The following is a 72,089-nucleotide window of genomic DNA, read 5'->3' as shown; positions in this document are numbered from 1 at the left end:
TATATGCCCTGGTTGTTCACATTTAAGACAGACTGGTCGCCCGTCTGGCGCCCACCTATAGCGACCCCCCCTGTATGGCTGGGAAGCAGGGTTTTTTGTATGCGGCTGTCCCAAATGTTTCACTAGCAAATCTATCTGGGCTTGTTGTTTTAACACCAAATCTTTCAATTCGGCTAGCTCCGAGGTCTGGGTGAGCGTGGCCTCACATTGAGATGTGTACTGGACTTCACTGTTACGCGCCACAGTGCGATGGCTCCGATCACGCCCCATCTGGCCCTCCTCCACCCACCTAATGGCCTCCCGCCGCACATCCAAAATCATCCACCTCTCATTATCCCGCACCAACTTCTTAAGGTCTCTTCGCAAGGTAGAGTCATAAACATTTTCACAGAATTGGTCCCTCAAAACTAAATCTGGATTAGTAATACAGTCACTTTTTGACATTTTAACCTTCTCCATGAGTTCCATTAGTGCATGTGAAAATTCAAACAAAGACTCATTTTCCTTTTGTTTCCTATCAAAAAAACGCTGTTGCCATAGTACATAAGATTTTGCACAACCATAAACCTCTTTTAAAATTTTGACAATTTCTACAGGGTCTTCTCTAGTAGCTGTGGGCCGATACTTAATTTCATTCCGGGCTTCGCCCTCAAGGTGATCATACAAAAACATAGCTTTCTCATGATTGGACATGTGTCTTGACCGAATACAGCTCTCGGCCTCCTCGACCCATTCTTCAACAGACAAAGACCCACCCACAGAAGCACCAGAAAATTTTGGACACTGCCTCTCTCTGGGGATGTACAATATCTGCTCGCGTTGCCCAGACTGAGCACTGTCACCTCTGACATTCAAAAGTCTTTGGTTCTCGGCTTGAAGCTGCTCCAGGCGATCTTGTAGCTGCTGGAGCTCCGTCATCTTCTTGTCAGCTGCTGTTCTCTACACTCACACACACACGCAAACACACACACTGCTGCGCCAAAAACAAACAAACACAGAAAAAACCCCTAATGCAACACTTCACAGGAATCGTCCTGCTGGCTACGCCAAAGTTGTAGCACCCCCTACAGTAGACTATGCCACCCTTTGACTTTACACCCTTAGAGCAAGGGGAACTCTGTCCCAAGAATCCACAAGACAAGAAGTTTAGAAAAAGTATAAAAAAATAAAATTTTTATTAAATATACATTAAAACTCATGTGAAGTGTTGCAAGAGGTTAAAACACAAATAAACAAATATTCTGGGGGGGGGGAAGAACTCCTACACTACCTGGCCAGGTTACCAGCCTACTTAACAGAACGGTGGCCACACTAAGGGCTAGTCTCCATATACACACGTGAAGGGAAACAAACCCCTAGAGCAGCACACAAATAGTCCAGAGTATTCACACACTGCAACCCCTGTTACACACGAGAGGGGGAAACAAACCCTTAAGGTAGCACACAGTGAAGAGTTAAGCACACTTAATCAGATAGAGCTCACACACTCACACTGTAACACTCAAGTGACTGGTAGCAAGAGGAGACTGCATGCCCATATACAAACACTAATAGCTAACAGGGCTGGGCCAGAACCGGGTGCTAAGGAGATATGGTAAGGGGGAAACAGACAAATAAAGGGAACAAACAAACAAAAACAAACAAGAAAAGAAATACCCCCCCTCAGCCTGTGGATCACTGTTCAAATCAGTTACTCATCCCTCTGGCCACCAGGACAGAGGGGGGGACCACTACAAAGACAGAAAATCAAAATGCAGCAGCAGCAGCTAGCACCATACACTCACACACCCTTCATACATTCAGTAAAAAATAACTTAAAAGAGAACAGCAGCTGAGCAGCGCAGCAAAGGAATCTGTGACTATATTATGTTACACACACACATAGTCTAAAAGGCTCCGGAGACAACCCCACTACTCAGGCCGCCACTTGTTGCACACCATAAACACGCGTAGGCAGTCGTGCCTCTGTCGACAATCGCATTACTCAGGGTAACGTTGACTTATTGAGCACGAACAACATTCCTGCACCAGGTAGTAGATAATGCCGCAAGCATGGGGAGAAGGCTCCCGGGTACTCCTCCCTAGACTTACTTGTGAAAACGCCACCCAAACGCCACAGCTAACTCAGCTCAGAGCCAACACAACTCAGAGCTAAAACGCCACCAGCCACACAGCTCAGAGCTAACGTAAGAGGAAAACTAGCTGACAAGGACCCCGGGTGTCTATACAGATGCCAATGCCTAATTACGGACCAATCATGTACGTGCTAAAGACAGCACATACACAGGAGGAGGAGAAAAAAATAGAAAAAGGGAAACGAATGACAGAACTACTCTGTTCTCATTCCTACATGCTACATTTGCTTTCTGCAGCTGTGGATACACTTGACTACAAGATAAGATGTGATATGCTGTATGGTTTATGTTAGTGGAACATTTCTACTTTCACATTATCCAGCCAAGCCTCCTGATTCAAGTCACTTGAGCAAAGAAGAAAGTTGTAGTAAATACACTATATGGCCAAAAATATGTGGACACCTGACCATCACCCTTCATATGTACTTGTTAAACATCCCGTTCTATAATTAGTCCCTTTTTACTGCTATCCACCAGATTTTGGAGCATGGCTGTGGGGATTTGCCTGTTCAGCCACATGAGCATTAGTAAAGTCATGCACTGGTATCATGCAAGGAAGCCTGGTATATAATTGGCATTCCAGTTCATCCCAAAGGCGTTCAGTGGGGTTGAGGTCAGGGTTCTGTGCAGGCCAGTGGAGGTCTTTCACTTCAACCTTGACGAACCATGTCTTCCTAGACCTTGCTTTGTGCCTAAAGGTTTGGGTCTGGCACCTTAGTTTTAGTGAAGGGGACTCTTAATGCTACAGCATGCAAAACATTCTATGATTTTGTGCTTCCAATTTTGTGGCACCACTTTGGGGAACACTCATACACAGGTGTGATGATCAGGTGTCCACATACTTTAGTTCATATAGTGTATGACATTTCTTGGTAATAGTGTCATAAATAAGGGAGGGAAGACCTGCACCCTTAGAAATTCATAGACGTACATACCTTGACATGCATGTGTAATACCTGTAAGACATGATAATGAGAGCCAGTACTTAAAAAGGGTTAAAGGTTTAGTTTAACTTTGGAAGAAGAAGCCTTTATTTGTCACATGCACACTCAAGTACAGTGAAATTTGTCCTCTGCATTTAACCCATCTGAAGCAGTGAACACACGCGTGCACACCCACAAGTTGGGGGTTAGCTGCCTTGCTCAAGGGCACTTCAGCCCAAGGCCGCCCCATGTTAACCTAACTGCATATCTTTGAACTGTGGGGGAAACCCACACAGACACAGGGAAAACATGCAAACTCCACACAGAAAGGCCCCCATCAGCCACTGGGCTCGAACCCAGAACCTTCTTGCTGTGAGGATACAGTGCTAACCACTACACCACTGTGCTGCCCATGGCATGGTTCTAAAGCAAAGTTCCCACAACGTTGACTGGATGATAGGGTCCATCCAACAGTGTCCAAAACAACAAAGACTGTTACAGATGCTAAAAGAACCTTGGACCTCCAGGATGCCACATCACATAGCCTACATCAATAATCTGGAATATAACTGACCACTGAGCCCCTGACTGTGTTTATCAGTAATGGGAGAAGTACTGCTATTGAGTGATGAAGGACTTTTTGTATGTTCTTTTCCCCTGTTGAATATGATAAGATTAGAAACAAAAGTGCACTGTAAACCACAGTGGGTTAACATTAAACTGTGTACAAAATAGTCAAATTAGTATGATGTTAATGCAGAACACAAATCAGTCCATTAGGAAACACATCTTTAGACACACACTGAATTCCAATGAAGTTTGGCACAGGTTGGAATTTAGTCAGAAAGCTAAATTCTAAAAATCCTCAGCCTTCTGAGAGATTCTTGAATCCTTAATGTCTAAATAGAAAAAAAAGCGACTCGCAATTTTGTCTGACAAAATTAAAAAAGCCTGAAAAAAACAACTTCTTTTTAACAATATTTTAGTTCGTACATCCTTCTGAATGGAAAATGCAACTGTATACCATATTTTAAGCTCAAATATTTTGGATCCAGAGCCAATCAGATGCAAGGCAGGAGAATTCTTAGGTTTCATGTGGCGTCACATCCGCCTCATTAGTTATTCAAAACTTTAGCTGGTGGTCTACCAAAGCTCAGTTGACAAAGCGTTTGTACAGAGAAGGTACATTGCTCGCATGAAAAATGCCTTACGCTTGTGTTGTTTTAGGTTGTTCGAATCGATCAAACGGTGAAACTCATAAAAGTTTCTTCAGGGTTCCCCGTGAACTAATAAAAAAGAATGAACGAACACAGGATTTCACAAAAAGATGTCGAGAAAGGTGGTTTTTGAACCTCTCACTGAAATCAAAGCATGCTCGAGTTTGCAGTGTTTCTTCGTGAAAGGTTTGTATATCCTCTCAGCTGTTGTTAGTGTTTTCCAATTACTTTTCTTGCTATGTGTCATTGTTTTACGGTACTTTTTTTAAAGTCACAAAGCCATACAGTTACGTTGTGCCATCATCACTTCTCCGTCTTTAAAGGGGTTTCTGATGATCTTTGTGAATGATTTACCTGAGAGATAAGAGCCAACACAAGTGAGAATCAAGTGAACTGTTGTTTGTTTACACTTCAACTTGCAGCGCTTCATTGTAAAGATGCGAAAGAAAAGCTTAAAAAACAACAACATACTTACACGGGCAAAAACAATACAGGATTCATTCAGCAGCGACTTGATACCGAGGTCCTTTACCCAGCCACATACAAAAAAGTCGTAAGCCTCCATACTCTTTTACACTTTCATCTGTTTTGCGGTGTAGAAGGATGTTTGCAACACCAGATAGTTCGAGATGCCGGGGAACTCGACTGAAGGGTAGTTTTCGAGATCGTATGACAAATCCTTCTTTCCCAGACTGTAGGGGTCGATTCCATTGCACATAGCAATCTTCTGAATATATCTAAAGTGAGCAGTGGCTTCTAGATTACGAGCGTACTCTGATAAGTTATCGCTAATTGTTTGCACTAAACAGCCGTTTTGGTTTGCTTGACCACCAGCAGTTTTACCAAAAGTGAAATTACTAAGAAAAGTCATGTGACTGAAACCCAAGAATTCACCCTAGATTGGACACCAGTGCATCACGAAGGGCCATTCATACACAAATTCACACACTTATTCACACCTCTGGGCAATTTGGCATAGCCAATACACCTACCTGCATGTTTTTAGACAGTGCTTGGAAACTGGGGAACCAGGAGAAAACCTACACAGACATGAGAACATGCACAGAAAATCTGCACAGACATTAACCCAAGCTTAAGATCAATCTAGGAGCCTGGAGCTGTAACACTACCATGTCACCTTGAATCAGTTATTTGTTTGCTGTAATTTTGGTGACAGTGATTGTATAGAAGTTTTTTTTTTCCTTTGGTAACAAGAGTCCAAAGTCATGGGAGTTTATAGGCATCTTCTGATTTTCAGAACACTTAAAAAAAAAAATGCTGCACATTTGGGATAAAAGTTGAATTTACTTCGACTACTTACTTAAACTTTTAAGACTTAGACAATTGCACTCTGAAAGCTTCTTTCTGCATGTTTTTTGTTGATTTGAATAATTTATGAGTTTTTATTTCAGTCTACTGATTTAAAGGTAATCAAAGGAGGCTGTAATTAATTCCTGAAGAAGACCTTTCAACATTGCTCCAGGGCTCTTAGCTGGAATTTACATTTGTAATGGTTTCCCACAAACCTCAACTTCTCTTCTAGCTTTTCAGTTGGTCTCTACATAGCTAATATTTAAATGCAAAATATATTTATTCCCAATGAACACACCCCATTCCTTATATCTTGTTACTATGGGTTGTGACTGAAAAAAAAAAAAGCTCTAAACCCTTGGAAAAGATCAAATAAAATGCACTGTATAAAAATAAAAACACATCCTGTTTCTGTTAATGCTCACACATATGTAGACCACCATGTGTGTTCGGATGCAAGCGACAATATTTAATCAAGGATACTGACAACATTCCAGTTGATTTAATATTCAAATTGAATTAGTATTACCTTAACTTGTTACATTTCAACATGGTTATCCATCAAACACTGTTTAATTACTGCTAAACAAACACTTGGAGGGCTGGCTGTGGGCAACGTGCCTGGAATGGTTATCACAAGATGGTCTGTGTATTATAAGAGCACAGGGAGTTACTGAGTGCTGTGACTGACACACGCATTTTATGGATGAGTTCCCTGAGGCTCGCTGGGAATATCTGTCTAACTGCAGCTGCTTGAGGATTGAATTAGCCTTTTGATCCACTAATCAATTTGGAAAGGGGGTAAAATTAACAGTGGAGTTCCTTACTTATCAACAAGAAGGAAGTAAATCACTTTGGGCTATTGGCACAGTAGAACAAAAATGCCTTAGTTGGATATGTTCCCTTGGGTCTACAGGCTAGTACATAAAAACATCCTTTTGTTACTCTTCATGAATCATAATGCTCAATTTTAATGTATTAATAATGAGAGCTTTTTTTTAATTGATGGATAAATGATGTCATTTTCTTATAATTGCAAGTATAACATCCATATTTATTCATCACTATTAAAAACATTCTCTGCCATTATAAAAGGTCATCTTTACCCCATACGACTCATTACAGGGCAGAGCTAAAGCATTTCCGATGAGCCAGAGCACTTGCAGACAAAGTAGATGAGTCAGTAATGGTGACACAAAGCCCTGAGAGGAACCGAGGTGATTAATGGGGAGTGAATATGAGTCACAGCAACTTTACACATTGTACTGACCAGGAAACTGGGTCACACTAAAGACTTTTGAGATCCTGAAAAAGACTAAAATAAAAAAAAAATGCACCTGAATGAAATTGAGCTTTTCCTGGGTCACACACACACACACACACACACACACACACACACACACACACACACACACACACACACACACACACACACACACCAGAAAATACAGAATCACCCATGTCTTTGACTTGAGTTCATGCATCCATTAAGAATAGTGATAAATACCAGTGGTCCCAAGAGGATGAGCACTTGTTTTGCTTTGCACATAACATGTTTTATGCATTAAATACTTGACATCTGAACTCATGGAGTTAAAATGATTTAAATTTGAATCACATTTTAGGTACAATTAATCCTTACCTGGTTTTGAGGTCAAATTGATGAATATTTATTTATTTGCGGAAACGTGTCTTAACCTCTAATGGCATCTTATTACATTTCATTAGTCTACATAGCAGAGGCTTATTTGACTCTCCAAGTCATTACTTCTCAAGACTTGACCTATATTGATTTAGTAGCACAGAGGGGAGTTAATGATGTCATTAAGTAGATAAACAAAAACAAAGCTGATTGAGATTGCATAAATTTTTTTAGCTATATTGTGGGCATATTTTAAAATGTATTTTATATTATTTTAGTTATCTAAAAAATTAATTAAATGAATATTCTAAAAAACAAAAACTAAGCAAAGCTTGTTTAAACAAAGTGTCTTTTGAAAGTCTTTAGTACTGGTACATCAAAACAAACAAACAAACAAACAAACAAACAAACAAACAAACAAACAAACAAACAAACATAAAATAAGGAAATGTAATTTACAGAAACCTTCACAATCCTGTGTGTCCAACATGTGGTAATCATGATTCTGCACATTTTTTTTTTTTTAATGATTGGGACCAAATAATCATTTTTGTTTTTATCACTGTGCAGTTAGAATTTATAATAGCCAAACAAGCATATTTGTAATCAGCAAATACATTTTTGTCATATTTGCAGTATGATAATGAATTTAATAAGCACTGCATCAGAGTGATCTGAGAGAAACTGTAATAGGAGGATCAACAGGATCCATGGTTGCAGTTGAACTGAACTTGAAACCAACAACAACACAACTTTTTGACTCTCGTTTTCTTCTGACTGGAGATTATCTGGAGGTCTTCTTCTGCTGGTATGGTGTAGTATGATGTAGTATGGCAGCTACCAGTGACTCCTTTGTATGCCTTCTACTCGGCCATGTTGAGCTACGTCCTTTGTAATTCAACTATTCAGCTGCAAGAAAGGACGATTAGCCGTTCCAACGAATGAAAAATGGTAATTCCAGGCAGTCTCAATTACTTACTGTATTTTAATCTAAAAATTGGTCTGTTACTTTCTTTAAAGCAGGGGTTCTCAATCTTTTATACTTCGAGGCCCACCTATTCATACTTGTAATGAGTCGGGGCCTATTAAAAAAGATCCCCAATTATTTTGGCTCATCTATTCTATTAGAATCTAATAATCTACTGGAAAGTGTATTAATGGGATGCAACATCACTCCCTGTTACAGATGTGAGCCCAGGAATTAAATAAATGCAATAAAAACAAAGTGTTTTTAATTGTAGGTATTGTATTTAAAACTGTATGGATGTGCCAGAAGCCAACATAAAACCCTACATGCAGGGCATTCTCAATCAAAAGGGATTAATGATCCAAAAGTGGAGTCTGGTCCAGTAACACAAGAACTTATTGCCATGTTTGTGTACAGCAAACAAGCAGGTTATTAAAACCAAGAAAGAAGTGGATATAGAAACCACTCAATGGGATTAGATCCTTACACGCTAACAAAGAAGGATTTTTTCTGTGAGTTGGAAAATTATCCATCCGTTGAGTTCCTCAACATCTCAATTTACCTGGTGCTGCAGACATTGTTCTACACGGACAAACAGATGAAAACCTGGAAGAACATGGAGGCGTATAACTTTTTATATGTGGCTGGGTTAAAGATCTGGGGATCAGGACACTACAAGATAGATGGCGGTAGACAGTTCTACAGTAAGTGCAGGAAGGGTGTTTATTAGCAGGCGTGATATTTACAAAAATGAAACACAAACAAAAGCAAAACAGAATCATAAAGCAGAGTATTTAAACATTGTTATAAACATGGCTTGAAACAAATGTGACTGTGATAATGATGATGATACCTCACAAAGCCTCTGTGAAAACAGCATCTGTGTCTGTATCTGCTGATTGCGCTCAAATCAGTATTAGGTGTTTCCCATAACGACTGGGTCCCAAGAACGTGCACCACGCATTGCGTGAGTGTGGCTGCTAGAGCTGTGCCAGACTCAAGCGCATGAAGGCATGACAGTTAAGTGTTCACCTGCTGTGTGACCATAACTTTTAGTTCACATGTATATCACCATCAAAATGCCTCATTTTCATTGATGACCCATCGCAAAGCATTGCGAGCTGTAGTGTGACCGTAGCTTAATGAGGCAGATGTGACGTTGGATACAACCCAGCAATTGTACCCTACTACGAGTAAAAATTAGCTTCAACTTGGAAAAAAAAATTCATGGCCCACTAATGGGCTGTAGCCCAGTGGTTGAGAAACACTGTTTTAAAGGACAAACAATTGTTCTGTAAAATTAATTTTTTTTAATTGGAAAGTTAATATTTGGAAAAACTAAATTTTTAGTTTTTCCACTGTCAGGAATGCAGAAGACATAAAAATAAAAGTCAAACTTCATAAGAAGAAGTTAGGAAGTCTGACTTTTGCAGTGTTGGATGTGCTATTTAGTCAAATTTCATAATTTCATAGAGGACACGCTCATCATTTCCATCCATACAGATGAGGAGAGAGTTCCACAGACGATCCTGCAGTCAGCCCCTTTTTACCCAACTGAGCATTAAAAATTGAATATAGAATATGCACAGTAAAAAGGCTGTGCTTTTTCTGATGGATAGTTATTGATCTGTAGTTTGTGATGGAGAGCAATTGTCCAAGGGTTGTGTCTAATCAATACTGATGTGCACCAGATACATACAATACATTTTCTGACATAAAAAAATGTAAAAGGCTGAGGTGTCAATGCCAAAACTATTGATGGTAAATCATGAAAACCAAAATGGATTGACAACAACCTGACAAATACAAATCCCATTTCCAGAAAAGTTGGGATATTTTCCAAAGTGCAATAAAAACAAAACTCTGTGATTTGTTAATTCACGTGAAACTTTATTTAACTGACAAAAGTACAAAGAAAAGATTTTCAATAGTTTTACTGACCAACTTAATTGTATTTTGTAAGCATTAATGAAGATAAAATTCGATGCCTACAAACACACCACACACACACACACACACACACACACAAAAGTTGGGACAGAAGCATTATTACCATTGTGTTACATCACTTTTCCTTTTAATAACACTTTTTAATTGTATGGGATCTGAGGATACGAATTGCTGCAGTTTTGTAATTGGAATTTTTGTCCATTCTTGCTTGATACACAGCAAAATCCCCCAGTGTTGAATTAACACCCAGAGTGTTGATTTAACACCCTACTGTGTTTATATAGGTCCAATTGGACACAAATTAATTCTGAAAGTGTTAATTCAGCACGGAGGAATTTGCTGTGTACAAGACTTCAGCTGCTCAACAGTTCGTGCTCACCGTTGTCTGATTCTCCTCTTCATGATGCACCATACATTCTCAATGGGAGACAAATCTGGACTGGCAGCAGGCCAGTCAAGCACATGCACGCTGTGTCTACAAAGCCATGGTGTTTTAGCCTGTGCAGAATGAGGCCTGGCATTGTCCTGCTGAAATAAGCATGGACTTCCTGGGAAGAGATGTTGCCTTGATGACAACATATGTCTCTCTAAAATCCAAATATATGCCTCTGTGTTAATGGTACCTTCACATACATGCAACTCACTCATGCTATGGGCATTAATGCACCCTTATACCATCACAGATGCTGGCTTTTGCATCCTTCTCCGATAACAAACTGGATAGTCATGTTCACCTTTGGCACGGAGACCCTAACATCCAGTTTTCCCAAAAACAAGCTGAAATGTGGACTCATCTGACCACAGCACACATTTCCACTGTCTTTTAGTCCATCTGAGATGAGCTTGGGCCCAGAGAAATTGGCACTGTTTCTGTATAGAATTGATGAATGGCTTCCTCCTTGCGTAATACAGTTTCAAGTTGCATTTCTGGATGCAGCGGCAGACACTCAGTGCGTTTACATGCACATCCAAATAGAGCTACTGTCGGTAGTCGAGCTAAGGGTCCCAGCAGGGGTGCCAGAGAAATCCAATCCTACATGCACACAAGGAAATCGAGCTATTGTGTAAGGTACATTGTGCACCTGAGCCACAGGTGGCGCTACACGCCCCATTGTGTTGGTACACTTCCAGTTGTCGTCATGAAGAAGAGCTATTCAAGAGTATAAACAAAGTTATCAGTTCCGTGTTCACAAGAAGAACAACGACGAGGACAGCAACATCGAGATATATATATATATATATATATATATATATATATATATATATATATATATATTCAACTCCTTAAGCTGAATGAGCATGAACTCTATCTCCTCATTGCTCCAGAAGTGCACGTTTCTACTACTGTTGTCATGCCGACCGAGGCTGTTGTGTTTCCCGCTTGTGGTCTCGTCACTCGTCACTTCCGGAAGGGGCAGTGCTGAAGTAAGTAGCTCGACTACATAGCTTGATAGGGTTTACATGCACTAAGTAGCTCAGCTACAATCACATAATCTAGGTCGCGTAGCTCGATTACGAGAAATCCAGTTCGGTTCGATTTCAGCCGAGCTAAGGTGTTTCCATGGCATTTAGAACTTCGATTTCAGTCGAGCTACGGCAGAAATGTGATTTTCTCTATGTGCATGTAAACGGACTGTGTGTTAAGTGGCAACGGTATTCTGAAGTACTCCTGAGCTCATGTGGCTATATTTGTCACATTAGCACGACGGTTTGTCAGGCAGTGCCGTCTAAGGGTTCAGAAATCATGCACATTCAATATTGATTTCCGACTTTTCCCTTCATGCACGGAGATGTCTCTAAATTCTGTGAATCTTATCACAATATTATGTACTGTAAATTTTGAAAGACCTACATTGTCTTGAATCTTCCACTGAGAAATTTTCTTTTTGAATTGACTAACAATTCTCTCAGAAATTTTGGCAGAAAGTGTGAGCCACGAACCATCCTTGCTTGCAAAGACTGAGCCTTAGGTGCTGCTCCTTGTATACCCAATCATGATACTCTCACCCGTTACCAATTAACCTGCTTATTGTTGAATCTTCCAAAATGGTGTTATTTGAATATCCTATAAACTTTTCAGTCTTATTTTGCCTCTGACCCAACTTTTTTTGAGTGTGTTAGGCATCAAATGCTAACTTTGTTTATATTTACAAAATACAATTACATTGGTCATTAAAACTGTTGAAAGTCTTTTCTTTCTCCTTTTGTCAGTTAAATAAAGGTTCACATGCATTAACAAATCACAGATCTTTTTTATTGCATTTTGGAAAATATCCCAACTTTTCTGGAAACTGGGTTTGTAATATTTTTTTCCAAAATGTTGAGGGCAGAGAAAGGATGAAAGTGAGGATGATGATACAAACTGAATTTGCTTACATAAAACTGTGTATAGGGCAGTCCAGTGGTGCAGGGGTTAGTACTGTCAGCTCATAGCAAAAAGGTTCTGGGATTGAACCTCATGGCCAACTGGGGGCTTTCTGAGCAGGATTTGCATGTTCTCCCTATGCCTGTGTAGGTCCCAAGACATGTGGATTAGGTCAACTGGCTACTCTAAATTGCCTGTGAGTGTGAATGGTTGTTTGTCTCTGTGTTCATGACCTGCCCAGGGTGTACTCTGCCTCTTGCCTGAAATCAGCTGGGATTGGCTCCAGCTTCACCTATAACCCTGACAGATAAGTGGTATAGATAATGGATGGATAGATGGAAAACTGTGTATAGCTGTCGTAAATTGTCAAACAGTATGTTCTGAGCAGTCCCATTTATCATTGGAAGGCATGTTCCATGCTCATTTGTTTTTTCTACTTTTCTATTCTACTGGTCTGTTCTACACAATTACCTGCATCATACATTCTTATTGGATTTTCTTTCTTTTTTCTTTTTGTTCATAATAAAACAACATAAATAATCATAAATATTCCTGGGCTACTACAGTACTTGTGAAAGACAACAAATCCCAACAAATATGCCTTTTATATGAACTTGGTCTCATAAATTGGGTTTGCTCAGGCAGGCAAATGATATCCAACAGTGCATAATCCACTGATCCCCTTCTGCTGCTGGTCTCCTCTTCTGTCCCTCCTCATTGTGCTCATTCTCTGCTCACGTCCTCCCCAAATGTCATGATTCATTGTGCTATTAAAAGAGATGAGTGGAAGAGTTGATGAGGGCATGGGTGCATAGAGAGGCTTTAGTCCTCTTTCCTACCACACTGCTCCCTGCTTATGCCCAACGCTCATTAGTGCCTTGGCCTGACAGTGTCTCCTGCTGCAGAGTCACCATTTTCCCCAGGTTTTCCTTGCAATCCATAGCAAAATCAGTACCTTTCCCAGGAGTGAGCTAGGGCTTTGCACTATATTAGACCTTTATTAGTGTAGAGCAGCCACTGCAGATGACATTCACAATAGGACCTGTGACATAGGTCATAGGTCCCATGCCCTCAACCACCACACTAGAAAAACAACCTCAACTCTCATGAAGACAGTTCATTTCTCAAGAAATGTCAGAGTTGCCATGGCAATACTGGTTTTCACATAATTATGTTGTTTGCACCACACAAATAAATGTCAACACTGGAAGTGATCCACTGACCTTCGGGTTGGTGTTGCCGAATCAAGCCGATTTAAAAAGGCAAGTTGCCAGCTGTCTTCACTGAACTGAAAAACTACCCTTACAGGAAATTCGCACAGACTTCACATGAGAATAACCATGATACCCATATGAATTTTACAAATGGGGTTTGTAGACACTTCACATATTAAGCTTTATCCATTTTTCACATGTGGTTTTTCCAATGCTCCATTTATTTCCAAGGGTGTTTTTCGAAATGTGATCACAAATTATTATCATGATGTCACAGATTGTCACAGCTCAATGTGTTAAGAAGCGACTTCACGTTAAAAACTTCCCACATGATAACATTATGCATATAGTCATGTGAAAAGCAGATAACCATGAGAAATGCATGATATTTTTCTTTCAATCAAAGTCCTTCCCATGCCATAAGGCACATTGGGCAGTACCAATCTCCATTTCAGTAGCCCTCGGCCTCTCGCCTATTACATAGCTAGAGTTATAGTGGGGGGGCTGGTCCTCTGGTAACCATGAGGGTTTGACTCCCTACTTATATCTGTATTGCGGCATTCCTTGGCAGATGATAGTAGTTACCATTTTTATGATGGTCTTTGGTATGACCCAACTGTGAGTAAACTCACAAGCTCCCAATTGAGAGGTGGACATGCTAACCACTAGGCCAACTAGCAATTTTTCTGTAAGGGTATTTTAAAAGATAATCTTTCAAAAGAAAGTAGGTATTTGAACATACAAGTTTTATATCATCAAAGTGTCTGACAAAAACATCATTTTCAATAAATTTTTTTTTTACAAATCTCTGAAATGTTTCTGCAGTGTATTTCTCTGCAGAGTCCTCAAAAACAAACAAACAAACAAACAAACAAACAAACAAACAAACAAACAAACAAACAAAACCAGGCATACAACATTATTTGTCAGTGTTCAGGACAGCTTATTATAGATGTATTTGTCATTTAACCTGAATCAAAATGTCAACAGGGCGGCATGGTGATATAGTGGTTAGCACTGTCGCCTCACAGCAAGAAGGTTCTGGGTTCGAGTCCAGTGGCCGACGGGGGCCTTTCTGTGTGGAGTTTGCATGTTCTCCCCGTGTCCGCGTGGGTTTCCTCTGGGTGCTCCGGTTTCCCCCAAAGACATGCAGGTTAGGTTAATTGGTGGCTCTAAATTAACCGTGAGTGTGAACGGTTGTGTGTCTCTATGTGTCAGCCCTGTGATGACCTGGCGACTTGTCCAGGGTGTACCCTGCCTCTCACCCATAGTCAGCTGGGATAGGCTCCAGCTTGCCTGCGACCCTACACAGGATAAGTAGTTACGGATAATGGATGGAAAACATTAACAGTAAAAAAGTTTGTGCGAAAGTTCTATAAAAGTGTTTTATATTATGCTCATTTATGCTTGGATCCCACTGTTGATTTTGTAATGCAGAGCCAATAAGAATAATTTATTTTCAAATTACCTGCTCAAGATAGTCTGTTTTCTTCAGTATATCAATATACAAATACCTACTAATATACATAATACACAGTTCTCTGACAGCCAACTGTACACTGACCCTTTTTTTTTTCCACAGGCATGTCAATTCAGCTCTAACATGTTCATCAGCACAGAGCAGAGTGTTGGATTTCTACAAAAGCATCTGGTTATGTTTACATGTGGTCTTGTTCATGACCACTTAGATAAGGTGTAGGAAAATGTCCCTGCTACAGGATTTCTTCATGATGCTAGGATTATGGCCTAATAACCTATCCAGTGTGTGTCCCAGTCACAGAACTCTGGTTACTCAGTAAAATGATACACTGTTTACTGGCACAGCTGGGGACTATCTCAGTGCTTTACTAAATGTCAGAGTAAAACTCAATGGCTTTGAATGCAAATCCAAGCTATCAATTTAGCCAATGTGTAGAATTGATCTTTCATTCCCACTATGAACATTATGTTTGTGTGTAAACCAGGTAGTCAATTGTTGATCAACAGTACAAAATGTAAAGTTAACCAACTAAAGAGAAAGAACAACCGAGCAGCGGCTACGCTTATCGACACCTTAATGATCTTTTGGCCAGTGCAAAAGTAGAAAAGACTTTCAATATGTAAATTGTGTATGAATAATTACTCAAACTTCCACTGGAAAAAAATGAGTTGATTCCTGATTACTTAGCATATCAGATCATGTGACACCATTCCACAATTATTGACACCGTTCCATAATTATTGATACCCAGATGATTATTTATAAAAAAATAATTAGTATGTGGTATTAAGTTAATAAAACATAGTTTTATTTAAAGTTTGTTTTATATAGACTTATATTTAGTACAAAATATCTTTTATATAAATATATCGATGTCGGTGCTTTACGTAAATGAGGAAGTAATTCTAATTACTTCCTCATTTATGTTTGTAAGCAAATGAACTGATAATGTTTAACCTATCAGAAAATCTTTTTGTTCCACTTTCTAAGTATTTTCGTAGATCACATTTTGTTAGTAATTTGTATTAATTTCTAGTTTTGTAGTTTACCAATAAATGTCAACAGGCATTTGACATTGTAATCACATGAAAATCCAGGTCAAAGGTCGCATGTCATTCCTTGAACCAAAATATAAAATGTCTACTGATATTGTAATAGGGCGGCACGGTGGTGTAGTGGTTAGCGCTGTCGCCTCACAGCAAGAAGGTCCTGGGTTCGAGCCCCGGGGCCGGCGAGGGCCTTTCTGTGCGGAGTTTGCATGTTCTCCCCGTGTCCGCGTGGGTTTCCTCCGGGTGCTCCGGTTTCCCCCACAGTCCAAAGACATGCAGGTTAGGTTAACTGGTGACTCTAAATTGACCGTAGGTGTGAATGTGAGTGTGAATGGTTGTCTGTGTCTATGTGTCAGCCCTGTGATGACCTGGCGACTTGTCCAGGGTGTACCCCGCCTTTCGCCCGTAGTCAGCTGGGATAGGCTCCAGCTTGCCTGCGACCCTGTAGAAGGATAAAGCGGCTAGAGATAATGTGATGTGTGTGATGTGATATTGTAATATGTGGTAGATATTTACAACAAACTGCAAAAAATAATTTCTGAATGGAATAGAACAATCTGAATATTTCAAGCATGTAATTTTTTTATATGCTAGGAATTTAATTCTGGTCTAATTCTATTTATTGCAGTCGGATTCCAGATACTCTATAAACATTCCATTCTGTTATGAATCAGAAAAAAATTATTATAAATCACAGCAGTTTTATTTTTTTTAAGTACTTCATCTACGTCAACAATGTTACACAAAGATCGAGCCATAACAGTTGTAAATGTCACTTAATTCCACAGGGTGTCGAAAATGGTGGACACTGGTGAAAGTGATCACTATTATCGACACCTCACGTGACTTCTCAAACATGCGTTTAGGTACAAAACGGCGACTGTCAAATGAAAGAGTAAGAAACAAAGTAGGTTTCGACAAGGAGATCATGAAATATTGGTGAATTTGATCAGTAAAAACATGTCCATGATCTTTCCACCATGCTTACCTGCGATGATAACATCCGGGTTTTTCTCAACTTGCTGATCGTGCTGAAAAAAAAAATCCATCTCAGGTAACGAACTGTGTCATCAGACAACAAGCTCAAAAGGCGGGGGGGGGGGGGGGGGGGGGGGGGTATGAATGTATTTCTGTTGGTGCGAATCTAAGTAATTTAACATAGTATTCACACTGCACTGTGAAAAAAAAAATCACTGTACAATGCCCTCAAATTAATTTCAGCAGAATTTATTTACAGTAATGTTCTGTAAATAATATTTACCACGATTACTATACTTTTTTCCGTATATCAACTGTATTATTCCAGTAATATACTGTACATTTTACGCTAATTTACCAGCAACAGAGTGCTTTTACCATAAATACTTGTAACTATTGTAACAGAAGACTGTACAGTTTATACAGAAACTAAAATATACAGTATAAAATAATCCGCAACCTTAGCATTCACCTAACACTTTTTGGCTTAGCCTTTGGCTGAAGCCTATAGAGGCATCTGCCTGTATGTGTATTTTTAACCGAGTTTGAGCGTGTTTAAAAATGTAATTGGCGTACCAGCCTCAGGTAGCGATTCTACAGTCGTGGTGTAGCACCACTGCGTACTGACTATGTAAGTGCCACATTACATAACCTCAGTTTGTAATGTAATCCTCCAGGGCTAAGCGGTCTAGAGCGCTGTCCAGGAAAGGAACAGGTTTTGCAACGTCGGTTTGAACCCTGGCCTCAACATATTCCTGAGTGGGCTATTTTTTCTATTTGTGTACCATAGCTTCTATCTCCCAATCAAACAAAGGCTGAGCTCAGACCTGCACAGGTATCTAGTATTCAAAGCAACTTAAAACTGAGCAGTTTAAGGCTCAACCATGGTAGCATGGCAGTGCAGGGATCTGAACTCACAACCTTCTTATCTATAGCACAAAGCCTCAAGTAATGAGCCACAACTTCATTGAGCGCTGATGAACCTCTACCATCAAAATAATTTGTATGAAAAGATGAATTCCAAGCTTTTATGAAAGCAAAGTTTTAACTAACATATACAATATACTGAAACTCAAAGAGGGTTTGTGTTCACCTAAAATAAAGGACAAAAAAAGATCCATTAATTTGCAGATGTCGACACAAAGATAATCTCTAGCATTCTCACTCCTGCATGAAATATTAGATATTCCGCGATCCAACAAGCATTACGTTTTCTGGTACTTTACTGTAAACCAATGCATTGCCCTAATTGCTCAATTGTTCACAGTACAATCCAGTAAAGAGCATTTAGCTGTAAAATAAATACTATAAATAAACACATTTTATAGTGTATGCCTAAATGTTCCTCACTGCCTGTAGCATTGTAAAGACAAAATACATGAACTGATGATTGAAAAGACACCAGTGTTAGTCAGCACAATGAGTCAGAATTACACTCAGAGAAAGGCTCTTGTCAAACCTTTTTCAAAAATGTCACGATACAGACAGATAATTAATGAAAACCTTTGGTCTTATATGTACACAGCAAAATCTGCATACCCAAATTAACACTGTCAGATTTAATTTCAACACTTTTAAAGTGTCTATATGGGTCCACCCCATGAGTGTTAATTTAACTCTTTTTGCAGTGTTGGTACCTTAACACTAATTTGGTGTCATTTTTCACTCTTTTTGGAGTTAAAAGTTAACACTTATTAACAACATCCAGTGTTAGTTTTTCTCAACACTGATATGTAGTGTTAGACATTAACTCTCTCAGAGGATCATTTGTTGACTATAAAAGTGTTAGCCCCATAACACTTAAAAGGTGTAAATACAGCTCGTCCTGGAAATGATTTTCAAATTAAAATTTGTTGAAATAAAGGTGGACATATTTTATGTTTTACAATTAAACATTTATTTTCAACATTTGCACCCCCCAAAAATGAAGTCACATTAAAAAATGTAACAATATGGAACAATATATGTCCTTTCACTCTCATTAGAATATTGCTTCTGAAATGATCTAAAGTAAGTCAACTGGTCAACAAAAATCAAAGCATGTTCATTACTTTGTTCCTGTATACAGTATGCATGAAAGTGTTCATCAAAATAAAGTGTATCAACAGTAGAGGCTATTATTAAAGCACGCTGTTCATGTAATATTATGTTACAGATTTTGTTGAATACAGGTAGGTCATTGGATGTTCCAGTGCATACAAACAAATCAATCTGATACTCAGTGCCATAATTTCTGACCCATCTTGCAGTTGAAACATTTGAAAATGGATCTAAATGTAATGTTTGACGGAGTAATTCTCCACCTTCCAAGCTATCAATGCTTTTCATTTTCAAAGGACCAATCTGAAACTGCTTAAAATGATAATTTTCATAGTAGAATGCCAGCTGAAGCTGGTGTTGCTTCACAAGAGATTTTGTAAGATTTTTAAAATTTTTAACAGACTTTTTAAAAAAATTGTGTTTCACTTCAAATCTCATACACCACATATGTATAAGAGGGCCAATTTCTTTAATACACCGTGGATAATGTATCATTAAGTGGTGTTTGGGAATCAATTTCTTATCAGGGAACAATGTTTTGAACATGTTATGGTGGTCAAAAATCAAATGTTTTAAGGACAGGGGAAAATACTATATCAACAATTTGGATCAAGAGGAGAACGAAGTTCCAGTGATTGCTGTTTCTTTCGATCACATCACCAAAGATAAGTGGGGTATTTTGGAGAATACACCATGACTGAATGGCATTTAAACCTAAGTGCTTGCTGTTATCATCAATTTTTAAGCCACTTGGTTTGTTTTTACATTCCAGATGACCATAATTAAAACTGTATATTCTGTCTAACAATGTGTTCACAGATATGTATCCATTTTTGATCAGGTACTGAAAAAATAGCTTCAACTCGTACTGCACGATACCCTCTAACAAATCATGCATTATATCTACAGTGAAATTATCATTGCTGTGAAAATACTGTAATGTATTCAATAAACAAGGTTTTTTAACACCATAAACAACAGGTAGAGAAGGATCTTCACTTAATGCATTACAATGCTCAATATAAAGCTCTTTTGAGCGTAGAATTAGTCCAGGGTCATCCTCAGTAAATACAGACTGAATGTCTTCCTTATTTGTTAGACAGAACCTACAGCAGTGTGCTGCACTGAAAGATTCAACAAAACCTAGCAAACCATTTAAAGCAAGATTATCTCCTGTGATCTGTATTACAGAGCCAAACAATGTTTCATCAATAAATGGAAGTTGAATTCCTGTTGTTTCTAAAATTTTCAAATCGTCAATTAGAGGCTTTAGTATTTCTTCGAAATCATAGGTTTTTAAATCTTGTGTATAGAACAGAGTTGCAAGATGCACATTCATGAGTACAGAGTTCACCTTAGGTGGGAGATTTTTTAGTGTAAAATAAACACAACCGAGTTTGTGGATCCCCTTCTTAGAACCCAAAGGGTTAGCTGTTTCAAAATCATCATAATACAGCAAAATCTGTAGAGCATGCCTCTGTTTTGAGAAAAGAGGATGGTTTTGATAATATAATCCATCATTAATGTCTTTGTATATCCCATTTTTACATTGTTTCTCTTGTAAGAAGCACTCTCTGATCTCACTGTTTTTCAAAATGGATTTCAATGTACCTAAAATAGGGACATTGTACTCGTACTTGTACTTGTCTGTAACAGGAATTTGACTATATGCACCTGTAGTTCTATCTCTATGTGTATCCATTCTCACACCAAGGACAAACTCTTTTGGCTCAACTATTTCCCATGTTTCTTCAAAATATTTTTGCCTCTTCCTCTCTGTGTTAAATGTTGAAAAAGGATTATCTAACTGATTTAAACTGTGCTCTAATTTCTCATGAATTTCTGACTTTTTGGTTTCAGAAGAAAACGCTTGGAGAACTGCTTCTCGTACTTGACCATCGCTAATAACTTCTTCCATTGAACAAACTATTGTTTGGACAGTGCCTTGAGAAATACCAGATGCTTGTAAGTGTGCAACAATTGAACCGCACATTCTTTCAATTGAGTTCTGCGGCATAGTAGGGGGAACCTGTAACATGGATGCAGCAGAGGTTGTTGGCTGATCACTAGAAAATTCAAACTCAAAATGCCTTTGTGTGGCCACTTCCTGGTTAGAACTGACTGGTTCATCTTTATGAACAGTGTTCAAGTGCTTTCTGAAGCCATTGTACGTACAAAAAGATGAAGGACATCCTTGCTCTCCACATTTCAAACGAAGGTTTTTAGCTGGATATAATCCATGCTGAAATTTTAAATGTTGACAAAGGACTGAGCAATTTTTGTGGTGCATTTTACAAACAAAACATGTGAACATAGACAGTTTTTCTAACTGTACTCCAACCTTTCTGAACTAGTTTCATTTTAATGCTCTTGCAGTAGTCGTGCTCTCAGTTCCTTGATTCGTGGGGTTTCCTTTGCATTTCCAACATCAATGTTGTAAACAGTTGTTTGTAGGAAAGTGTAGAATGCGGAAAGCGCTGCATCATAAGACAGACTGAAGACATAGTGAGCTTTGAAAAGCACATTGAAAGCAGCAACTGAGGTCTGAGCCTTGCACGGGATGGCTTTCTGGTCCACAACAATCCAGAACCTTTGGATTTTCTTCTTTCGCTCTCTGATGCAGAGGAGGAAAGGCTGTTTCACACCAACTTTCTCCAGGAAGGTAGTGAGGCTGGCTCCTGCCTGAAGTTTGAATGACACATTCATGCATATAATTAGCATAACATACTAGATAAGCAGCAAGATGAGAGGAAAAAGATGAGAAAGAAATGAAGAAAGGAGGAGGAAATAAATAGCATGTACATTCACAGCTTTTCCAAAACATTCTGTTAATTCCAAACCATTACCATGCCTGGAAAACTATTTTTGCAATTCCATAACTCTTATGGGAATTTCTCGACTGTGGAAACCTTGGTAGTAGGACAAAAAGCTCATGGTACTTACCTTAAGAAATCTGAGAAGATGGTCGGCTGCCTGTGCTGAGCTTATCTTTGGTGTTTTTTTTTCTGGCCTCTTGATGTAGGGGGCAGGAGATGCAACAGCAACAGGATAGCCGACATATCACCATCCCAGCCTAGGAGACAAATATTTGACAAAGAACATCAACAAAAGTTAACTTAAATCAATTATTTCATTTATCTAGTTTGTCTACTGTTCCCTGTTGGACTTGACAATGGATTGTATTTTGGATACAGAAAAACTTCATAGTTACCATACTCATTCTCTGCCTCAAGGTCAAAAGCTGTCAGCAGCTCATCAACATGAGGACTTGAGGGAAGACTCTGGCATTCTGCAATGATTTTCGGCTTGAAATATGAAGGCCATTTTTCCAGAAACTTTGCAGAGACATGGTTCCCAAACATCATGGAAAAATCCTGTTCAATCTTTAGACAGAGGCACAACACCATTTAAAGGTTATTTAAGTATATTTTTCACTAAGAAGGAATCAGTTTAAGCAATTTCTAATACTAGTAATCATCTCTACATATCCTTACCAGTCCAGGTACGTCAAGAAAGCAAGGGAAGACCTCAAACACTGAAGCTGTTGCATCCTGGTCATGAACCAGCTTCTGTCTGTATGCAAAAGTGGCTCTCATCTTCTCTTCAACCAGGGCTGGATCTGTTGAGTGCCTCATTATAGAGAGAGCCCCCCTGCATTCCTCACCAAAGAGCTGTTCACCAGTTACCAGAGATTCTCGTTGGATTGTTGGGCTGTCCTGGAAATTAGGCTTTGAATTCCCACGAAGGCCATCAAAGGTGTTGCGTTGGACTGTCTTGAGTCTCCAGGCAAAATAGCCAGAATTTGCCTCAGCATCATAGAAGTGTTCCTGGTAACGCATGCACACACATTACTAATGCCGCTTTTCCACTACCAATGCAGCTGAGTTGGGCTGAGCCGTGCGGTGCTGAGTCGAGCTGAGTGGGGCTGTTGGAGTTGCATTTCGACTACAACCGCGCTGAACCGTGCTGGCTGGAAGTGGGTGGACACATTGGGTGGAGTTAGCGAAAGTGGGTGGACGTCACGTGATGTCGTTAGGCGGCGCAAACAGTGACATCAGTGACCTTTTAAGCGGTAGTCTCACGACCTGGATAGTAAACAATAAACATGGAGTCGTTAGTGTTGCTGGTCTTGGTGCTGTGGCTTGTTGTCACCGACAACGCCAGCAGATACTGGCAAGAGCGTATAGATGAGGTGAGGCGCATAAGGCTTCAGAAATTCTCGTAATTCGTAATTCTTCTTCTTCCGGGTTTACGGTGTTTACAGATCCCAGCGTGCTCGCGGAGCGTGTGTGGGCATGTGAGGACACTCCTCCTCACCAATCAGTGCACAGGGGAGTGTCTCCTCATGCCCCTAGCCCCACTTGGCTCGGTTTGGCTCGCTTCAGCCCCACTCCAAAACCGTGCGAGTTTTGGGTGCTAAGCAGGGCTGAAGCGAGCTGAGTCGTGCTGCTCTAAGGTAGTCGAAACGCGAGCCGTGTTGGGCTGAAGTGAGCTGAGGCGAGCTGAAGTGAGCTGAAAAAGGGTAGTGGAAAAGGGCCATAACATAAAGTAGGGATGCACAATACTTCAACTTTGGTTACGGACATAGCATTACTATTGCATTGAGCACTTAGTTGAGTATTCGGGCATAGCTGAAGCATCATTTTATCAGCTTGTCATATCGACAAAAATGTTCATTTTAAAGCTATTATTAGCTGATATTACGGTTGTGTCAATAATATTGTGAATCCCTAATATAAAGCAGAAATATTGTCCAATAGAAGCACTACAACATATTTTCGGTCTTCAAAGACACATTAAAACTTACATATCCATGTTTTGAGTAAGGATCTCTGAGATAAGGAAAAAGGGTCACGACTCCTAATGCATAGCTGGACCGCACACTTCTTGGTGGAATCCTCCTTTTGAAACAAAATATTACCGGTAATTACATTTGTGTCCAGTTCGGTTTTCTTTTGTAATTTCATTTAATGATTTCTTACCCATATGATTCTATCATTTCTGCGACCAGAATGTTGACCATTTGTTTGCGTGTTGCATCTGACAGCGTTTTATTTTTGGCGTACTCTCTTAAGATTTCTTCACCCTTTGGATTTGCGCTCAGAACACTTTGAACCTTCTGAAAAGACAACATTTATTTAACTATCAACTTAATGCTTTAAAATTAATTTTGTATTGACAACCATTTCATCAAACCATTTCATCATTACATCAAACTGTAATGTTCAATGTTCAATTATAATAGTTCAAGTTCTACTTATCTACTATTAGATGGTTTCAAGATTTACCTGTTTTGCTTCATTGCGATCCAGCTCTTTCACGGCCCTCTTCCTGTTCCTTGTGGTTGAGAGGATAATAGTAGAGTCAGATGAACAGGAAGAAGATGGTGATGATGTTGAAAAGTCTTGCAGTGAAGCCGGCGATACTGGGTGGACAAGAATTGATGCTGGAAATGCCAGTGGGTCTGGCTGTACAGATGATTCTTACTTGGATTCAACCAAAACAGCAATATCTGAAATTGGTGGACAGAGGATTAAATTAAAAATATATATATTTTAATGATTAGTGGAAAAATATCATTACAATATGACCTTATCTGATACTGGGTGTTGGCGGTATCCAACCTTGAAGTTATGCACCCCTGATTTGATAAGCTCATCAAATATGTCTGCATCAACCTCAGTATCTGATGTGTTAGTCAAGCTGAGAACACCGTCAGTTACAAGTTGATCCTGCAGACTAAATTTTTCGGTTACTGGGAGAAATAAAGAAATTAGATTAAGCTATATAATCAACCATGTTATTTTGTATTATAAATTGATCTTTGTGCCCCCAACCTGAAAAACACAAGAGACACAGTGTACATACAGCAACAATGAAAATAACAATAATAATATGAGGAGACAAACCTTTTTGAAGAAACTGGCTGAAATCAAAGTTTCCATCTCTTTGTGGAACTTTGATATACTTTGTGACTCCTCCATATTCCACCTTTGCCAGCATTTTCTGTATGAATTTAGTAAATTAAAAAGAGAGGGTAGCTTATTGTACAACTTATCTCCACTGTAATCAAAATAAAAAAATAACACTCAGCTTCTAAAATAACAGTATCTTATCACTAGAAATGCCAGAGGCTGTTAATCCAACTGTATTTTTAAGGGCTTTAGACACAGAAATATATTTCATGTTCATCATTTATGTCATTCAGAGAATCTAAAAGTTTAAGGCAGGGGTGTCCAAACTGATCCGGGGCCGTGTGGCTGCAGGTTTTCATTCCAGCCATGCAGCAGCACACCTGATTTGGCTTATTCAATCAACTGACACACCCACCCTTTAATCAAGGGTGGGTGTGGCTGCAAGTATTTGAATGTGTGAAGACAGTTCAGTTGATTGAATGATCAGGTGTGCTGCTGCATGGCTGGAATGAAAACCTGCAGCCACACGGCCCTTCATGGATCAGTTTGGACACCCCTGGTTTAAGGTGTCACACAAAATAATACATAACTCTTAACAAAATGTATGTTAACAATGCAGAAAACAAATGCAGGTATATTACCTGTTCAATACCTCAACCTGCGTTGTTCAATATCAACATTAATATCAATATTACTTAAAACACAAACACTTTAGAGCTCAAATATTATCAACAATAAGCAAACTTTGAATGTACCTGAATCAAGAGACCACTGCAAGTCTCTGAAGATTAATTTTTTAACTTAATATCAAACTCTGCAGTCACACACACTTTTTTAAAAATGTGTTTTGTACAGTGAATATTTTACTATTTATCCATGTGACCTTCTAAAAAGACAATGTGCTGTATTGCCACTACAGGGGAAAAGCTAGTCATTACTGGGTGATTCAAGCCATCAAATTTCACTGTCATAACTGTTACTTCCGGAAGCCCGAAGCAGTCATGTATTCATACATTTTTATTCTTCATCTTTCTCGCGATAACGGGATAACTTTCTCATGATTTGGGGATAGCAAGACTTTGGCTTGCAACAGCAGTAAAATGATACAGGAGAGCCACTTGCTCACTCTTGCTTGACCAGGGGCGAATCTAGAAAAATATTTATGGGGTGTCAAGAGGGGGGCAGGAATTTTTGAGGGGTGGCAACGTATTACAGACGTATATATACTGAATTTAATCACAGTTATCACAGTTTGATGACAAATAGTATGTACACACTACAAAAGGGCATGGGCTGCCATTTACAAACTCATACAGACAAACTTAATCTCATGCTTTTATTGTTCACGAAGAACACACATTCTCAGATGAGGTCTGTACCGTTTCTGGACAGTTTTATACTGTATATGCAAAAGAACAGACACTAAAAAACAACAACAATAACAACACTGCTTCAAGTTCAGCATGATTTAAACCATTTACACCAATGTCACATTTTATAGTTTTTTTTTTCTCACGCTTTGTAAAGGCTCACCAGTGAGCATAACATGAACTTGTCATGCCTACAACTGCTGAATGCGGCAATTTCCATGTTGCTCAGCAAAAGGCTTCACAAATTTATCAAGATCTAATGCTTTTGTGCGCTTTGATTCAATGCTGAGTACAGCCAAACTTGATAGTCTCTTTTCTGTCATAGTCAACTGCAAATAAGTCTTTATGAGCCTGAGAGATGAAAAGCTTCATTCACAGGATGCACTGCTCACAGGCAAGACAACCGCTATTTTACACAACCTGAACAACTCAAAAAAAAAAAAAAAACATCTTGGTATGGGTCCAAAAACTGAGTGAACTCCATGAGAGTGGTAGGACTCTCCTGTTCCCCCTTTTTTCTGTCTAGTACTCTCCTCGTCTGATGTAACTCATGTTTAAGATCCTCAATATTTGAATCATAAGCTTCAGCCAATAGCAATGTTTTCCTTGACAGACGGTGAATCAATATTAACTTTCATGGCCGACTTTACACAAAACTAATGTCAGACCTAGCTAACATTAGGCCAAAAAAAAAAAAGGTAGTGTGTTTCAGGTAACATGAAATACTAAAATAAGGTCGGTAGGTAGGAAAAAGTTTTTTTTTTCTTAATTTGTTTTATTTTGTTCGAAAAAATTAACACAAGTAAACATCTTACAAAATAGTATTTTGGCACAGAATCCTTTATACCACACATCATAATAAAATAAAAGTGTTTTGAATCTTTAAACGAATAAAAAAAAAATCACGAGAGTTCGAGTTATGATCTACAGAAGCGTATTGCTGCCACACTCAAAAAAAATTGGCTTAGAATCAAGTAATTACGTGAAAAGATATTGTTAACAAAGTTATCACGTTTTTACAATATATTTATCATGTAATAACATATCACGTAATTTCATGATACGAAATTATCACGTTATTTCATGATATTTTCATGTAATAACGTGAAAACACCTTATCAAGAAATAATGTGAAAATAACGTCGTAGGCTAGGCTACTTCCATTAAAAGCAGCCAGCCTAGCCTAGCCCACTGTAGAACTTGGGTCGAGCAAAAACATGGCTGAATCCTGAATGACTCCTATTTGTATAAATAGGGGACTACATGGGCGGCAAAATGTAGTGTTTTTCCTTGCCATGGAAGTGCACTTGTATACTGAAGAGGAAGCAATTTGCATTACAGCCTTGAATGAGGATTCAAAATGGCGGCTCGGCATTTTATATATATATATATATATATATATATACACACACACACAAAATCGAATCATTTGCTGACAGCTCAGTCCCCCCCAGTTCAAAAATCCTATCTGCGCCCGTGGATAGTTAATCAGCTTTTACCTCTTTCCTCCCGTGTCTCCTTTCCTCGCGACTCCTGGCTCCCTCGCTTCACGCCTCTCAATTTTCCAAAACAACCAATCTCTGGCATTATCTCGTGCTGCATTCGCCACAGTCGGACATTGGAAATTCACGCACGTACAGTGGTGCTTGAAAGTTTGTGAACCCTTTAGAATTTTCTATATTTCTGCATAAATATGACCTAAAACAACATCAGATTTTCACACAAGTCCTAAAAGTAGATAAAGAGAACCCAGTTAAACAAATGAGACAAAAATATTATATTTAGTCATTTATTTATTGAGGAAAATGATCCAATATTACATATCCATGAGTGGCAAAAGTATGTGAACCTCTAGGATCAACAGTTAATTTGAAGGTGAAATTAGAGTCAGGTGTTTTCAATCAATGGGATGACAATCAGGTGTGAGTGGGCACCCTGTTTTATTTAAAGAACAGGGATCTATCAAAGTCTGATCTTCACAACACATGTTTGTGGAAGTGCATCATGGCACAAACAAAGGAGATTCCTGAGGACCTCAGAAAAAGCGTTGTTGATGCTCATCAGGCTGGAAAAAGTTATAAAACCATCTCTAAAGAGTTTGGACTCCACCAATCCACAGTCAGACAGATTGTGTACAAATGGAGGAAATTCAAGACCATTGTTACCCTCCCCAGGAGTGGTCGACCAACAAAGATCACTCCAAGAGCAAGGCGTGTAATAGTCGGCGAGGTCACAAAGGACCCCAGGGTAACTTCTAAGCAACTGAAGGCCTCTCTCACATTGGCCAATGTTAATGTTCATGAGTCCACCATCAGGAGAAGACTGAACAACAATGGTGTGCATGGCAGGGTCGCAGGGAGAAAGCCACTGCTCTCCAAAAAGAACATTGCTGCTAATCTGCAGTTTGCTAAAGATCACGTGGACAAGCCAGAAGGCTATTGGAAAAATGTTTTGTGGACGGATGAGACCAAAATAGAACTTTTTGGTTTAAATGAGAAGTGTTATGTTTGGAGAAAGGAAAACACTGCATTCCAGCATAAGAACCTTATCCCATCTGTGAAACATGGTGGTGGTAGTGTCATGGTTTGGGCCTGTTTTGCTGCATTTGAGCCAGGACGGCTTGCCATCACTGATGGAACAATGAAGTCTGAATTATGCCAGCAAATTCTAAAGGAAAATGTCAGGACATTTTTCCATGAACTGAATCTCAAGAGAAGGTGGGTCATGCAGCAAGACAACGACCCTAAGCATACAAATCGTTCTACCAAAGAATGGTTAAAGAAGAATAAAGTTAATGTTTTGGAATGGCCAAGTCTAAGTCCTGACTTTAATCCAATCAAAATGTTGTGGAAGGACCTGAAGTGAGCAGTTCATGTGAGAAAACCCACCAACATCCCAGAGTTGAAGCTGTTCTGTATGGAGGAATGGGCTAAAATTCCTCCAAGCCAGTGTGCAGGACTGATCAACAGTAACCGGAAACGTTTAGTTGCAGTTATTGCTGCACAAGGGGGTCACACCAGATACTTAAAGCAAAGGTTCACATACTTTTGCCACTCATAGATATGTAATATTGGATCATTTTCCTCAATAAATAAATGACCAAGTATACAATTTTTGTCTCATTTGTTTAACTGGGTTCTCTTTATCTACTTTTAGGACTTGTGTGAAAATCTGATGATGTTTTAGGTCATATTTATGCAGAAATATAGAAAATTCTAAAGGGTTCACAAACTTTCAAGCACCACTGTAAATGTCAAATTGGCCGTAATTTTTCTTTGAATTCGTCGCTGCCAACTGGGGTGGCAGCAGGGGTGGCAAGGCTTTCTTTTAGGGTGGCATTTGCCACCCTATGCCACTCCGGTAGATCCGCCCATGCGCTTGACCACACACCTTACGGACTCTGCTCTATTCCCCAAAGGGACTACGTTACTCTTGTTACACCGAGATCATAATTCATATGAGTTCTCGAGATGACGATATAAATAACTCAACAGCTTGAAAAAACAAAGTAAATTAATTTGTTATCACAAGAAAGCGGATGAAATAGTAGTTACTGACAATTCTTGCCAGGATATTTCACCAAAACCGATCTAAATTTTGCCAAAAATTGTAGAAATTAGTTACTCATTGTTCACTCAGGTCTCAGGTTTGCTGTAGTTCCTCTGTAGCACGCTAGCTAACAACTCCTAAAAGAGCTAATGCATCATCAGTTATTTTGACCATCTTTAAAAAGACTTTTTTGAAAGTCAATACTAGTCAAAAATTGAAAGAGAGACTAGCTAACCGCGTTAGTCTTAGGGTGTCTAGTAAGAGTAGGGCGACATAAATTAAAATTACAGTGGCTTACCATTGCAAAACCACCAGGTATAAGAAGACCAATAAATATAAAACATAACATTAACCGATAATACTTCATTTACTTACCAAATGCAGGTCATTAGCACAGGCCTTCATGCAGCAGTCGGTGAAGCGCGCATAGAGCTTCTGGCTTCAGCCAATAGATGTGTGTCTATGCAGTGGGCAGGGTGACATGAACACTTCAAGTGTAAAGCCCAGGATCGGAGTTGAGAGTTAGAAGTTCAGAGTTAGTATTTATACAATTAGGCCCACTTTACACGGGGACGGTCTGAAACAAAAACACAAAAGTCCATTTTCGTTCTCACTTTTTTCCGCGTCTACACGACCGTTTTCAAGGAGGAAATCTGCGTCTATACGGTGACGCATAAATGTGTGGAATTCAATTGGATGTGCATGCCAGGCGGCTAGGTGGTGCTGTGAAAGACCTCCGCTATGTCTGCACGCATGCGCAACGTCTTCCGTCTTGTCTGATCTGCACATCTGCGCCGCGAAAACTTTGACTACTCTGGCTATGGTAAGTAAGAAAGTAAGTAAAAAAGTAAGAGCATACTATACCTGCCTCTGTTCATTAACGGTATATGTGCAGATTCGGTATAGATGTTCGAAGGACTCCTGGACATTTATTAAAGCTGCCAGAGCAGCTTGAAGGTCCGTTGGATCAATGTAATCAGACATGCTCTTACTTTTTTACTCACTTTCTTACTTCCCGGGCTGGCATGTACAGTATATGACATATGTATGACATAAACGCGTACCCAACGTGAGCAGGGCCCTGTACTACGAACGGAGGTTAACCTACCCAGAAGTAACCCAGGGTTCCCCCGCTAAACCGGGGTTGACAAAACCTGGTTATCTTGTTTGGGGTTAAACGGTACTACGACGCCAGTTATGAAGTTGATTTGTTGAACCTGGTTTAACCTAATCAGGGTTAATGCGCGTTCACGTTAAAGGGGAGGTTATCAGCGCAAATCACCACTGTTCACAATGGCACGGTCGCCGTGCTTCACGGAGGAAGAATGTGCTGTCATAATGCAAAGCTACGAGGAGTTCAAAACAACATTAAGAGCAAAATCTAACACAGCGGCTGCCAATAAGGAGCGGCAAGCATGTTGGCAACGAATTGCCGATCGGGTAAATGCGTAAGTACATTCTCCCTTCTACATGTTCCAGAACAGAAGTATAGGATGAGAGAAAGCTTCATGATCAATCACAAGTCACAGAAAATGGTCCTTCGACGTGGCCCCAGTCATATATAGCTTGTTTAATGTCCGAAAAATCCTGAATAAAATTTGGTATGGTAAATTCATGGAGTAGCCTACTTAAGCTGATATGTGCACAGAGTCACATGAATTAGGATGACTGACTGTTCAGTCCCTTTGACTAAGTTGGTGTATGTCCTGTGAACATTTCAGAGGCAACAGCAGCGCCAAACGCACCTGGCAACAGGTGAAAATGAAATATAAAAACATCATTCATAATGGTGTGTGTGTGTGTGTGTGTGTGTGTGTGTGTGTGTGTGTGTGTGCACGTGCAAGCAAACATTCATTTGCCTTTTATTTATTCAAGTTTTATCTGTTTGCCTAATAGTTCAAATTGTTTTGTATATAGTTTATAATGTTGTTGTGTGATATTAATGATAATATTGTGGGGAAAACTACTTTGCATGGACGTTCATTTAATTTATTCTATCGTCATTTTGTTTGTTCTATTTTTGTGTATTTTATTTATTTATCTGTTTGTCTAGTTGTATCTATTTTTTTAATAATATATTTTTTGCATTAATAGTTTGTTTTTTCCTATTAAAATAATCTTGTGTTCTTGTTATAACTTTATCCATTTATCTGACTGTTTAGTTGTATCTATTTTTGTTACAATTTCAATATTTTTAATATAGAAAGTTTTTTTTTCTATTAAAATGTTCTTGTGTGATAACTAGTTCTTGTGTTATATTTATTGTAGTTGTATCTATTTTGTATCTCAGACTTAAATATTTTTGTAAAACAAGTGTTTTTCTATAAAATATTCTTGCGTTCTTGGTAACTATGTTCTTGAATGGGTTCTTTTTTTTTTTACAGAAAAGCCGTTCTGCATGGACATTCATTGAAGCCCTCATTGTTTTTTAATGGTTATTTATGAGCGTTTAGGGGTTACAATAATGTAAGTCTAGGTTGCTTTATATAAAAGGTATGTCCAGAAATATTGATGTCACTGTCTAAGCAGAGGGATCTGGCTTCTTTAGACGCTGTCTTCTTAAAACTGAATAAATATTTAAAAAGAGCCAAATGAGCCAGTCTTTTGAACGGCTCTTTTCAAATAACGGATCACAAAGATGCGGATCCCATCAAAGAGCCATAAATCCCATCTCTAATCTGCGCTCCGATATCGCACGGGTCATCCAGGTACACTGGTATTGTCTCTAGACGAGGAAATGTCGGTGGAGAGGTGGTGTTTAAAAAGGGTGTGGTTAATCAGAAACCTCGGGTTAACCAAGAACATGACCTGAGACGAGCAGGTTTGAGATGCAGCGTAAGTTGCCATGGCAGCATACCTCGGTTTGAACATAGCCAACTTTCGTAGTATGGGTTAATCGGGAAGTTACGCTGCACGTGATCAAGTTACTCTCGAAGTTACCCTGGTAAGCCAGAAAACCCGCGTCGTAGTACAGGGCCCAGATCCGAGCAGAGTTTCGCGTATTGGGTAGTTTAGACGGATATGCAATGGGGGCTGTTTTTAACTTATCCACTCTGGAAGGCGTTTTCAATTTTTTCCGTTTTTCAGCCTCAGAAACGCCGTCCCCGTGTAGACAAAAGGCACTTCCGATAAAATATTTAGTCGTTTTTACCCGACAGCGTCCTCGTGTAAACGGGCCCTTACACTGACAGGTTTGATTTAGTGACGCTTTGTTTTTACACCCGATTTTGACACCAACTACTTATCAACTGAAGTCAAATATAATGGATTTAACTCTATCAGAGTAAAATTAACTCTACTTTTGCTCAAATTTCACTAACACCCAAAATTTAACACTTCTGAATTTGCTGTGTAGACTTTGATAGTTCCCGCTTGGTGACCTTAAGTGGAAGAAAGCAGGAAACCAAATTTGATTGTAGAAATTCGTAGTGCATGTTGCCAATCACAAGAACAAATAAACCTCCAACAGCACTGTTCTGACCATTAGAGAAATCACAAACAAAAAATCATAGCAAAATGCTTGGTAATACGTACGCAGCAGAGGAGCATGAATGTGGTCTTTGATGAAGGCAGAGACCCGCATGATTTGGTGATTACTGCTGTAGTACAGTTCAACAACTGATCAGGTCTTGTGGGTGTGTTTCAGAAATACTGTTTAAAAAAGGGCTATGAAAAGGGTTGAAGAGTAAAGAATGCATTGTAACTTGCAGATAAAAGCACAAACGTCCAAGCTATGTTCGAGAGCGGCTTGGCATATCTACACTTACAGAGTATCATAGCAACCATGTGAAAGAAAGGTCAGAAGCATCAGGGTGCCTCAACCTGCTGTTTGTGAAATCAAAGGCCGTAGACAGACCACAAGATTGAGAGGAAAATTTCCACGTTTCAGCCACTGGTGTTAGTGTCAAGACTTTATCTCAGTTCACTCTGAAAAAGAAATGCTTCTATCCTGCAAGTGAGTTGAGAAGATCATTAGAGAGTCAGACTTTCTCAAAAGGTCACTGAACATTCTGTCAGTTTGAACTTCTGAGTGAAAAAATGTGAGATTTGGTCCTCAAATGATTCATTTAGAAGCCTAATTGATGATGTGTTTAGCATTTCAGGGCAATCAAATATAGAATCTGTAATTTTATAGAAATATTTACTGTAGTTTTGATCTGGAAATAAAAATAAAATTTTTTATAACTCTGATTTTGTAATGTATACCCAGCAAAATAGCTTCATATATATATATATATATATATATATATATATATATATATATATATATATATATATATATATAATATAAGATTATAGATAATCTTATCTTATCTTATCTTATCTTATCTTATCTTATCTTATCTTATCTTATCATAGATAGATAGATAGATAGATAGATAGATAGATAGATGAGTGTGTGTGTGTGTGTGTGTATACACACACACACACACACACACACATTCACTAGATATGAGCAATTGCGTGCTCTGATTGGCTACTCTACTACTAGGCTATCAGCTCATATACCATGAGTAAAGAAAAACAAAATGGTGGTGCGTGTTGCTGAACTAACCGAAAACGACATAAAAAGTATACTCAAAAACAAAACCCCCAAATTTGTTATCAAGTATTTAAAATAAATAGAAATAGCTAAAAGAATAGGTTTTTTTAAAATCCCCCAGTATCGCCCGTTCCACACTCCAGCCCAGTCGGTGTCAGTAATGCACCTTTAAGTGCCTTTAAAGTGTTCAAAAAAACCCGAAAGAAGAAGAAAACCCCAAGAAATAAAAAAAGAAAAGCAACAAAATATGGAATAAAAGTATTTGATGGTAAGAACGTATCTTTTTTGATTTTTCAAGAATTATTATCGCATTTTTCACAAATTGCTACTGTCATTTCAACAGTTTGTTTACATTCTAAACAGAAATTATTTTGTCAGACATTTTGTATAAAGTTTTTATTTATCAAATTTGCAAAAAATAAAAATACTCTTTCTCAAAAGCCAATGAATGTGGATAGAATAAAACAGTTATTCCTCTCAATATCGTCATACATGGCTTATAGTCAACTCGGAGCTACGCGCCTTGTCAGTCATCAGCTCATATACAACTTGATTTCATGTAATAACTGTTAAATATATATAAAGACTTGCATATAAAATTTTTTAAAGTAATTGTGAAAAGATTAACAAGTCGAAAAGGCCAGTTGATAAATTAGATGCACCAGAACTTGAACTTGGGACTGAAAAACATGAAAAAGCACAACTTGATGTGAATAAAAATGGAAAGTATGAATTTTACACATTTTAATATTTCTGCTCTGAATTCAAATCTTTTAAATTCAGGGTCTTAAAGATCAAAACAGGTCTGGGTCAAATCAAATTCAATACTGGCCAACATATACAGTATTTGAGGTGGAATATTAATGTTCTCAGAAGAAAACCTTGTGTCTCTGAGCTGTACTGGGCAATAAAGTATATTTTTCACATATTTTACTTTACCTTTATAAATATTTTTGCTTTGCAAAGCCGCTGCTGTGCAAAGTTTTTCGATGGCTATTTAACAAGATACAATTTGAATTGCAATGATGAGGTTTCAACTTGAGAATGACCATGACCACATTAGTCATTTCATATACTATTATTTTTAAATAATATTTGTTAGTTTTGTAATTGACAGTGGTTCTGTTCTGTTCATATTAGTAGTGATAGCAAAATGATAGCTATCCTGCACACCCTTATAATCACAGTCACTGTGACATATATATGTTTTGCCGTCTTATGTAGACACATTCACCACAGCACATAACTCTTTCACTGAAAAAGATATTGCTTGGATGTAAAAAAGGGAACGACAGGAATAATTACAGTTATGTTGTGTTATCTATGCACAGGGTCAGACTTGTCAGGCAGGGAAAAATCATGTTCTTTTCCCCTCCATAAAATTGTGTTCCAGTGCTACTGACAACCAAAATTAGCATGTGATACGGACACTAAAATGAATGATTGATTATGGTAACCACTGCACTGTGACCATGCATGATGTTGGAGAGAGATTTGAATGGAGACCATGGAGTGGAATTTAGCAAGATTGTCATTGCTGATCACACTGACTTTTGGTAAACAGTGGGTCAAAGAGCCATGACAAGTGAACAATTTCTATCAGATTGATTGGGCCTATCCATTCTGGTGAACAACAAGGAGAAATCAGTTTTACTCCCTTAACGAAGCTGGTACCGAGTTATATAAAGATGGACATTTGTTGATTTAGAGTCACCAGTTTGATCTTAAGCTGGGGTTACAGTCTGTATGGTGTTTGTATGGCTTCCTCTGGGTTCTCTGGTTTCTTCCTATTGTCCAAAAAACATGCAGGTAGGTGGTTTTATGACTCTAAATTTCCCATACAGTAGGGAAAATAATTATTTGATCCCCTGCTGATTTTGTAAGTCTGCCCAGTTACAAAGAAATGAGCGGTCTATAATTTTTATGGTACTTTTATTTTAACAAATAGAGACAGAATATCAACAAAAAAGTCCAGAAAAAAACCCACATATAAAGGTTATAAATTCATTTGTATTTGATCGAGTGAAATAAGTATTTGGTCCCTAAGCAAAACATGACTTAGTACTTGGTGGAGAAACCCTTGTTGGCAAGCACAGAAGTCAGACATTTCTTGTAGTTGGTCACCAGATTTGCACACATCTCAGGAGGGATTTTGGTCCACTCCTCTTTACAGATCCTGTCCAAATTCTGAAGGTTTCGAAGCTGTCGCTTGGCAACTCAAAGTTTCAGCTCCCTCCACAAATTTTCTATGGACCCTTTTCACGTGACGTCACGACAAACGCGGCCGCCATTTTGGACATGTACTACCAGTAGTTTACCACAGCCAACATTGAGGAACGGCAGCAAAGAAAGTGTTTATTTTCAGCAAGACTTCCATCATGCCACTATGTTGTTGTGCACCTGGATATAGTAACCATCAACAAACAAGGCAAGGTTTATCATTTTATCGGATCCCGGTAGATGCTGACCGACGGAGAAGATGGATAGCGGCATACCAACGCTTGTGTAGTGACCACTTTGTTGGAGGTAAGACGAATAAAATTAGCCAGAAAAGGCATTACATTGCTGTTAACATTCCATTCTAGTTTACTGTAATTATGATCTGGCAGCTATTTACACCGGATCCAGTGTAAATAGCTGCCGGAGCCAACGTCCGAAGTTCCGGAGCGTGCTCGCTCGCGGCCCGGCCGGAGCCAGCACGCTCGCTCGCGGCCCGGCCGGAGCCAGCGCGCTCCGGAACCTCGGACGTTGGCTCCGGCAGCTATTTACACTGGATCTGGTGTAAATAGCTGCCAGATCATAATTACAGTAAACTAGTAAATACAGTTTTCTGCATCTCGCTCCTTTTTCTTTTATGTTTGTCGCCTTCCTCGCATTCAAACCGATTTGAGCAGAAGTCCACTACATGTCCAAAATGGCGGTCGCGTTTACAAAGGTCACGTGACTGAAAAGGGTCTATAGGATTAATGTCTGGAGACTGGCTAGGCCACTCCATGACCTTAATGTGCTTCTTCTTGAGCCACTCCTTTGTTGCCTTGGCTGTATGTTTTGGGTCATTGTCAAGCTGGAAGATCCATCCACGACCCATCTTCAGTGCTCTGACTGAGGGAAGGAGGTTCTCTTTCAAGATCTTACAGTACATGGCCCCGTCCATTGGTCCCTCAATGCGGTGAAGTCATCCTGTACCCTTAGCAGAGAAACAGCCCCAAAGCATAATGTTTCCACCTCTGTGCTTGATGTGGGGATGGTGTTCTTGGGATTGCATTCAGCATTTCTCTCCCTCCAAACACAAGTTGAGTTGATGCCAAAGAGTTCAATTTTAGTCTCATCTGACCACATCACCTTCTCCCAAGCCTTCTCGTTCTTTGAAACGCCGGTTCAAACTCAGCAGTGACATGGAAAAAAATATGGAAGAGCATCTGAATACAATACAAGAACAAGAGTTCTCAAAAACAAAAACATGCCACATTAAAAAACTGAATAGGCTTATCAGGAAAAAGAAACAAAATAAACGCAAGGACAAGCAAACAAATGAAAAATGGATTTGCAACCTGTCTAAACACACACTAACAACAGCAGAACGCACTATACTTTCACGGGGCCTCAACTATGCCATTACACCAAATAGAATCCCACACGAAGAATTCATATTGGCTACGGAACTAGGATGCAACATGATACAGGACCAAGGACAGAAGGCCGCATTAAGGAACGAAGTAGCAGGTATCCTCACCTCAGCTAAACTGCCACCCAGAAACACAACTAAACAGGAAATGGAAGCCATCAGGACACTCGCAAAGAACAACAAAATAACAATATTACCAGCTGACAAAGGGAGGACTACGGTTATCCTGGACACTACTCAATACGAAAAACAAATGAATGAAATGCTCACGGACCCAAACACATATGAAGTACTCAAAAAAGACCCGACGGAGGAAAAGAAAAAAAGACTGAAGTTATTACTTAAACCGTTACTGGACGACAACAAAATCAATAAACAAACATACAACTACCTCATCCCCACAGCAAACATCACCCCCCGGATATACGGCACACCGAAAATTCATAAACCCGGAGCACCACTAAGACCCATTGTAGACAGCATAGGATCAGTTACCTACAACCTTTCCAAGACACTTGCAGACATAATCAAACCACTCCTCGGACTTACGGAATACCACTGCAAAAACTCAAAACAACTGGCGAAAGAATTAAAGGAAATCAAGATAAAAAAGGATGAAATCTTCGTATCACATGATGTCATATCCCTCTTTACAAAAACACCAGTCACAAACACACTCAATATAGTAGAAAACTGGTTAAAAGCAGACAGAACCCTGAAAAAAATGCACAAAACTTACAGCACAGGACATAACAAAACTGTTGCACTTCATTTCGACTTCCACATATTTCCAATTCAGAGGCACAATTTACAGACAAAAAGAGGGATTTGCAATGGGGGACCCGCTATCTGCCACTCTATGCAACTTTTTCATGGAGGATCTGGAAACCCGAGCCATAGAAACAGCACCGGACGACTGCAAACCCATTTTCTGGAAACGATACGTTGATGACATCCTCGAAATAACCAAAACAGGCCACACACAACAACTCATGGATCACCTAAACTCCATAGACAAGACAGGAAACATCAAATTCACACACGAAGAGGAAACGGACAAGACAATAGCTTTTTTGGACCTAAAAATACACCACACAGAAGAAGGGAACATTAGAATTACAACATACAGAAAACCTACACACACCAACCAATATCTTCTCTGGACATCTGAGCATCCCATCGCACACAAAATGTCAGTAATCAGAACACTATACGACTGAACACAGAACATCACAGAGGAGAAAGACAGACAGGAGGAGGACCAACACATCCAACAGGCATTAAAAAACTGCCAATATCCACAGTGGGCAATCCGAAAAGGGAAACTACAGACACAAACAAAGGAAAAAAACAAACAAACAAGAAAAAACACTGAAAAAACAAACCGGGGCTTTGTCACACTACCATACATAAAAGGAGTCACAGAATGCATCCAACGATCGATGAGGAAATATCATATCAACACCCCGGTCAAACCATACAAGAACCTCCAACAGTTGCTAGTTCACCCCAAAGACAAAATACAACCGGACAACAAATGCAATGTCATCTATGAAATCCCTTGCCGTTCATGTAACAAAGTCTATATTGGTGAAACGGGCAGATGCTTCCATACACGAAGGAAAGAACACCAAATAGAATGTGAGAAAGAAACAACAAAAAGACACACAAGATCTGAAAAAGAAAAAGCACACCAAGAAAACCTAAAATCAGCCATTTCGGACCACTGCAAATGACAAAATCACATAATGAATTGGGAAGAAGCCAGAGTCATTCGCGCTGAAGAAAATAGATACCAGCGTTGGATTTTAGAGGCAGTGGAGATACGCAAGCGGGCACAAAGGACGATAAACCGGGATGAGGGAGCGTATGCGCTGTCACACACCTGGAGCGCCGTCCTGGGGAGCGACCTGACAGCAGGAGGCGTGAACTACCTGTCAAATCGGACAGGACGTTCATGCCTCCGTAACGTAACATCAGCTGATAAGGCACGTCACCACCTGACATCTGGTGACAGTTCTGAGGAAGGCGGAAGATTCACGCTGAAACTGTTAACAAGGTAACGATCTTAAAATCCTTGTCTAAGAAACGAACTTAAAAATACCTTCTCTGAATCATTTAGGTGCTCACTGGCAACCTTCAGATGGGCCTGTACATGTGCCTTCTTGAGCAGGGGGACCTTGCGGGCACTGCAGGATTTCAATCCATTACAGTGTAGTATGTTACCAATGGTTTTCTTGGTGACTATGGTCCCAGCTGCCTTGAGATTATTAACAATCACAAACAGTGATCCCTCACCCTTCTCATAATCATCCTTACTCCACAAGGTGAGATCTTGCATGGAGCTCCAGGCTGAGGGCAACTGATGTTCATTTTGTATTTCTTCCATTTTCTAATAATTGTACCAACAGTTGGCTCCTTCTCACTAGGGTTCTTGCTGATGGTCTTGTACCGTAGCCCATTCCAGCCTTGTGCAGGTCTACAATCTTGTCCCTGATGTCCTTTCAAAGTTCTTTGGCCTTGCCCATGGTGGTGGAGAGGTTGGAAGAGGTTGATTCTGTTGACAGGTGTCTTTTATAACCATAATGAGTAGAAATTAGGAGTACTTTCTTAAAGTGACATACTAATCTGTGTGCTTCATGGGTACATACAGTAACTGATCTTTGGGAGCCAGAATTCTTGCTGGTTTGTAGGGGATCAAATACTTATTTCATTCAATCAAATGCAAATTAATTTATAACCTTTATATGTCTTTTTTTTCTGGACTTTGTTGATATTCTGTCTCTATTTGTTAAAATAAAAGTACCATAAAAATTATACACCGTTCATTTCTTTGTAACCAGGCAAACTTACAAAATCAGTAGGGGATCAAATAATTATTTTCCCCACTGTATGTGCAAATGAGTTTGTGAATGAGCATTTTCTCTTCCTGAATTTGTTGTTATAGTTTCCAAGGTGGGTGATGGTACGGTAAATGAGCAGTATTACATATTGCAAATGTCACGTGAACGATAGGCTTAAATGAATGAGCTTATTCTAATATTTATCACTCATTCACAGAAATTTGGAATCTATAATAATAAAAACAGCCAATCAATTTTACTTCATGTTTATTTTACATGAACAAATGATACACAAACAAATCAGATATGTATGGAGTCGTGTTTAGGCATTAATGGGGTGTTGGGTCATTAAAACATCATGAACACATTTAACGGTTCATTTCTCTAAAATTGAGCACAAATATTTATTTTGCATGCACAAATGTGTACAAATAATGCACAAATGAATCAAAATAATTTTATTCACATTCTCATCATATGGGGTGCCAACTTCACATTGGAAATTTGCAGATGTTTTGCGGGAAAGAAAGCTAGCAGAGTAGCGTTCACGTGATTTCAAAAGAAAAATAGCAAACTGGATTCTGGGAAGGGTGAGTAGGCCTGTTTAATAATCTGTCATGTCGGCCTATAAAGCAGTCAAGTTGCTAGATGAAAAAGAAAGTGGCAGCTAGCTAGCTAGAGTTAAACAATACATTTCAGAAATGAATGCATAAAGTCAAACAGAACTTTGTACTTTATTTACTACACACTTTACTTATTACACACTTTATTTACAGTATATCTCTATTCGCGCCCAGAAAAGCCAGGCAGGACTTTTGAGTCCAGGCAGGACTCAAAATGATGCATTAAAGGTATGTTCTCCAACAGCATTTCATCTTTTTCCCCCCATTAAAACACTGAGTACACACACACCTTCTTCTTTTGACATATTTTCCCCACCTCTCTGTGGGGTCAATGTGGTTTGGTCGAGCTGAGAAGCAGCAGGAAAAAAAAAACAGCAAAAAACATCCATCCATTATCCGTAACCACTTATCCTGTGCAGGGTCACAGGCAAGCTGGAGCCTATCCCAGTTGACTATGGGCGAGAGGCGGGGTACACCCTGGACAAGTCACCAGATCATTGCAGGGCTGGCACATAGAGATAAACAACCATTCACACCTACAGTCAATTTAGAGCCACTAATTAGCCCAACCTGCATGTCTTTGGACTGTGGGGGAAACCAGAGCACCCGGAAACCCACGCAGACACGGGGAGAACATGCAAACTCCACACAGAAAGGCCCCCGTCGGCCACTGGGCTCAAACCCAGAACCTTCTTGCTGTCAGGCAACAGTGCTAACCACTACACCACAGCAGAAAACAGTTTGAGTTTAATGAATGAACAGTGTGATATTGCAATGAGATAACTGATCATTTGATTCACTAAAATATATTGAAATACACCAAGACTGATGCATAATATAGACACTTTAGTAAACATTTCATTGCTGCACTTTAATGAAATGTTAGGAGAAACCAGGCTTCTCATGTAGTCTTAAAGCAGTCACTTGTGCTGTGTAATATGTCTGAAAAATGGCAGGTGTTGGTGCTGAAAGGCAGCAGAACACTGATCTGTGCTATCAACTGATCTGTGCTATCAACTGATCTGTGGCAGAGAATAGGCTATGGCATTCTGATGAAGTAACTTATGAAATATTGCCTAATTTGCCTGTAACAGCCACATAGCAATTGAAAAATATTCAACCTTTATCTTGAAGCTTAAAATAAGAAAAATGACTGTTTATCTTTATTTAAAATCAATCTATTGGAGACATTTTGCCTATTGTCATTTGAGGTAATGCCTCTGTAACCCAGGTTAATTACAGATGACATTTATTTTTATATGCAGTGAGCTAGACAAATCCACCCACTTGAGAGTATTAGGGCTAATTAAAATGTAGAAAGTAACATTTTCCACAAATCATTGTAAGCTGGCTGGTTTAAAGTAAAACTTTTGTTTGGCAAAACTTTATAATGAATTGTAAAGCCACTCTCAAAAGGCTTACTGCACTCACTGAACTCAGTAATGCATTTATTAAACTCAAAGGAGTACATTCAGTTTGTTTATTCAACATGCGTTTAATAATCAAACCCTTTTACAGTAGCAGTGTGAAAATCCTAACACACATACACACATTTTATAATTTACACACACACACACACACACTGAAGTGATTAATGTGTTTCAGCTGGCAACAATTCTTTAAATCGTAACTGATGCGGTGAGTAGCTTCTCATTTCTTAAAGATGTCGGAAGGCGTATCCCGTGCTCATGGAAAAGACGTTACTGTGTTTCAGAAGGGTCAAATTATTGGCCTGTATTAAGCAAAGAAAACTACTAAGGAGATTGCTGAAATGACTGGAATTGGGTTAAGAACTATCCAATGCATTATTAAAACCTGGAAGGATAGTGGTGAACCATCAACTTCATGGGAAAAATGTGGTTGGAAAAAGATCCTGACTGACCATGATCAGAGATCACTTAAAAGCTTTGTGAAGTTGAATCGTAAAAAAAAAAAAATTGACAGTCAAACTCATGACTATGTTTAATAGTGAAATTTAGAGCATTTCCACACTCACAGTGTGATGAGAACTCACAGGATTGGGACTAAACAGCTGTTTGGCCATCAGAAAACCTCTTGTTAGTGAGATTAATCAGGAGAAAAGTCTTCAATTTGCTAGGGAGCATAAAGATTGCACTCTGTTGCAATGGAAAAAGGTCATGTGGTTTGATAAGTCCAGATTTACCCTATTCCTGAGTGATGGGTGTGTCAGGGTAAGAAGTGATGCACCCACCAGGCATAGTGTCCACTGTACAAGCCTCTGGAGGCAGTGTTATGATCTGTGGTTTCTTCAGTTGGTCAGGTCGAGACTCAGCAACATTATGGGGCAATAAAACGAAGCCTGCTGATTACCTGAATGTATTGAATGACCAGGTTATCACATCAATGGATTTTTTTCTTCCCTAATGGCATGGGTATAAAATTAGGACTCAGATTTTTAAAGAGAGGTTCAGCATACTTGCCAACTTTTCAAAATTATCATGGGGGAGAAAAGTGCGTGAACGACATTTTCAATTGGACGAGGGTATGATGCGCAGTTGAAATGATAAAAACAGTGCATCCCAATTAATTGCAAACCATTTGAAATGTATACAATTAAAGAGTCTCTGAATTGTTGATATTGTTCTATCAATTACTCTAGGTTATGGGATTCATGTATCAGGCATGAGAGAGCTCAGAGTGAAAAATCTGAAATAATACTTTTGTCTTGAATTTTAATATAATAACAATGAAAGGGAAGTCTTAAATCAGATTTTTAGCTGAAAAATCTCATGCCTGAATATTGTATACATACAGAGGCCCACAGAAAATAACACAAGTGATGCTTTAGAAGAATGTTTATATTTTTTAAAATAGTCACAGTGAATGAGAGTATTATTGGATTGCATCAAATGTGTTTTCCTTCTGTAAGCTCATGTAAAAATACAGAGAACTATAATATCTATAATATCTTAAGTTCCCTGAGGGAACCCTCCCAAAGGGATCAGTAAAGTTTTATCTAATCTAATCTTATCTAATCTAATCTATATAGAATTTTAATAAGCTTTAACCAAAATAGTAACAACTCAAATAAATACTGCACTGTCTTAGTACTACTAAAATGCATCTCTCTCACTAAACACTCATCTCATCTCATCTCATCTCATTATCTCTAGCCGCTTTATCCTTCTACAGGGTCGCAGGCAAGCTGGAGCCTATCCCAGCTGACTACGGGCGAAAGGCGGGGTACACCCTGGACAAGTCGCCAGGTCATCACAGGGCTGACACATAGACACAGACAACCATTCACACTCACACCTACGGTCAATTTAGAGTCACCAGTTAACCTAACCTGCATGTCTTTGGACTGTGGGGGAAACCGGAGCACCCGGAGGAAACCCACGCGGACACGGGGAGAACATGCAAACTCCACACAGAAAGGCCCTCGCCAGCCCCGGGGCTCGAACCCGGACCTTCTTGCTGTGAGGCGACAGCGCTAACCACTACACCACCGTGCCACCCTCACTAAACACTTTCCAACAGAATTTTTAAAAAGCACTAGAAATACTATCAAAATCCTATCGGAATGCATCAAAGGAATTTGCTCATTTGCAAACTTTGACTGAAAGTTTTCAAACAAAATTTAAAAATGGCACTATAAATCCTACCATACTATCAAAATATACTCCACAAAGAAATTCACTCGAATGCAAAATTTTAGTACTACCAAAATACACTCACTAGTAATCTTTCACTTAAAACCTCAAAACTCTATCAAAATCAATCACTTTCCAGATAATTCACTTGTAAACTTTCACTTAAAACTTTCAAACATAAATTCAAAATAACACTAAGACACTACCACACTATTCAAATACACTCATCTCATCTCATTATCTCTAGCTGCTTTATCCTGTTCTACAGGGTCGCAGGCAAGCTGGAACCTATCCCAGCTGACTACGGGCAAAAGGCGGGGTACACCCTGGACAAGTCGCCAGGTCATCACAGGGCTGACACATAGACACAGACAACCATTCATTCTCACACCTACGGTCAATTTAGAGTCACCAGTTAACCTAACCTGCATGTCTTTGGGCTGTGGGGGAAACCGGAGCACCCGGAGGAAACCCACACGGACACGGGGAGAACATGCAAACTCCACACAGAAAGGCCCTCGCCGGCCACGGGGCTCGAACCCAGACCTTCTTGCTGTGAGGTGACAGCGCTAACCACTACACCACCGTGCCGCCCTCAAATACACTCACCAAACAAATTCTCTGTCATTCAAAATTTCACTAAACACTTTAGAAGTTGTACAGTTTGTTTCTGAAATGGTATGGAAGACTACTTTAATTTCACACTCAAATGTCCATTATATTCTGATTTAAGTTATCTTTACCTTAAAATGTATAACTGGCTGGTCGGAAATTTGCTTATCCATGGAAATTCATTCTCCCATGCAACCTGGTATTTGCATTCATATTTTTGCCGTTTGGTATTGGGTTTAGTGGCCATGATGAATGACTGTTTGTAAAAAATGTCGGACAGCCTGGGTGAATCCTACATTACGGAAGTGACTGTTGTTCTGTTCGTTGATTGGTTAAAAATCAGTTGACGTCAGCAGTGTTTCTCATACGATTCTGATTGGACATAATCGGGAGTATTTTTAACTTGGCGCTAGGGATTTCCCAAAACCAGATTATCCAGTTTTTAACAAATACGATTGGGAGACGGGAGACAGGCTAAAATCGGGAGACTCCCGCTGAAATCGGGAGGGTTGGCAAGTATGGTTCAGAGAGCATGAGGAATCATTTTCACACATGAACTGGCTACCACAGAGTCCCAACTTTAACCCCATTGAGAACCTTTGAGATGTGCTGGAGAAGACTTTACACTCTTCCGACCTCAACACAAGATCTCTGTGAAAAGTTAAAACAACTCTGGACTGAAATAAATGTTGTGACATTGCTTAAGTGTATTGAAACAATGCCATGGCAAATACATGCTGCAATCAAAGCTAAAGGTGGGCCAACCAAATATTAGAGTGTGAAACTTTTTTTTTGTCAGGGCTGTCTGTCTGTCTGTCTGTCTGTCTAACTAACTAACTAACTAACTAACTAACTAAGGCCCTGTCCACACAGCAACGGATTCAGGTGAATCTGATAAAATTGTTTATCGTTTCGGCCTGGCGTCCACATGGCACCGGCGTTTTGGGTGCCCCAAAATGAAATCTTTTGAGAACGGGTTCCAGAGTGGAAAAATCTGGCAACGTTGCCATTGTGAAGTCGTCTGGATGAGTAGAACGGATTTGTTTACGATGACGGCACAACCACATGACTGTCAGTGCTTCATGCCGGGTAGAAGTGTAATGAACTCGATGCAAGTTGTCAACAAATCCTATAACTTGGTTCATGAAACGCGCTTACAAAATATTTTCACTGTGAATATTTATTGTGTAATGGTGCAAAGTGAGAAAGAGAGAGAGAGAGAGAGAGAGAGAGTGAGAGTTCGAGAATCCCGCCAGCAAAAATAGGGAAAAAAAGGAGCGATCTCACCTCTTCAGATGTTGGTTTAAGTCCTACAATACATTCCTCAAAAAGGGCGTAGAAGAACAAATTAATCCATCAACGTGTAGCATTCAATTTATTCCGGACCATTAAAGACGCTGCCTTCCGCGTAGAATCATACGTCATCCTCGCTGCCTTATTGGATGGGGCAAAGTGGAGAATAAAGATGCCTCATTCATGTGCTGCATTTAACTGTACCAACAGGTTTACCGTCCAAACGAGATCACATGGGATTACCTTTCACAGGTGAGACTAGAAAAATACTTTTCATTGTATTTGGTCATTATAACGTAATTTTACAAACAGATTTTCCTGACTTTGTGGCTAATATGAAGTCTCGCGCATAATAGTTTATGCGCATGCGTCCCTACTTCTTCTATTGTCCTGGTGTCTCCAATGGGACCGTCTTACAGTGCACCTAGAGGTGTGGCATGTGTATTGCATCATTTTCAACAAGTGTTGCGTTGCCATATGTACCTGATATTTTACTGATCCGTTGCCCATGTGGACGTGATATTTTTTTAATAACATCTCGTTGCCGTTGTCGTGTGGATGTAGCCTAACTGGGACAGGAATATGTGAACGCTAATGGTTATGACTAATTTAGTCCAGGCCATTGGCAGTATAGCTAATTAACATTTACTAGCTTCCATTCTTTAGAGGTCATTGAGTTTTTTGCTTGCTTGCTTGTTTTTTAGGCATTTTATCTAGCTTTGGCTCTAATGAGTGGTAACAAAACAGTGATATAGTGCCTTATTGAATATCTCATATGTCAACTCCTCTCAGTGCAAAATGCAATTTTCATCGCACTCCCAGTCATGCTTACATTTTTCACAAGAAGTCTAACATACCGTACTAATTCAATTTAAAGCTGCACCCAATCAATCACTTATTTGATGACTTTTCAAACAGGGCACTTTGGGGTGGATGAGAGAGGTTATCTAGAGGGAGGCTTATAAGACCTGTGTAATAAAAAAATAAAAATTCTTCAGGAAAAAAAAAAAGATATGCTGAAGACAGCTTGAAACAGAAAATGTGACTTCTCTGCAACCTCTGCTCTTTACACTTCTCAACCAAAAGCTCAACATTAAAAAAGAGACTTGCACACAAGCAGTGCCTTGCTATAGCTGTGAGGAACAGAAAGAAACACCCAATGGAAATCTGCAGCACTAAAGACTTTAGCATAGCTGAGCTGGAGGGAGCACAGTGTGACATTCTGGAGAGACACATTCAGGGACCACAGAGTGATCGCATTTAAATCCAATCACTCTTCATTTTACACGTCCTACAAAAGACAGTTTGTCTACAGAAATGATATTATGACCAGGTGGCATGATCCTGAGCTTGAGTTACTGCTGTACTGATTGCCTCCTGTTCTCTGGTTTCCTCCAACCCCCTGCGTATAGGTATTGCACCTAGCCTAAACATGAATGAGTGTGTGAATGTGTGTGTGAATGGTGTGCACTGTGTGATGGACTGACAATCCAGGTCCTATTCCTGCCTCATTCCCAGTGTTTCTGAGATAGGTTATGAATTCACAATAACTTTGACCAAGATGAACAGTTAATGAAGATAAATTAATGTATTAATTAATAAAAGTTATGATTAAAATGATCCTTGACAAAAGATATATTTGTTATTATCTGTGTGTCTATAACTGAGTAAAAAAATTCAAGAGGAGCAATACAGAACAAGCCTCTATTCTGCTGCTGTAAAAGTGCAGTATAAAATAATAATAATAATAAAAAAAGTTTCAACTCTCATAGATTTGGGTGTTCTGTATCTAAAATCGATCACTTCTCTAGACTAACTGTGAAATCAATAAGTTGAATGTGATACAACTGTTCAAAACATTGCTCTTTTGGACAAAATGAAATATGGCACACTCAAAAGAAACATTGCATTCTTGGTAGTCTGGGGATTTATATATTTATATATTAATGTATTTATAGCACATTTAAAAGCAATATCAGGTTTAAAAAAAAAAATCCTGGAGAACATCCTACATCACTTCTGCTTGGACACATAGTTCATGAGGATGAACCCAGTGCTGAAGCCACAAGGTATTTGCAAGGGGGGTCTTCTGCAGTGATATAGAGCTTTGACCTTTTCTCTGAGCCCAGACACTAAATCATTGTCTGTGCTGCAGATTTTCACTGCTGGCTAAGATAAAGTGGATGGCTATATCAGGGGATCTGCCTCTGTGCCCTTTGAAATCCTCTCGATTAATTTCAGGGTCAGTAGATGTAAGGCCAGTCACCTTTGTTCAAAAATAATCTTCAATAATGAAAATTCCATGACTAAATTGGTAGCCAGGGGTGGAACTCTAGTGCTTTGGTCAACATGTTCAGACCTGACTATACATTAATATAAAACTCAGTAACTGACTGTGAAAATACAAGTGGGGTCCTTTACAGAAAAATTACATATATTCCACATGATCATGTCCCCCATAGCAAGAGAATTTGGCCTGGCACTGTTTTCAGGAAGGCAAATCCATGCTACCGTACATTTTCCACGTTCACACTGGGTGAGATCCACTCCTTAAAAACAATTTGCTAGTATGACAATGAATGCACGACACCCAAATGATGAGGCCTGGGTTTGGGCCATTGTGCATAACTAAGCTAGTCCAGATTTTAAGGATGCTCCAAGCCAGATGTTACTGCAAGTTGGCCTAGTGGTTAGTGTGTCCACCTCTCGATCAGGAGATTGTGAGTTCTACTCGCGATCAGGACATACCAAAGACCATCATAAAAATGGTACCTACTGCCATCTGGAAAAACACACTGTCACAGATGTGAGTGGGGAGTCAAACTCTTGTGGTTACCAGAGGACTAGCCCTCCACTATAACTCTAGCTGTATAGGCAAGAGGCTTAGGGATATAGAAGCAGAGATTGGCGCTGCTCAATGCACCTGATTGCACGAAGTGATCACTGCAAACTCAAGCATACTTTGACTCGGCTCCCTTCGATTCCAGTGAGAGGTTCAAAAGCCACCTTTCTCGACATCTTTTTGTGAAATCCTGTGTTCGTTCACCCTTTTTTATTAGTTCACAGGGAACTCTGAAGAAACTTTTATCAGTTTCACGGTTTGATTGATTCGAACAACCTAAAACAATGCAAGCATAAGGCATTTTTCATGTGAGCAATGCACCTTCTCCGTACAAATGCTTTATCAACTGAGCTTTGGTAGACCACCAGTTAAAATTTTAAATAACTAATGAGGCGGATGTGACGTCACGTGAAACCCAAGAATCGGACAATGATCCTAATCACACCACTAAAAGTGCAACTGATTGGTTGAAAAAGAAACAAAAATCAAGGTTTTATAATGGACAAATCAAGTACAGTCCACAACCCCATTGAAATGCTGTATCAGGACCTTAAAGTGCATATCCTGGACCAATTTTGTTTTTTTAAATATGAAAGTATGTCCCTTTACACACTCATCCAAATGATTTTCGCAAGCAAGCACAGGCTGCACGAGCTTTGCACAGTCTCAGTGCACAGCCTGTGTAGACCAAGCACTCCCATTTCTCTCTCATTGTCCAGTCTTTTGGAAAACGATGAGTACTAATCCCATCAAGATTGGTGTTGCTACACCCTCCTACGATCCATCTATTAACCATTTTAATAATTACGCGATAACGTTGAAGAAAACCACAGGTCGTTTTCTCATAAACAAACCAGCACTGACGTAGGATTTAGAGGGAGGCGTCCCACACAGGATGTCACGAAAATCAACGTTTGCCGGGAAATCCAAATGCCAAGTTTCTTCAGAGGCGGACAAATTTGCCTCAAATGGCTTGATTTCAACTGAATATTTCTGGTATTGCGCAAGGTAAAAAAATTGCACAAAATGCAAAATGTGACAGATATTTGACTAAAGTTTAATATAAAATAGGAGAATTACATTGATCTTGCTCCTGAATTTACCCAAGATGTGCCCTTTAAGAGAGCTATGTAAGGAAGAGTGGACGAAAATTAATTCAAGATGAAGCGAAAGACTCAAACTCATACAGAAACTTTTGCTTCAAGTTATTCTAAAAGAGACTCTACAAGTTACTGAATGATTGGGTGTAATTAATTTTCACACATGACTGCAACAAACTGGATTTTTTTTTGGTGAAAAAATAATGACAGTGTAGTCTGTTATTCAATTTCAGTTTTATTTACAATCTCCTGTGAAAGTGTTGGAACAGCAAGGCTAATTATTTTTGTTTTTCCAATACACTGAAGATATTTGGATTTGAGAGCAAATGATGAATATGAAAAGAAAGATCAGAATTTCAGCTTTTGTTCCCTGATATATTCATCTAGCTGTGTTAAACAACTTAGAACGTCTTTGGTGGCTAAGAACTCAATTTTTAGCTGAGCAAAAGTATTAAAACAAATAGACTTAAATTAAGTAACACAGTACTTGGTTGCATATCCCTTGTTTGAAATAACTGCATCAAGTTGATGACCCACTGACATCACCAAACATTTTACATTCTTCTTTTCTGATTTTCCAGGCTTGTTCTACAGCTTCTTTCAGTTGTTGTTTGTTTTGGGGTCGTTCTCCCTTTAGTCTCCTCTTCAGGAGGTGAAATACATGCTCAGTTGGGTTAAGGGCTGCTCGCTGACTTGGCCAGTCTAAAGCATTCCACTTTTTTCCCCCCGATAAAGTCCTGTGTTGTGTTGGTCATGTGTTTTGCATCATTGTCTTGCTGTATGATGAACTTCCTCCCAATTATGTTGGATGCATTTCTCTGTAAATTAGCAGACAAAATGTTTCTGTAGACTTCTGAATTAATTTTGTCGCAACAATAATGAGTTACATCATCCATAAAAAATAGTGAGGCCATTCCAGAAACAGGCATGCAAGCCCAAGCCATGACCCTACCGTACATCCACTGAGCTTGACTGATGAGCTCATATGTTTTGGATAATGAGCAGATCCTTTGTTTCTCCACACTCTATGGCCTTTACATTACTTTGGTCTTATCAGTCCATAAAACTCTGTTAAAAGGTTTCCTTCTTTTTCAGGACATTCCAAATTGTTGTACTGGCAATGATTGATTGATTTTACCTCTTTATTCAACTTCAAATGGCTTGAATTTCTCTCATAGACAGCTCTCTGTTCTTCATGCATATCTTCATGCTGGTTCATATATATTTTACAACACATCTAAATTTAAATATCAGGAAATGAAAGATGAATTATATTTGCCTTTTGATCTCAAACCCCCAATGTCTTCAGTGTATATCAAAAACAAAAGAATTGGCCTTGCTCTTCCAATACTTTCAGAGGGGACTATACTGTATATAATGATTTTAACAATCAACATTGTCCCAAAGCTTTACAGAAATATGGATGTAGATTTACAAACCCCATTTCCAAAAAATTGGGATATTTTCCAAAATGCAATAAAAACAAAAAAATCTGTGATTTGTTAATTCATGTGAACCTTTATTTAACTGACAAAAGTACAAAGAAAAGATTTTCAATAGTTTTACTGACTTAATTAAGCTTACCAACTTAATCGTATTTTTAAAATATAAATGAAGATAGAATTTGATGCCTGCAACACACTCAAAAAAAGTTGGGACAGAGGCAAAATAAGACTGAAAAGTTTATAGGAAATTCAAGTAACACCATTTTGGAAGATTCCACAATAAGTAGGTTATTTGGTAACAGGATTGGGTGTAAAAGGAGAATGCACTAAAGGCTCAGTCGTTGCAAGAAAAGATTGGTCGTGGCTCACCCCTTTGTGCCAAAATTTGTGAGAATTGTTAGGCACTTCAAAAAGAACATTCTTCAGTGCACAACTGCAGAGAATTTAGGTCTTTCAAAAGCTACAGTACATAATATTGTGAAAAGATTCAAGCAATTTGGAGACATCTCAGTGCGTAAAGGGCAACATCAGAAATCACTGTTGAATGTCCGTGACCTTCAAACCCTCAGACAGCACTGCCTGAGAAACCGTCATGCTAATGTGACAAATATAGCTACATGGGCTTGGGAGTATTTTGGAAAACTGTTGTCACTTATCTGTTATCGACCAAATGAGGATGGGTTCCCTTTTGAGTCTGGTTCCTCTCAAGGTTTCTTCCTCATGTTGTCTGAGGGAGTTTTTCCTTGCCACCTTCACCCCAGGCTTGCTCATCAGGAATAAATAAATTTATTAGAGATGAAATGAGTTTACATGTTTAAAGTCTTTATTTTTCTGTAAAGCTGGCTTGCGACAATGTCTGTTGTTAAAAGTGTTATACAAATAAACTGACTTGACAGCAGTGGCGGCTGGTAGTCTTTCAAAGAGGGGAGGCTAGTCGGTTACTATATTTCCAGATTTTAAAAGAAAAAAGAAAAAATACATCAGTTTTGCCCATACTCTTGCCTCTGATCTGGCTGATTGTTGGCAGGGTCACAAACTGTGAAATAACAGGTTCTTTTGGCCCATTAGCCTACTGTTCAATATACATGATGGTGGTGTTGGGGGGGTATATTTTAACATTTTATATTTTAAAATTGTGGCATGTGGCATGTTGTTTAAAAATTGATCATTATTGAAAGCAGCTCTTTGTCAGGAACCTCAGCAGTAACAGCAGAGTGTTCTGGAATAGGCACAAGCACTGACCTTGGGGAGCCAAACATAGAGCTGGGTGCCACACATTTCATTCAATGACACTTTCCCTATATTTTACTTATTTAACTGAGAAATGTTTTATTGACAATTTTGATAACCCTTCACTTTTAATCCAGGTCTGTAGTGTGAAATGTTCTCAGTTGTGTTTTTGTTTAAAAATGTTTTCCAAATTGTAGCTGTGTTTAATTCATATCCAGAAAAATATATATTCCAATATAATATATTCAGCATAAACATTTTACATAGATTCTATATTTTTGGTCCATCTATGATATATTACTAAAGTAGCCTATTTACTGTTGTTGATGTGGGTCACTTGCTGTTAGCCAATTCACTTTCTTGTACCAGGAGAGCTGAAAGGAACGAGTATTATTCCCTACCTTTTTCACCAAGTCAATTTGAGGCGTTGGTCTACCCTGCTCTTTAATTTTAATTTTTTCCTTGAAAGGAAGACTGGCAAATGGCTTCGCCAAAATTAAATCAGCAATGCTTGGCATCCGTGCGCAGCTTTCTTGCTAGCTGACTAGCCCCCTCAAGTTCAAGTTCAGTCACTCAAATAAACGAAATTTCTGGAACTAAAATAGCAAACTTGACAACACTATATTTACACTTTATTTACAATGAAAATATATACAAACTAAAAAAGCTGGTAGAAACCGTATGTAATGAATGAAATCGAAATGTAAGCTGATCTCTTACAATACACCACAGCACTTGTGAATCCGCATGGGACTGAACTGAAATTCACTGCTGCCTGTCTATATTTGAAACGAGCTGTCAATCAAAGAAAATATCTGGCTGCTTTCACCAATTACCAGTCTCCTCGCGGAAACTGCCATGTCCCTCCCACTGTGAGGCTGGGAGTCCGTGGGGCGGGTGTTTTCACAGTATTTGTCCAATAACTGTCTTGCATTTTGAGATTGAAAAGCGCATAGCTCCCAAATGCCATTGAAGTCCACTGAGGCTGGGAGTCCGTGGGACTCTGTGGGCGGGCGTTTTCGCAGTATTTGTCCAATAATCGTCTTGCATTTTGAGATTGAAAAGCACATAGCTCCCAAATGCCATTGAAGTCCACTGAGGCTGGGCTGCATCGCGCTGTCACGAGGGGGAAAAACTCACGCACACATTAGGCGAACTGGGGAAAGTTTTAACGGAATGATTTCGCACTGTAGTTGGGTTGAGCACATATATTTCTATGATTCTGGATCTGAAATAGCAATGTTATAAGGTCGGCTATAACATAAGCCTAGCGCAATTCATCCTACACGATGTTCGTCATTTTTAGAGGAGGCTGAGCCTCCCTCGTTGTCTTAGAGCAATCGCCCATGCTTGACAGTCTGTTGCTGGATCCAGAAATGCAACTTGAAACTGTATTATGCAAAGAGGAAGCCATTCATCAATTCTATACAGAAACACCACTGATTTCTCTGGGCTTGAACTCAGCTCCGATGGACTGAAAGACAGTGGAAACCTGCTGTGGTCAGATGAATCAACATTTCAGCTTGTTTTCGGGAAAACTGGATGTGGAGTTCTCCGTGCCAAATGTGAACATGACGATTCAGTTTGTTATTAGAGAAAGGTGCAAAAGCTAGCATCTGTCATAGTATGGAGGTGCATCAGTGCCCACAGCATGGGTGAGTTGCATGTGTATGAAGGTACCATTGACGCAGAGGTATATATTAGGATTTTAGAGAGACATATCTTGCCATCAAGGCGGCATCTCTTCCTGGGAAGTCCATGCTTATTTCAGCAGGACAACGCCAGACCTCATTCTGCACAGGCTACAACAGCATGACTTTATAGACACAGAGTATGTGTGCTTGACTGGCCTGCTACCAGTCCAGATCTGTCTCCTATTGAGAATGTATGATGCATCATGAAGAGGATAATAAACCAACAGCGACCATGGACTGTTGAGCAGCTGAATTCTTTTATTGAGTAAGAATGGACAAAAATTCCAATTACAAAACTGCAACAATTCATATCCTCAGATCCCATACGATTACAAGTCAAGTCAAGTCAAGTCAGCTTTATTGTCAGTTTCTTCATATGCACAGGTCATACAAGGAAATTGAAATTGTGTTTCTCTCTATCCCATGCAAAGACATAGACATACATAGGACTGACATTAACAAGACAGACATTAAAGTGCAAGACAGGACCAATAACAGTGTAACAAGCAATAAGTAATAATAAAGTAATGATTAAAAAAAATTGAAACATTTAACATTTGAAACATTTAACATTTAGAAAAATAATCTAGGCTAAAGACAGGAAGATAAGAACAAGACTAGTATACAAGACACAGTACAGTACAGCACAGTCCAGGGCAGTCCAGTTGAGGTTATCATAGTAGCAGCATTCAGAAGCAGCATATGGTGAGTTGTTATATTGCATGGCCCAAGGCAGTTCTTGTGAGATAGTTCAGGTAAGGTGCAAAGTCACATGTGTAGTTCCATAGAGAAGTCTTTTCTGTGGAGGGCAGCAGCAACAAGAAACAGTGTATGGTGTGTAAAAAAGTGAGGTAGTGCAGGTAAAGGTGCAAAGTCACATAGTGCAGTTCCATAGTCAGAGTCCTTCCTGAGTCAGAGTTTTTCCGTGTGTGTGTGTGGGGGGGGGGGGCTTCCTGAGTCAGAGTCTTTCCGTGTGTGTGTGTGTGTGTGTATGGGGGGGGGGTGTTCCTGAGTCCGAGTCTTTCCCATGCAGGGGTGGGGGTGGGGGGCAGGATCCTAACTTCTTGGCTGTCTGGTGGGTGGAGCTGTCAGTGATGGGAGAGAGGGGAGGGAGTTCAGCATCCTGATGGCCTGGTGGATGAAGCTGTTGGTGAGTCTGGTGGTTCTGGACCGTAGGCTCCTGTACCTCTTTCCAGAGGGCAGGAGGCTAAACAGGTTGTGTGCTGGGTGAGTCTCATCTCTCACGATTGAGAGAGCTTTGCGGGTGAGGTGGGTGGTGTATATGTCTTGCAGGGAGGGGAGGGGTGCATTGATGATCTTCCTAGCTGTGTTCACTATACGCTGCAGGGCTTTCCTGTTGTGGTCAGTGCAGCTCCCGCCCCATACAGTGATGCAGCTGGAGAGGATGCTCTCAATGGTCCCTCTGTAGAACGTGGTCATGATGGGTGGTGGGGCACTGGCGTGCTTCAGTTTGTGCAGGAAATAGAGGCGCTGTTGGGCTTTCTTGGCCAGTGATGCGGTGTTGTTGGTCCAGGAGAGGTCCTCACTGATGTGCACTCCAAGGAATTTTGTGCTGCTCACTCTCTCCACAGCAGCACCATCGATGGTCAGTGGCAGGTGTTGGCTGTGGCCTCTCTGGAAGTTGACAACAATCTCCTTTGTCTTGCTGATATTCAGCAGGAGGTTGTTGTCTCTGCACCACGTGGCCAGAAGGTCCACCTCAGTCCTGTAGTGCGTCTCGTCGCCATTGGTGATGAGACCCACCAGAGTTGTGTCATCTGCAAACTTCACCAGGTGGTTGGTACTGTAGGTTGTTTTGCAGTTGTGTGTCAGCAGGGTGAAGAGCAAAGGACTGAGCACACAGCCTTGTGAAGCTCCTGTGCTCAGCGTGATGGTGCTCGAGGTGTTGTTGCTGACACGTACTGCTTGTGGTCTCTTGCTGAGGAAGTCTAGTAGCCAGTTGCAGAGGGAGGTGCTGAGGCCCAGCTTGTCCAGTTTGCAGATCAGCTGTTGGGGTATTATGGTGTTGAATGCTGAGCTGAAGTCAATGAACAGCATTCTCACGTATGAATCTTTTTTCTCCAGGTGAGTGAGGGCTGGGTGAAGAGCAGAGCAGATTGCATCCTCTGTGGAGCGTTGGGCCCTGTATGCGAACTGGAAGGGGTCCTTGGATTTGATGTGTGCCATGACCAGTCGTTCGAAGCACTTCAAAGTGTTATTAAAAGGAAAGTTGATGTAACACAATGGTAATTATGCCTCTGTCCCAACTTTTTTTTGAGTGTGTTACAGGCATTAAATTCTAACTTTGTTTATGTTTACAAAATACAATGACGTTGGTCAGTAAAACTATTGAAAATCTTCTTTTTCTTTCGATTACATTCATTATGTCTTATATTAAATATAGTTAGTTTTTGTTTTTTTCTTTTTTATCAGACATCTAATTTTTGGGTTTGTTTACCTGACATGTTTCGACGTACAACTTCCGTCTTCCTCAGAGTGTCACCGGATGTTATTGGTGACGCATCTTTTATCAGCTGCTGTTTCTGAAGGCGTGGCCTTCCTGTCTGGTTTGACAGGTCGGTCACGCCTTATACTGTCTGTTCGTCCCCTGCAAGATGTCACTCCAGGTATGGGACAGCATGTATGTTCCCTCATCCCGGTTGATGGTCCTCGGGCTTCGCTTACGGATCTCCATGGCCTCCCTGATCCAGCGCTGATGTTTGTTATCTTCTGTGCGGATGACTCTGGCATTCCCCCAGTCCATAATGTGATTTTCCCTTTTGCAATGATCTGTTATAGCTGACTTATAATTTTCCTGTTGTGCCTTTTCTTTTATTGTTCGGGTTTGTCTTGTAGCTGTCTCCTTTTCGCACTCTTTCTTATGTTCATTTTTTCTTGTGTTGAAACTCCTTCCTGTCTCCCCAATATAAGTTTTATTGCATAATTGACATGGAATCTCATATATGGTGTTGCATCTGTTGTCCGGATGTATTCTGTCTTTGGGATGAACCAGGATCTGACAGAGTGTTGTGTGTGGTTTGACAGGTGTGTTAATGTTGTGTTTCCTCATTACTCTTTGAATGCGTTCAGTTATTCCCCTGATGTATGGTAATGTAACTACTCCCCTGTGTTCTTGTTTGTTAGTTTGTTTTTTCTCTTTCTTCTGTGTTTTGTTGTTTTTAACCTGTTCCGCCCCTTTGGATATTGCCCATTGTGGATATTGACATGCCTTCAGTGCGTGTTGTATATGTTGTTCCTCCTGTTCTTTGTCCTGTGGATCTGTAATTATTGCTGTGCGTTTATGTAATGTTCTAACTACTGATATTTTGTGCATTATGGGGTGTTCGGAAGTCCAGTTTAAATATTGGTCGGTATGTGTGGGTTTTCTGTGTACTTTTATTTTGATGTCCCCATCAGCACTGGATCAGGGAGGCCATGGAGATCCGTAAGCGAAGCCCGAGGACCATCAACCGGGATGAGGGAACATACATGCTCTCCCATACCTGGAGTGACATCTTGCAGGGGACGAACAGACAGTATAAGGCGTGACCGACCTGTCAAACCAGACAGGAAGGCCACGCCTTCAGAAACAGCAGCTGATAAAAGATGCGTCACCAATAACATCCGGTGACACTCTGAGGAAGACGGAAGTTGTACGTCGAAACATGTCAGGTAAACAAACCCAAAAATTAGATGTCTGATAAAAAAGAAAAAAACAAAAAACTAACTAGATTGAAAATCTTTTCTTTGTTCTTTTGTCAGTTAATTAAAGGTTCACTTGAATTAGATTTTTTTTTATTGCATTTTGGAAAATATCCCAACTTTTTTTGGAAATGGGGTTTGTATATTTAGATCCATAACAAGCAAGTTAGAGGTGACAATGGCAAGGAAAATCTCACCGAAACCAAGAGGAAGAAACCTTTACCCCATTCACATTCACAGTGGCAATCATTTATTTATTGCTATTATTCTGTAATTGTGTCATGTGGAAATGAGAACAAAATGGTAAAGTTGAAACCTTAATCTATCCCTTGGCATCCTAATAACATCAATGATAATCTTTTGCTATGGCTGCAGTGGGAATTGGAACCACTAGATTAATGTGTTGTGACTGGCTGTGACATTGCTGGCAGTGACGCAAATGATGATGCAATGATATTACAAAAGAACTCCTGACACCTACATAACATAACTGAACACTCATACTGCCTCACTGTATAGTGGCCAGTGGCAAATTCAAAACAAGAAAAAAAATTGGAATGACACCAAAATAAAAGAACTGTTGGCTGCTCATGCTGAAGACTGGTGCCATATTGCTAGCTAGCTAATATCTCAGCTTGTTTTTTTTTTTTTTTGGTAACAATATGGACTTGTTGCCTCGTGGATTATATGTCATATCTGGTCTCGCATGTTTTACAGGTCTTGCAGAGGTTCATGCTCCATAGCATCCAGTTAAAACAGTCAGGTGGGAATACATGACACCCATTATTTTACCATTATGGAAGACTGAGTGGGAATGAAAATTAATTATCTGTCCTGTGTTGTAGTTACTTGATACATTAATGGATTTTGTCTATGGAAGTGGATCTTGAGAAGAACCAGACTTAAAAGGGAATGCATCTTCTTCTGGGTGACACTGGATAGTTTACATATAACTCATTAGTCTTCCACAACTGTATGATATAAAATCAGCACTGAGTGTGTTAAAATGATCTACAATATGCCCATCAGGGTCTTTTATGATCACAGCAGAAGGTTTTGGCTTCAGATATCCAGTATCCAAATTAATCTATCCCTTAAAGGATGGGTGAGGCTATAGCATAAACTGTTTTAATAAGTGCAGAATTCAAGGTATCTATGGGACCATCCACAACAATATTAAGCCTTTCAGGGTAAACCATTCTGAGCAGCAGCAACTGATTCCCAAGTGAATGAAGCTGAGAGCAGGAGTATAACTTCATGATAGCCCAGAAAGGTCCAGAGAGCAGGAGTAACATGTGTAGCTTGAGAGAGAGAGAGAGAGAGAGAGAGAGAGAGAGAGAGAGAGAGAGAGACAAGCAGATACTGGTTTAAAAAGGATGAACATTGTGATCAGAGTGCCAGGGACTATGACAGAATACAAAAGGTTTGACTAGACAAATAGGTTTTCAATCTAGAGTACTTGGTACTCTTGGTACTAATAAACATCCTGCACCTTTTGATCAAAGCAGATGTGGCAGATCATAATAGATAAAAAAAAGTCGCTCATTTAAGATGGGCAGAGACCATTTATTGCTTTGTAGGCCATTAGGAATATTTTATAATCAACATGAAATTTTACTGGGAGCCACTGCAGTCTGGATAAGATAAAGGGAGGGCGTGATATGATCAAACATTTTGGTTCTAGTAGAGCCTCTGACTGCTGTATTCTGGACTGCCTGGAGCTTGTTTCCTTTGGAGTCTCTCTGTACTGAGTTGGCGGATGCGCATTCTGTGCTACGCACTTCCTGGTTTCCGAGTTGTTTGCGACGAGTCTTTTTTTCCACGAGTGTTGGCATTAATCTTTTTTATTTTTTCTACAAATAATTTTCCAGTATCCTCTTCAGTTTTTATTGTATTTTCGCTTTCCTTTTTGTACTTTCCACTTTCGCTTTCCTTTTTCCATTTTTACCCTGTTTTTTTTGAAGAACGCCAAGACCAGAAGCTTTCTTTTTTCTCCTCCTGCATAAAGACCATAAGCAGCGGCCATCCACATCGTATCTGCTTTAATATCAACAGATCTTCGATTAAGGTACATGAATCTTTTCATCATGGGACACCTTCAGTTTGTTCAGTATGCTGAGTGCAGGATGTTTAGTCATTCTTCCTCTGTTGCTAGTGATAGCTTTATTTGTGATAAGTGCAGATTAGTTGGCTCTCTGACAGAGAAGATTGCAGTTCTAGAAGCGCATATCCAGGCTCTAGAGAAGGCCAGTGAGAATGAGAACAGTGCAGTTTCTGTAGGGGAAAGTCTGGATGCCCTAGGTGGAGTTAGTAATCCCCCAACTCCGGCATTAGAGCCCTTACAGTGGGGTGAATGGGTGATGACTCGGCGGCATAAGCTTAAAGCCAAAGCTATCGCTGAGGCTCGCTCACAGGAGCACCACTCCTCTCCGTGTCACGTGTCAAACAGGTTTGCTCTCCTTAGTGGCACACCCGCTGAGAAACCTGAAAGAGCTCTGGTTATAGGGGACTCTATCATACGGCACATGAAATTAGCTCAGCCTTTAGGTTCACCAGCAGCTTTAGTCAGGTCTATACCGGGAGCCAGGGCACCAGACATAGCAGGTAGTCTTAGGTTCTTACCGTAGGCAAGCACAGGTTCTCAAAGATAGTTATCCATGCAGGAGCTAATGATATACACCTTCGTCAGTCTGAGGTTACTAAGAGTAACTTTGTAGAGGTGTTTAAATTAGTGAAGGCGATGTCCGATGCTGTAGTATGCTCTGGCCCCATCCCAATGTGGCATGGCGATGTAGCTTACAGCAGGTTATGGTCGCTGAACTGCTGGTTGTCCAGGTGGTGCTCTGAAAACAGCGTGGGCTTTATAGATGATTGGGCTAATTTTGAGGGCACTGCTGGCCTGTTAGGGTGGGACGGTATTCATCCCTCTCGGGAAGGTGCTGCTCTCATTTCTTGCAGCATAGGCCATACTCTCAGAACAGGCCTAGTTAATTTCTGACAATCCAGAGCCAAGGCCAGGGAGCAGACGAACAGGCTAAACCAACTGTCTGCTAGCTGCACAGAGTCATCACTCAGGGTCCACTACATCGAGACTGTGTCTGTTCCCCGAGTTAAACAAAAAAGTAGAAATACTCAGAGTTTGTTCCAGTAACCTAATCAATATAAAATTAGATCATACTGACTGTACAGCCTCTGCCAGCACCTTTGATCTAAAGGTGGGGCTATTAAATATTAGATCGCTTACATCTAAAGCGCTAATGGTTAATGAACTCATTACTGATCAGGAGTTTAATGTACTGTATTTAACAGAAACATGGATTAAACCAAATGAATATATAGCATTAAATGAAGCTAGTCCTCCTGGATACAGTTATATACACCAGCCTCGTCTAACTGGCAGAGGAGGAGGCGTTGCGGTTATTTATAATGATTATAACCTAGTTATAAATTTAATACATTTGAAGTTCTTCATACTAATATAATGTATGGAGCCTTGAAAAATAAGTCTACCCAGTTAATTCTGTTACTTATTATTTACAGGCCCCCGGAGCCATATTCTGAGTTTCTTTCTGAATTTGCAGATTTTATCTCAGACCTGGTTATTTCCTTAGAAAAAGCTTTAGTTGTCGGAGATTTTAATATTCACTTTGATAACCCAGAAGACCCTTTGAAAACAGCATTTGTGTCCATTTTAGATTCAGTAGGGGTTAATCAGAATGTCATAGGACCGACCCATAATGGTGGTCACACCCTCGATCTAATACTAACATTCGGGTTAAATGTAGAAAATGTAGTCACACTTCCACAGTCTGAAATTATTTCAGATCATTACCTCATCTCATTCAAAATATGTCTGAGTAATAATATATGCACCTCACCACACTACTGTATTAAACGTACATTCACGTCAACTACTGCACAGAGCTTTATAAATGATCTCCCAGAGTTATCAACTTTGATTGGATCACTGTCAGCCCCTGCAGAACTTGATCAGGCAACTGAATGTTTAGAGTCAACGTTCTGCCATACTTTAGATAATGTAGCTCCTCTTAAAAGGAAAATGATCAGAGAGAAAAAATTAGCACCCTGGTATAATGATGACACTCGCACTTTAAAACAGACCACTCGAAAATTGGAACGTAAACGGCGTCAAACAAAATTGGTAGCGTTCAAATTAGTGTGGAAGGAGAGCTTCCTGATGTACAGGTATAGAAAAGTTCTTAGTGCTGCTAGATCAACATATTTCTCCTCCCTAATAGAAGATAACAAAAATAATCCTGGATTCCTATTTAATACTGTAGCAAAATTAACCAGGAATAAGTCCACTATCAACACATGCACACCTGCAGTATGTAGTAGCAACGACTTCATGAATTTTTTTAATGATAAAATTGAGAATATCCGACAAAAAAAATCAAACTACTAATTTAAGGTCAGACAATGTAAGTGACCCTGTAGTTAACAATATAACTGTATCAGATCAGCAATTAGAATGTTTTACTCCCCTTAGAGAAATTTAACTACTTTCATTAATCTCCACATCAAAAGCCTCAACTTGTATACTAGATCCTTTAGCTACACGTCTATTCAAACAGATAATACCTGAAGTAATTGAACCGTTTCTAAAAATAATAAATTCTTCTATTAGGATTGGCTATGTACCCAAATCCTTTAAACTAGCAGTTATCAAACCCCTGATTAAAAAACCTGACCTTGATCCCTGTCAACTGTCCAATTATAGGCCAATATCAAACCTCCCCTTTATCTCCAAGATCCTTGAAAAAGCTGTGGCACAGCAGTTATGCTCATATTTACATAGGAATAACATCCATGAATTGTATCAGTCAAGATTTAGACCTCATCATAGCACAGAGACAGCTCTGGTTAAAGTAGTAAATGACCTACTGTTGGCATCTGATCAGGGCTGTGTCTCGCTGCTTGTGTTGCTTGACCTTAGTGCAGCATTTGATATCATTGATCATTCCATTCTCCTGGATAGACTAGAAAATGTCGTGGGAGTTAAGGGAACGGCCCTCTCCTGGCTCAGCTCTTATTTAACTGATCGCTATCAGTATGTTGATGTAAATGGTGATTTTTCTAGACACAGTAAAGTTTGGTGTTCCACAAGGTTCTGTCTTGGGTCCACTGCTTTTTTTCTTTATATATGTTACTTCTGGGTGATATTATTCGTAAACATTGTATTAGTTTCCACTGTTATGCTGATGATATACACTATGTTTCTGCAAAACCAGATGAGAGACACCAGCTTAATAGAATTGAGGAATGTGTAAAGGACATTAGACACTGGATGCTTATTAACTTCCTTCTGCTTAACTCTGACAAGACTGAAGTACTTGTACTAGGACCACATGCAGCTAGAAGTAAGTTCTCTGATTACACAGTAACTCTGGATGGCCTTTCTGTTTCTTCACGTGCAGCGGTAAAAGACCTTGGAGTGATTATTGACCCCAGTCTTTCATTCGAAACTCACATTAATAACATTACCCGGATAGCTTTCTTTCATCTCAGAAATATTGCTAAGATAAGAAATTTAATGTCACTACATGACACAGAAAAACTAGTTCATGCTTTCGTTACATCCAGGTTGGATTACTGTAATGCCTTACTGTCTGGATGTTCCAATAATTGCATAAACAAGCTCCAGTTAGTTCAAAATGCAGCAGCAAGAGTCCTTACTAGAACTAGAAAATATGACCACATCACCCCTGTCTTATTCACACTGCATTGGCTCCCAATCAAATTTTGTATTGATTATAAAATACAACCCCGATTCCAAAAAAGTTGGAACAAAGTACAAATTGTAAATAAAAACGGAATGCAGTGATTTGGAAGTCTCAAAATTCCATATTTTATTCAGAATAGAACATAGATGACATATCAAATGTTTAACCTGAGATAATGTATCATTTAAAGAGAAAAATTAGGTGATTTTAAATTTCATGACAACAACACATCTCAAAAAAGTTGGGACAAGGCCATGTTTACCACTGTGAGACATCCCCTTTTCTCTTTACAACAGTCTGTAAACGTATGGGGACTGAGGAGACAAGTTGCTCAAGTTTAGGGATAGGAATATTAACCCATTCTTGTCTAATGCAGGATTCTAGTTGCTCAACTGTCTTAGGTCTTTTTTGTCGTATCTTCCGTTTTATGATGCGCCAAATGTTTTCTATGGGTGAAAGATCTGGACTGCAGGCTGGCCAGTTCAGTACCCGGACCCTTCTTCTACGCAGCCATGATACTGTAATTGATGCAGTATGTGGTTTGGCATTGTCATGTTGGAAAATGCAAGGTCTTCCCTGAAAGAGACGTCGTCTGGATGGGAGCATATGTTGCTCTAGAACCTGGATATACCTTTCAGCATTGATGGTGTCTTTCCAGATGTGTAAACTGCCCATGCCACATGCACTAATGCAACCCCATACCATCAGAGATGCAGGCTTCTGAACTGAGCGCTGATAACAACTTGGGTCGTCCTTCTCCTCTTTAGTCCAAATGACACGGCGTCCCTGATTTCCATAAAGAACTTCAAATTTTGATTCGTCTGACCACAGAACAGTTTTCCACTTTGCCACAGTCCATTTTAAATGAGCCTTGGCCCAGAGAAGACGTCTGCGCTTCTGGATCATGTTTAGATACGGCTTCTTTTTTGAACTATAGAGTTTTAGCTGGCAGTGGCGGATGGCATGGTGAATTGTGTTCACAGATAATGCTCTCTGGAAATATTCCTGAGCCCATTTTGTGATTTCCAATACAGAAGCATGCCTGTATGTGATGCAGTGCCGTCTAAGGGCCCGAAGATCACGGGCACCCAGTATGGTTTTCCGGCCTTGACCCTTACGCACAGAGATTCTTCCAGATTCTCTGAATCTTTTGATGATATTATGCACTGTAGATGATATGTTCAAACTCTTTGCAATTTTACACTGTCGAACTCCTTTCTGATATTGCCCCACTATTTGTCGGCGCAGAATTAGGGGAATTGGTGATCCTCTTCCCATCTTTACTTCTGAGAGCTGCTGCCACTCCAAGATGCTCTTTTTATACCCAGTCATGTTAATGACCTATTGCCAATTGACCTAATGAGTTGCAATTTGGTCCTCCAGCTGTTCCTTTTTTGTACCTTTAACTTTTCCAGCCTCTTATTGCCCCTGTCCCAACTTTTTTGAGATGTGTTGCTGTCATGAAATTTCAAATGAGCCAATATTTGGCATGAAATTTCAAAATGTCTCACTTTTGACATTTGATATGTTGTCTATGTTCTATTGTGAATACAATATCAGTTTTTGAGATTTGTAAATTATTGCATTCCGTTTTTATTTACAATTTGTACTTTGTCCCAACTTTTTTGGAATCGGGGTTGTACTACTATTGACCTTCAAAGCACTGAATGGTCTCTCACCACACTACCTGAGCAAGCTTCTGGTTCTTTGTGACCCGCCACGCCTACTTAGATCAAAAGGTGCAGGCTATCTGCTGGTACCTTGTATAATGAAGGCTACATCAAGGGGCAGAGCCTTTTCTTACAAAGCCCCACAGTTATGGAACAACCTTCCAAGTAGTGTTTGGGAATCAGACACAGTCTCAGCTTTTAAGTCTAGGCTGAAAACATATCTGTTTAGTCAAGCCTTTTGTTAATGGTGTTTATGAGGTAAAGGTGTAGATCTGGAGGGTCCTCAGACATAGAATGTTTTGGTAAAATGGGATGTATGGATGCTGTCAGTCCCCCACTCACTTGCTCACTCGAGTTTGTTGATGGTGTAGTGGCTGGCTGCTTTATGTCCCGGGGCTCCCTCATGCCTGTGCTACCTTCTGGCTCTTTCCTTTTAGTTATGCTGTCATAGTTAGTTTTGCCAGAGTCCCTGCTTGTACTCAGCGCAAAATATCTACTTTACCTACTTATTCAGGTGACATTGGGCATACGTAACAACCTGTGTTTTCTCTCTCTTCTCCCCCCCCCCCCCCATCTGTCCCTCTGAGTTACATGTCAATCCTGGGATCGAGGTGCTGACCTCTTCTCCTCTTCATGTCTCCATCCTATTGCCCTATGTCTGGTTGGAGTCTCATCACATCGCTCCTGTGGAGGATGGCTCCATATGGACAGTTGAAAGTCACACTTGGAAGACACTCTAGACATTTACAGTAATGCTTTTGTGGCTGAGGACTACAGTTGGCTTGCTAACTTTAGGACTGCAGTTGTCATGAACAGTTTTGCACTCAAGTTTCCATTAATGAAGAGTTATAACATCAACGAAACTGACTTCATGTTAAAACTGTTAATGTTATAGTCATGTTGTCTGTTGTTGTCCAGGTGAGGATTGGTTCCCTTTTGGGTCTGGTTCCTCAAAAGGTTTCTTCCAGTTGTCGGAGATTTTAATATTCACTTCGATAACCCAGAAGACCCTTTAAAAACAGCATTTGTGTCCATCTTAGATTCAGTCGGGATTAAGCAGAATGTCATAGGACTGACCCATAATGGTGGTCACACCCTTGATCTAATACTAACATTCAGATTAAACGTAGACAATATAGTCATACTTCCACAGTCTGAAGTTATCTCAGATCATTGTCTCATCTCATTCAAACTATGTCTAAGTAATAATATATACACCTCACCACGCTACTGTATTAAACGTACTTTCACGTCAACTACTGCACAGAGCTTTATAAATGATCTCCCAGAGCTGTCAACTTTGATTGGGTCACCGTCAGCCCCTGCAGAACTTGATCAGGCAACTGAATGCTTAGAGTCAACATTCTGCCATACTTTAGATAATGTAGCTCCTCTAAAAAGGAAAATGGTCAGAGACAAAAAATTAGCACCCTGGTATAATGATGACACTCGCACATTAAAACAGACCACTCGAAAATTGGAACGTAAATGGCGTCAAACAAAATTGGTAGTGTTCAAATTAGATTGGAAGAAGAGCTTCCTGAAGTATAGAAAAGCTCTTAGTGCTGCGAGATCAACATATTTCCCCTCCCTAATAGAAGATAACAAAAATAATCCTAGATTCCTATTTAATACTGTAGCAAAATTAACCAGGAATAAGTCCACTATCAACACATGCACACCTGCAGTATGTAGTAGCAACGACTTCATGAATTTTTTTAATGACAAAATTGAGAATATCCGACAAAAAATTCAAACTACTAATTTAAGGTTAGACAATGAAAGTGACCTTGTAGTTAACAATATAACTGTATAAGATCATCAGTTAGAATGTTTTACTCCCCTAAAAGAAACTGAATTACTTTCATTAATCTCTACATCAAAAGCCTCAACTTGCGTACTAGATCCCTTACCTACACATCTATTCAAACAGATAATGCCTGGAGTAATTGAACCGTTTCTAAAAATAATAAATTCTTCTCTTATGATTGGCTATGTACCCAAATCCTTTAAACTAGCAGTTATCAAACCCCTGATTAAAAAACCTGACCTTGATCCCTGTCAGCTGTCCAATTATCGGCCAATATCAAACCTCCCCTTTATCTCCAAGATCCTTGAAAAAGCTGTGGCACAGCAGTTATGCTCATATTTACATAGGAATAACATCCATGAAATGTATCAGTCAGGATTTAGACCTCATCATAGCACAGAGACAGCACTGGTTAAAGTAGTAAATGACCTACTGTTGGCGTCTGATCAGGGCTGTGTCTCGAAACTTGTGTTGCTTGACCTTAGTGCAGCATTTGATACCATTGATCATTCCATTCTTCTGGATAGACTAGAAAATGTTGTGGGAGTTAAGGGAATGGCCCTCTCCTGGCTCAGGTCTTATCTAACTGATCGTTATCAGTATGTTGATATAAATGGTGATATTTCTAGACGTACCGAGGTAAAGTTTGGTGTTCCACAAGGTTCTGTCTTGGGTCCACTGCTTTTTTCTCTATATATGTTACCTCTGGGCGATATTATTCGTAAACATTGTATTAGTTTCCACTGTTATGCTGATGACACACAGTTGTATGTCTCTGCAAAACCTGATGAGAGACACCAGCTTAAAAGAATTGAGGAATGTGTAAAGGACATTAGACACTGGATGCTTATTAATTTCCTTCTGCTTAACTCTGACAAGACTGAAGTACTTGTGCTAGGACCACATACAGCTAGAGGTAAGTTTTCTGATTACACAGTAACTCTGGATGGCCTTTCTGTTTCTTCACGTGCAGCAGTAAAAGACCTCGGAGTGATTATTGACCCCAGTCTTTCATTCGAAAATCACATTGATAACATCACCCAGATAGCTTTCTTTCATCTCAGAAATATTGCAAAGATAAGAAATTTAATGTCATTGCATGATGCAGAAAAACTAGTCCATGCTTTCGTTACCTCCAGGTTGGATTATTGTAATGCCTTACTGTCTGGATGTTCCAATAAGTGCATAAACAAGCTCCAGTTAGTTCAAAATGCAGCAGCAAGAGTCCTTACTAGAACTAGAAAATATGACCACATCACGCCTGTCTTATCCACACTGCATTGGCTCCCAATCAAATTTTGTATTGATTACAAAATACTACTATTGACCTTTAAAGCACTAAATGGTCTCGCACCACAGTACCTGAGTGAACTTCTGCTCCTCTATGACCCGCCACGCCTACTTAGATCAAAAGGTGCAGGCTATCTGCTGGTACCTCGTATAGTGAAGGCTACATCAGGGGGCAGAGCCTTTTCTTACAAAGCCCCACAGTTATGGAACAGCCTTCCAAGTAATGTTCGGGAATCAGACACAGTCTCAGCATTTAAGTCTAGGCTGAAAACATATCTGTTTAGTCAAGCCTTTTGTTAATGGTGTTTATGAGGTAAAGGAGTAGATCTGGAGGGTCCTCAGACATAGAGTGTTTTGGTAAACTGGGATGTATGGATGCTGTCAGTCCCCACTCGCTTGCTCACTCGAGTTTGTTGACGGTGTAGTGGCTGGCTGCTTTATGTCCCGGGGCTCCCTCATGCCTGTGTTACCTTCTGGCTCTCTCCTTTTAGTTATGCTGTCATAGTTAGTTGCCAGAGTCCCTGCTTGTACTCGGTGCAATATGTTGTATACTGCTCCTACTTATTCAGGTGACATTGGGCATACCTAACAACCTCTGTTTTCTTTCCCTCCCCCCCACCCCAAATCTGTCCCTCTGAGTTACATGGAGTCAACAGGACATCTTTTGGTGGAGAGGGTGGAGACCTCGACTGGCTATCGTAGCCTGCAGGGAATCGGCCGTCAGACATTCTGTCGCATGTCCCAGACCCGGTGAAATGTAACTGAATTGTCTTGGCCAGCCCTAAGGGTCCCATCTGCATCTCATCATTGCTGAGGAGTGTGCTCCCATCACCCAATCAAGCATCCAGCCAGAGCAGGTCATGATATATTTTTTACCATATTAACATGCCATTGTTGTGTGTTATGCCTGATGTAAAGATTCTCGTCTCTGTGAGCCTACCACACAGATTTAATACTTGTCATTTTTAGGGCATACCTAACAACCTGTGTTTTCTTTCTCTCTCTCTCTTCCCCCCCCCCCCCCCCCCCCCCATCTGTCCCTCTGAGTTACATGTTGATCCTGGGATTGAGATGCTGGCCTCTTCTGCCCCTCGGACCTGCTTGATCCATCCTTGTGCCCTGTGTCTGGTCGGAGTTTTATCGCACCGCTCCTGTGAAGGACGGCCCCATGAGGACAGTTGAGGGTTATACCTGTTAAAACTGTTAATATTATAGTCAGGCTGTCTGTTGTTGCCCAAATGAGGATGGGTTCCCTTTTGAGTCTGGTTCCTCTCGAGGTTTCTTCCTCATATCGTCTGAGGGAGTTTTTCCTTGCCACCGTCGCCACAGGCTTGCTCATTGGGGATAGATTAGGGATAAAATTAGCTCATGTTTTAAGTCATTCAAATTCTGTAAAGCTGCTTTGCGACAATGTTTATTGTTAAAAGCGCTATACAAATAAACTTGATTTGATTTGATTTGATCTTCCTCGTGTTGTCTGGGGGAGTTTTTCCTTGTCACCGTCGCCATGGGCTTGCTCATTGGGGATAGATGAGGGATACAATTGGCTCATGTCTTGGGTCATTCAGATTCTGTAAAGCTGCTTTGGGACAATGTCTATTGTTAAAAGCGCTATACAAACAAACTTGACTTGACTTGTTTCTGCACCTACTGGAACATCCAGACAGCACATCATTACAGTAGTCCAACTAGTTTTTGGGCAATTCTGTGCCAAATCACCAGAAGGCTCCTGACTTACCATCTCAGATTTGCTTCATAATTTTTTATTTTGATGCCCTTGTAACTAATAATTACTGTGCAAAATTTTAGGCCAATATCTCCACTAGTTTCAGAGATATTAAGCCTTCAAAAAGGGGGCGTGGCCCCATATTTAGCATAAAAACAAGTGTTACAATCAAACATCCATAGTTTGATGGCTAATAACTTTTGAACTGTTCACACTAAATGGTTCAAATTTGGACACATCTTTTCACTGATCTAATTTGTTTTCTGGTAGACCTTGTCAGATTTTTGCTATAAGCATTCAAAATACAGATGCGACAAGCTTTTTTCCATTTTTAGGGGCCTGTATATGAGACAAGTATAATTTTTGTCACAGATATAACATGTTTTCCTGATAGTATATATTATTATTATACAACCCCGATTCCAAAAAAGTTGGGACAAAGTACAAATTGTAAATAAAAATGGAATACAATGATGTGGAAGTTTCAAAATTCCATATTTTATTCAGAATAGAACATAGATGACATATCAAATGTTTAAACTGAGAAAATTTATCATTTAAAGAGAAAAATTAGGTGA

This window comes from Neoarius graeffei, chromosome 6, assembly GCF_027579695.1.
Source record: "Neoarius graeffei isolate fNeoGra1 chromosome 6, fNeoGra1.pri, whole genome shotgun sequence".
Taxonomy (NCBI): Eukaryota; Metazoa; Chordata; class Actinopteri; order Siluriformes; family Ariidae; genus Neoarius; species Neoarius graeffei.
This window is presented reverse-complemented; position numbering follows the sequence as displayed.